Source organism: Ascaphus truei, chromosome 3, assembly GCF_040206685.1.
Source record: "Ascaphus truei isolate aAscTru1 chromosome 3, aAscTru1.hap1, whole genome shotgun sequence".
Classification (NCBI taxonomy): Eukaryota; Metazoa; Chordata; class Amphibia; order Anura; family Ascaphidae; genus Ascaphus; species Ascaphus truei.
The window spans coordinates 356,911,815-356,979,373 of NC_134485.1; the positions used below are offsets into that span (position 1 = coordinate 356,911,815).

Consider the following 67,559-nt stretch of genomic DNA (forward strand, 5'->3'; position numbering starts at 1 on the left):
CACCAAATTTAGGTGCCAGCCGGGCCGGTGGGGATTCACCAGGGGGAGATTGTAGCCATGCATGTAAAATGGTCTGCAGTTGTCTCTCCTGCTGGCAGTAAACCTGGTAAGTTACAGGGATGCCAGCAGTAATCATGGAGGTTTGCCCTCACACCCTGGTGAGGTGCCCTATGTATGGATGGGAGTGGCTACATGCTCTGAGTCCACAGTTAGTGACGTCAGAGATGTGCCTGTTTCCTGAGGTATATAAGGCCCAGCACTGCCCAAAGTTAGTGTGTTGGAGGGAGAGCGGTGGAGTTACAGGAACAAGTCTGTGTTGAGACTTGGGAAATGAAGGTCCACTAGTGCACTAACTAGTGGCCCGTTTCTACATCAAACCTGATCAGGCCACACTGTGTCCAGGGACCTGGCACAGGGGTGATCTCCCTATGGGGAGAGGGGATCCCACTTCATTGGGGAGGGACAGTACGGCGAGATGTGCCGCTGAGCTACACGCTGCAAGGGGCAGTCTGTCCATATCAAAATAAATAAAGATGCCCTGTTCAAAGACAACCCCACTGTGTGAGTGTGAAGTTACTCTCCAGTGGAAGTCACCACCAAGGAGTTCCTCATCAGACCCATCTCCCGGCGGACGCAGAGATCCTGGTGAGGTGGAGGCGCTGCACGTGATATAGGTAGGACTCACACACTACCTCAGCTGCCTGTCTGTGTTGGCAATCCCCGAATACCATCAAGCGGGAGACTCAGGAGTCCTGTTGCCGACAGGTGCACCACCAGACACGACCATGTAATGGGGGCTGGATAGACCACAGGGGCCAATATGAGATTGGGTGGGGGCCCAAGACCCGTTACATTAGTATCCATAGCACTGTACATTTGTACTATTTTTTTATTTTTCACCATTGGCTGGCTTAGTTTCAGCCATTTTGTGCAATGTTTTGTAAGCAGCTCTCGTACATATCTCAGAACTCTAAATAGCTTACCGTGTCTCTTCAATTACATTTTGATAGTTTAGATTCTATTGACTTACAAATAAACCTATGTAATGAATAAATCTATTTATAACATGTTTATTATGCTTTGTAAATAGCATTGCAGCCCATTGTCACGTAAGAGGTAAACGGATATCTCTAACAATTTCAATGGCAATATTTCAGTTTAGTTTTGATTGCATCTTTTCTTCTTGTAGTATATGTTGTTGTTCGATAAGTGACTACAAATAAGTTTTACTTTTCCCAGTGGATGCTCAAAAATAAAAGAAATGTACATTGCACATGTGTTTCTGTGCAAGAGAGAAACATTTTTTTTTCATATACCCATATCTTGCATAGTGGATACCAATGTTTCCTTGCACAGGAGCAGTTACAGAGAATCACATACTAGTGAGCATTACAAAGTTGCACAGATATGAACAAAATTGTCAATACTTTGCACTTTCTTTATTATTCTTTGTTATAGCAACATAGCATACCAATGAAATGTAAGCTCCAAACTGTGCACAGTACGTATGCTGCTTGCATTTGGCTAAATCCATGTTAGCAGTTGCATAAAGGTTAAATATATGCAGAGTCATGACTTTGCTTTAACTACTATGCTGAACGGGCTGCTTTTTTAGAGCTCTCTCCTGCGTGAGTTTCATGTTGCCAGTTGTGACAAGAGTTAGTTCACTGGATCTGGCTTTGACGTTCAGCCACAGTGAGCTACTTCAGTCAGCATGGAGCCAGGAGAGAGGGGACCTGCTATGAAAGCCCTCTCTGTATTAAACAGGCGTATGCGTTTGCCAGCTGGCTCTTGCGTTCTGCCACTGTGCATGGATTGGCCCTAACTTTCTGGTGAAAAAAAATTGTCACAAAGTTCTCACTTTGTGTATGAATAGGACTCTTGGTCTGGAACATATCATTGCAGGCCCCTCTTCTCTCTCACTCATATTTAAAATGCCATACATGCCGTACAAGTTTATAGCCCCTCAAATTAATTAATCAAATGAATGGGACTGAACAATCCTGTGACAAGGAGAAGAAAGCTTCACAGCATGTTGCAAAGGGCACCATTTGTTTAGAAAAGAAAATCCTTTAACAGAAGACCTAGTTTACTTTTTGCATGCTATGTCTTTAAAAGGTTCTATAATCAAACAAGTTAAAGCACCATTGTATGTTTAATCAGAACCAACATAATGCAATAGAATATTAGAAAAAGACACTTCATGCTTATTGGAACAAGTTCATTTTGCAATATATACGATTTTGAAGTTTTAGATGCTTTGTTTTTTAACGGATCTATCTTTGATTAACCCATCAAGTAGAAGGCAGCATGACATAATAAATGTGGCCAAAGGGGTCAGCCAATCAAAAGACAGCAAAGGGTTCAGTCTCTGCAGTGATATGTTCTAGACAAAGAGTCTAATTAATAAAGTGAGGACTGTAAGTGACAATATTTACCAGAACATATGTGACAATCCCTGCGCAGGACACAAATGCACAAACCTGTTTATTGCGTATTCACATGTGTATTCACTTATACATGCAGGCTCACATACACTTATACAGTGTATAAGTAGACCTACATACCTTATACAGACCTACCTTTTAAGCTATATGATCTGTTGAAAAAATATGGAATTTTGAAAAAGAATACACTGCAGAATGTGTGTGTGTATGTGTGTGCGTGTGTATATATGTATATATACAGTGATGTGAAAAAGAAAGTACACCCTCTTTGAATTCTATGGTTTTACATATCAGGACATAATAACAATCATCTGTTCCTTAGCAGGTCTTAAAATTAGGTAAATTCAACCTCAGATGAACAACACATGACATATTACACCGTGTCATGATTTATTTAACAAACATAAAGCCAAAATGGAGAAGTGTGACTGGGCTGCTTGTACTTTTGAAGAAGTTAAATGCATGTTTGCTTTCTGGCATCAAGTGCACCACTTTATCTTTCTTTCATTCTGTTTCTGTCTTTTTTTGCTGGGCCCAGCGATCTTTTTTTTGTTTCCATTATCTGAAACTTTACTAACCTTTAATGTGGTGTCCTGAGGTCAGTCAGTACAATACAGGTCTGGTTGGAGTTAAACACAGTTTGATGTTACACAGCCATGGGGCAGTCTCTGTTAAAAAGGAAAAGGGCGTTTCCTTCCTGCATACCATTCAGGGTGGATTATACCATGGTATGGAGGGGGGGGGGAATTAAAGTAAGTTATACTGAATGTCATTTATTTTGCAGAGTAAAGACATGCATGGGATGTTTGTAAAAGGTACTGTTTTGGGGCTTACTATAGAAAATTGTATGTTGTGTGAAGTGTATTATGTTTGCAAATTGTGTAAGTTTTGGGGAGACAACTCCCCTGTGTGGTTTACTTCATTTGGTTGTGTCCTAATTAACCAGTAATAAAAGGGAGGGAGTTTCTTTCCCTGGGGCCTGTGGCACTCCTTGTTGCTGCTATGTGATATGAGGTTGTCTCTTTCTGCACGCCTTGTTGCTGCTATGTGATATGAGGTTGTCTTTTTCTGCACTCCTTGTTGCTGTTATGTGATATGAGGATGTCTGTGGAACTTCAGTGAAAGGATGCAAACTTTCTAATGCAGATATTGCTGGCTATTCTGTGGCTTGAGACATCACGCTGGGAGAACTGGTTGTTGTACACCTGAATTTGGAATCCCTAATAAAAAGAAGGTTCAGAGAACAGCAAAAGCCTCTTTCATTCTTCTCAGGGTCTGATGCTGCTGCTTCTTTAAATAAAGGCTGGGACTTAACCTTTCACAAGAAGCCATGTGTGAAAAACTAAGTATACCCTTACTGCTTCCATAGGAATTAAGATGCTAAGTAACAGACAGGTGCTGCTAATCAAATGCCATAGATTAATTGATCATCAGCAAGTGTGACCACCTCTATAAAAGCCGAAGTTTTAGCAGTTTGCTGGTCAGGAGCATTCAGGTGTGTGTTAACACAATGCCAAGGAGGAAAGACATCAACAATGATCTTAGAGAAGCAATTGTTGCTGCCCATCAATCTGGAAAGGGTTATAAGGCCATTTCCAAACAATTTAAAGTCCATCTTTCTACAGTGAGAAAGATTATTCAAAAGTGGAAAACATGCAAGACAGTTGCCAATCTTCCCAGGAGAATAGTTAACTGGTACATTTAGTAAATCCCAGCAAATTCACCCCAAGGTCAGACCGTGCAATGCTCAGAAAAATTGCAAAAAACCCAAGAGTTACATCTCAGACTCTACAGGCCTCAGTTAGCATGTTAAATGTTAAAGTTCATGACAGGACAATTAGAAAAAGACTGAACAAGTATGGTTTGTTTGGAAAAGTTGCCAGGAGAAAGCCTCTTCTCTCTAAAAAGAAAATGGCAGTACGGGTTTGCAAAGTTGCATCTGAACAAACCACAAGACTTCTGGAACAATGTCCTTTGGACAGACCAGACCAAAGTGGAGATGTTTGGGCATACTGCACAGGTTTGGCGAAAACCAAACACAGCATATCAGCACAAACACCTCATACCAACTGTCAAGCACGGTGGTGGAGGGGTGATGATTTGGGCTTGTTTTGCAGCCACATGACATGGGAACATTGCAGTCATTGATTCGACCATGAACTCCTCTGTATATCAAAATATTCTAGAGTCAAATGTGAGGCCATCTGTCCGACAGCTAAAGCTTGGCCGAAATTGGGTCATGCAACAGGACAATGATCCCAAGCACACCAGCAAATTTACAACAGAATGTCCGAAAGAAAAGAATCAAGGTGTTGCAATGGCCCAGTCAAAGTCCCGACCTCAACCCGATTGAAATGCTGTGGCTGGACCTTTAGAGCGCTGTGCATAAACAAATGCCCACAAACCTCCATGAATTGAAGCAATGTTGTAAAGAAGAGTGGGCAAAAATTCCTCCACAACTGTGACCTGGGTGAATGAACGTCACCAGCCATATACCTGGCAAACTTATGTTTAGGCTTGCAGTGCAGCAGTGACGAGGTTAAGTTGGGAAGGGCTGCTTAATTAGTCTGACACCAGCTGCATGATCAAGGTGTTTTAAAACCCCCAGGCTGTGCACACATGCAGGCTAGCTGGTCAGGAGAGAGGACTGAAATACTGAGGAGATTACTGCTAGAAGGTCTGTTCTGCAAAGTACATGTTTATAAGAAGATGCTTTGTTTGCCATGCTGAAGAGAAGCTATTTTGTTTTGTCTGCTGAAGAGAAGCTATTTTGTTGTGTGTGCTCAATAAATAAGCCTTGTCAAGAGACCCCGCGTGTGTAGTTGCATGTACCCTGCAATATCAACGATGTGAGAGACTGATAAAGTCATACAGAAAATGATTACTTCAAGTTATTGCTGCTAAAGGTGGTTCTCCAAGCTATTGAATCATAAGGTATACTTAGTTTTTCACACATGGCTTCTCCATTTTGGCTTTATTTTTGTTAAATAAATCATGCCACGGTGTAATATGTTATGTGTTGTTGTTCATCTGAGGTTGTATTTACCTAATTTTTAGACCTACTAAGGAACTAAGATGATTGTTATTATGTCCTTATATGTAAAACCATAGAATTCAAAGAGGGTGTACTTTCTTTTTCACACAATTGTATATAAAAAAAAAATATATATATATTTTTTTTTAAGGGCTTGAATGTTAACACCTAGGACTTGAGAGCCATGTGCTGCAGGCCACTCTTCCAGCCAAGAATGAAATCAAGGTTTATATGGGGCTGGTGATTGAATCAGAGTCCTTACTAAACAAGCTAGTGCATTCACCACAAGGCCATTCCTTTTCTATGTGTGAATATTTTACACACTGTTGCAATAAAAGCTCATTTTCCCAAGAGTCAAGGCACTTTCCTCCCCTTCTCGTCTTTTAACAAGGTTCCTTTATCCTGAACCACCACCTTCTATTCTATCATTAGCTGTTCTAACGAAACAAGTTTTTCTGCTTTGTGGGCATGCACAGACTGACATGTAAGAGCTGGTAACATCTATCTTGCAGTCACCATTGTGCATATCTTCCACGGCTTGATGCAGATTAAGTCACCTGATTTCCCCTTAGCACAAGGCACAGAACTCTTCAAAAAATGCAGCAGTACAGGCATACCCCGCATTAACGTACACAATGGGTCCAGAGCATGTATGTAAAGCAAAAAAAGGAACTTAAAGTGAAGCACTACCTTTTTTCCACTTATCGATGCATGTACTGTACTGCAGTCGTCATATACGTGCATAACTGATGTAAATAACGCATTTGTAACAGGCTCTATAGTCTCCCCGCTTGTGCACAGCTTCGGTACAGGTAGGGAGCCGGTATTGCTGTTCAGGACGTGCTGACAGGCGCATGCGCGAGCTGCCGTTTGCCTATTGAGCGATATGTCCTTACTCGCAAGTGTACTTAAAGTGAGTGTCCTTAAACAGGGGTATGCCTGTATATACTGTTCTGGGATGCTCTAAAGTAAAAGGCAACAACTTCTCTTTATTATTGATATTTGTTTTAGAATGTAAGATATTTCTAATAGATTTACAAATTCAGGTCACAGATGCGTGTTGTACTGTATGTATACAGATGGGTGAAGGTGTCAAAATCTGGCTTGCAAACGTTAGGACAAACTTTCTATATCTATGCAATCCATGCAAAAGCCAGAAAGTCTTGATTTCCAATGTTTTTTCATTGCAAGGTTCGGTTTTTATTTGTTCGCTTCAGTTTTTCTTAAGTTTCGCTTTTCACTTTGTCTTAGTCAAATCTCCACATAATTAAGCATGTGTTCACTTTCACATAGTCACATTTTTTTGCATAGAAAAATGACATGACTTTTAAGACCCACCTTAAAAAAACACACCTGCTTAACAAAGCATATGAGTAGCTCCATGGCTGATAATTTACACCTCATACATTAACCTTGGCCCCTTACAGACGCACTTACCAGAACGCCCTCCTACTGTCTGTGTACGTTCTTCCTACCAACCAATTAGATTATAAGCTCTTCAGGGCAGGGACTCCTTTTCCTAAATGTTCCTTTTCTGTCTGAAGCACTTCTTCCCATTATGTGTAATGTGTATTATTTGTTATTTATATGATTGTCACATGTATTACTGCTTTACCTCGCTATGTACATACATTAATGACACTATATAAATAAAGACATACATACATACGGCAACTTTTTTTGAACTAAAGACAATTTGAATAAAGACGACTTTGTGAAGATATGTCATTTTTGGCAGCGGCTTTGATGTTTGCCCATCTCTAGTTAAATGGACAAAGTGACACATGGAAATAAACAATGTTTCTGGAAAGAAATACTGTACACCAGGAGTAGCAAACTCCAGTCCTCAAGGGTCAGGTTGTAATATCCCTGCTTCACCACTAGTCAATGACTGAGCCACTGATTGGGCCACCTGTGCTGAAGCAGGGATATCCTTAATACCTGACCTGTTGGTGGCCCTTGAGGACTGGAGTTGGCCACTCAGGGAGTACACAATACCTCCATAGTTTATGATTGGCAATAGCACTTGTAGGAAAGTCGGTCTTCAAGGCAGAATTTACTCCATCATATTATTCTACGTCTGGCCTAGATTATTGATACCAACAAACATACAATGCTTCATGAATGTGTGTGTCATATTTCAGACACATGAATTATGATTGCAGCTTTTTTTTTCTTTTTTCTAACTGAGCAACACTATTTAACTCCACTAACTCTCTAGGTCCCAAGATACTTTAAAAAAAAAATCATGATCTTCTATTCCTTTTCAGGAGATCAATATTGACCAAGTCGGCCTCATTCCAGGAAACCACAACAGCAAGTCAAAACATCATTGGGGCCATAAACTTGTCTTGTTCTTTGTACGCTCCAGACCATCTTGTTTTATTTTTTTTTCTCTCTTGCTACACATTGTTTCAATTGTACATATTTAGCAGGATAACCCTGCTTCAGTCATTATGATTGAGCCCCCTGTGCTGAAGCAGGGATATCCTGAAAACCTGACCTGTTGGTGGGTCTTGAAGACTGGAGTTGGTCACCCCTGTACTACACCATCTATTTTTAAGGTCCTGCACAGTACCTAAAGAACATCAATTCTACCTATTGTTCCTATTTCTGCCTGTGTGTTAGAACAGAGAACTTCACTGTTCTGTAGAGCCCACTGGTTGAGGTTTGGAACCGTCAACTAATTAGATAAGCTGGTGAATTTCTAACATACTAACCATAAACAATATGAATGTGATACATTACTATTACTAAAGGAAATATTTCTTCTATGCAGTGTGTGTGTGTGTGTGTGTGTGTGTGTGTGTGTGTGTGTGTGTGTGTGTGTGTGTGTGTGTGTGTGTGTGTGTGTGTACCGGATGAAGGGTGGGTTATCATCGCCGAAACGTTGGGTACATTTTGTGATCCAGTAAAAAGAAAATAAATGCAGTAAACTTATGTAGCCCTGTTTCCTTCTGAATACAGTATACTACCAATGCTGTCTAACCTGTTGGCTCGCAGGGCATAAGCCTCTGCCACGGAGAGCCTGGGGCAATGTATATGTAGGGATAATCTCTTACCAGGTGCAGCGCCTCCACCTGCGATGGCTCCCAGCAGAGCGGGAGTTGTTCCTCACAGGACAATAATACAGTACTACTCACACAGCATGTAAAAGAAACAGTAGCTTTACTAGCGGTAACCATAACCATGCATAATACCAATCCTGTTAATGTTACTCTTCAAGGAGACACAATAACTAACGCGTCTCGCAGGACGCGACCCTTCACCATGTTCCCACACCGTGTCCAATATCCCACACCATAATCCCCCAAGGTGAATGTATGTGTGTGACTGTGCAGCCACTATATGGACAGTGTTATAGTTGGTGCACTTTATTGGATGTTACCTGACGAGCGCTCCTGCGCTCGGGCCCGCAAACGGTCTTCACAAAGGATCCGATGACGTGGGGCTGTCTGTGATGTCCTCCGGGCCGATCCCACCCGGTGATTGATGGTACTTCTGGAGAGGTCTGGTCCCAAACCTCTGGGATACAGCTGTGACAGTCTCTGTGTCCCTAGCTCCACACACACTAACGTGACAGGTTCCTATTCTAGGGCCTGTCCCTATATAAACTAGACTTGACTGGGACTCAGGGCCTATCTGGGCCTGGGGGTATGCGGGCCTAGTGTAGAGGCTACTTGCCTCTCTACACACTGAGCTCCTATCTCTTCCCCTTCCCGGTCTTCTCTCCCCAACGTGCTCCCCAGCACAACCTCCTAACCTCTCCCTGCTCAGTCTCCTCGCCCTATTGGCTCCCGGCCATCACCTGGTCCTGCTGAGGCTCATGGGACTTGTAGTCCCCTACTCTAAAGCCTCCTCTGGTTGGTCAGTGCTGCGCATGCGCGACCTCTCTGGTGTCGCCTACAGGACTATACTGCACATGCGTGAATACAGACATGGCGGCGCCCTGGATGCTTGGGCAGCCGCGGAGCCTCCGGTGCACCGGAGCGCTCCCTGCAACCTTCCCTGACTCTCTCACCACAACGGAGGTGAGGGTTAGTCTGGGGGACCTGACTACATCCTCCCCCTTGTGGAATCCAACGACCACGCTTGGAACAGCATAACAATAACTGATCATAACTTGAACACAGGTTATATACTAAAAATGCATGAATACGTACAACTTAACATATCATAGCTCTATATAAGATTGTACATCTCACTGAGCATAACGATAACAGATTTCACTCTATTGCGAGCCCACTGCTGAGCCTCATAATGGGGTGCCCCGAACTGAACATAGGTCATTCTCATTGGAGGCTGCCCGACTCTCTGACTCCTTCGGAGCTGTCCTTCGGTCACTCCCTCAAGAGAGTGGCCATAATAGTCCTGAGGCTCAGCCTCTTCCCTTGAGGGAAATAAAGTCTCTGAACAGTCATTGGAAGGCACAAAACATGGACTCCGTGTGTCCAGAAGTGAATTCTCGGGAGTCACCGTATTAGGTGTTTGGTTACCGAGCCCTTTACCCGTAGCTCCCCCGGGAGATGCTCGTCCAATTCGAGGGCCCCTTTGAGAGGGTCCCTCTTGGGGATCTTCGGAGGTGGTATCATTACTAGTCTCTTGTAGGTAGGCTCGAATGACGGCTCGCACAATGTCTCCGTTAGTCCCTAAAATGATTGGGTATTTGGGTAGATCATGGGGTTCCGGACACACTAGGGCTTCCACTTCCATGGGGTGGGATTTCCCAGTATTGAGCTGTTGAACCTCTAGTGACACCGTTACGATACCATCGATAGGGTAATCTTCACTGCTCAAGCCCCTCACTTTCATATGTTCCGCAGACTTCAGCGGCCTCTTCTGAAGATGCTGATCATAGAATCCTCGGTATATGATGGTCACTTGGGACCCTGTGTCCAGCAACGCCGAGGAATAGATACCATCCACTAACACGCGTATGAGGGCTACAGGTCCCACTCAAGTATTCCTATCAGGGGTGGGGTTGTCATCACCGGCAGTGGATTTAGCTGGATCAATGGTCGAGAGGAGCTCTTGTTGCTCAGGGGACTCTGAGACACTTCCATCGGCTGTGTATACCCCACAAACCATAGAGCTAGGAGGGAACTTCTTGGGAGACGGGCTCCGGTCACGGCGTTCTCCCATATGGCTGTCGTAGGACAGGTGCCCTTTCCTCCCACACTTATAACACGCCAGGTCACGTGACGGCGTACGATGGTTGTATGGTGGGGAAGCCCTCCCAGGGTACTTCGGCCGGTCTGACACTGTTTTGATCGGAGTTTCCTCCTTCTTTTCGCTAGATCCTTTGCTCTTAGGGTTAGAAGACGCTTTAGATTTCTGGGGAGAATGGAGCAATAGATGAGCCTTGTGTTCCTTAACCTGTTGCAGTAATCCAGTGAAGTTAGGCGGGCTCCCTCGGGTGAGGTTTTCGCGAATCATGTTAGCAATGGGGTGATTTGGACTGGAACCCCGCAGATATTGCTTATGAAGGTATTCATCCATTTGGGAGGCTAAGACGAACTTACGGTGAAGCAAGGGTCCCAACGCTATCTGCAAACGATGGATAAAAGCCGACAAATCTTCCCCGTCCTTTTGGGTGATAGCATAGTACTTAGCCCACAGGGCTCTGTCGTCTTCCGCCACTCCATAGGCCTCCGTCAGAAACTCCACTTTGTCTATACCTTCCTGATTATTATCAAGGCTGCTGCAGGACGCCATCACCGTGGCTGAAGGTAAAAGACAGAGCATCAGAGGTCTGTTCCTTTTTGTGTATATCAGTACATTCAAATGTAAAAAATATATATTTAACTGGTGAAATTTTATTTGCGTATAGTTTACTAGCCTACCTATATTATGAGGCCTCTGTAGGATCTCCTGGAAAGTGCTTTTCTACAGTACTAAGAAACTTGTAAGTCTGCTTACTGTGTAATTACCCTGGGAACAGGAGAGGTTCAAGTACTATGTTCAGATTTGCGGGACATCCTGGTTCTGAATATAACACAACATTTATAGCATATGGGTTGGGATTGCTACTTTAAAGGTTATCCTTAAATGAACTTCATCAAGCTAACAAAATAGTAATATGAAATATTGAGCACATTCTGATGGCCCCTATTCAATACACTCTGAAGCCAATTTTCCCATGCTGGAGTAGATTGTAGTACCACGGGGAAGGTGACTTTACACCATTTTAAAAATGGTCCTATACAGAAATAAATTAATAATATCAATAATAAATATAGAGCAACAGTTTGCAAACATGGTGCTCATATTGTTGGCACTTAATCCCGTTTGCCATAACCAGGGAGAAGGAAGAGCCACTTTCAAGTGAAGGGTGCTCTTTGGTCTCGGTTCCATTTATTGTGAAGATGCTTCTCCATGTGAGGAATAGATATGGGTGAATTTGGATCCCAATTTGTGAATTTGGCCGGTTTCTTTGATCCACAGATTTCAGTGAATCAATATCAAAAAGGGCTATTCGTGTTTTGCGTATTTTGCATTATTTTTACCAATACATTCCGGATTCTGCAACCCGCAGACATATTTGTAGAATCCAATCCGCTGATTCAGCAATACTTTGGTAAATTCTTAAGACTCCACCACGGATTGCTGAATCTGTGGATTTCATCAAATGGTGGTGTTTGATGAATCCGCATGGATTAAAACCGACCAAATCCATGGAATCCATACGTCAGGACATCTCCTCTGTATCCCCCTCCCATCCTAGACCTCTTCCTAACTCTCCTCCTACCTTCCTTGACTCTTTTTCTGCTGTCACATAGGATGTGTCGTTGCTGATCTCCTCTTCTCCCTCTACCACCTGCCCTCTTGACCCCATTCCCTCCCATCTCCTAAAACCTCTTGCTCCTACTATAATCCCTACGCTCACATACTTTTTAACTCCTCCCTCTGCTCTGGTACCTTTCTCTCTTCCTTCAAACATGCAACAGATATACCATTACTCAAAAACGGCAAGGTTGACCCTACCTGTCTTTCTATCAACCTGTCTCCCTCCTGCCTTTTGCCTCTAAACTCCTTGACTGTCTTGTATTCTGTCGCTTGCTTCATTTTCTCAACAGCTATTCTCTCCTATACCATCTACAATCTGGCTTCCGAACTGCTCACTCCACTGAAACAGCCCTCACTAAAATAACTAATGACCTCCATGCTGCAAAAGACAGAGGCCATTACATTCTGCTCATATTACTCGACCTCTCTGCAGCATTTGATACTGTGGACCACCGTCTTCTCCTTCACATTCTCCATACTCTTGGTATTCGTAACACAATCTTATCCTTCATCTCCTCTTACCTCTCCCACCGTACTTTCAGTGTCTCTTTTGCTAACACCTCCTCCTCATCGATCTCTCTGTGGGGGTACCCCAGGGCTCTGTCCTGGGGCATCTTCTCTTTACACACTCTCTCTAGGTGTCCTAATCCCATATCACCTCTATGCTGATGACACACAAATTTACTTTTCAACCCATATCCTAACACTGTACAGATTAAGTTTCTGAATGTTTCTCTGCTATATCCTCCTGTATGGTCCTCTGTCGACTTAAACTTAACATGGCAAAAACAGAGCTCCACATACTTCCTCCCTAACCTGGCCCTACTACCTCCTTCCACATTACTGTTTGGAAGTACCATCATTCACTCAGTAGCACAAGCATGCTGCCTAGGGGTCACACTTGACTCCTCTCTCAGATTCAAAAGGTAGCTAAAACCTGTCGTTTATTTCCGCTACAATGTTACAAAGATACACCCTTTCCTCTGTTGCTCGATTGGAAAAACTCTGACACAGACCCTCATTCTCTCCCGTCTCGACTACTGTAACCTCCTGGTCTCCGGTCTTCCTCCCTCTCACTTGTCCCCCTACAATCTATCCTAAATGCTGCTGCCAAAATCACTACTATTTCCTAAATCTGTCTCAGCGCCTCACCTGCTGAAATCCCTCTCCTGGCTTCCTATCAAATCTCATATCACACATTCAATTCTACTCACTTTTATAGCTCCCCCACTCTTCTGGTCCTCCTTACATCTCAGCCCTAGTTTCTCGCTATACACCATTCCGACTCTTGCGTTCTGCTCAAGGATGTCTTCTCTCTACCCCCTTTGTATCTAATGTTACTCTTATGTGTGAAACACTTCTCCCCTTTATGTGTTATTTATATTATTTGTTATATGATTGTCATGTGTATTACTGCTGTGAAGCGCTATGTACATTAATGGCGCTATATCAATAAAGACACACACATATACACATATACACACATACATACACCGCAAGACAGATTTTTGGGGGAAAGTGTGTGAAAATCCAGGAAATGGATTTGGGCAGATTCGCCCATCTATTGTCAGGAAAGCTCTGAGCCCCATTCACTAGATTAGCGTTCACTGCTTTCCTAACATGGAAATGACATCACAGCATATTGAATATAGAGCCTGTGAGGGCTTATTCATAAAACTGAACAATTTGACATTTCCCCCCAAAATTATTTAAAAAGTACAATTTTGTATGTGCCTTTATTCTTGTCACTTGGCACCTCATTTACTCTGCGTAATACAGGGTATGTCAACAGGTGATACAGGAAGCGGTTACATGGAGCTATAGGAAGGGAATTAAGTGTTCCAGTGCAATCTAGTATGAGTCATTGGAACCACCACCACCAAGTGACCATTATTATATCAAATTTGAAAACACATTTGTTGTGATAAACTTGGAGTAGCCAAAGAAGAAAACAGTACATAATTCATAGCCTATATGGCGCTACAGCAAAGTGTTTTAGGTATGGCTCCGACAAGAGATTTCTGCTGTTAAACTGTAACCAACAAAAAAGAAGGTCAAATCGATACATGCACTTTGACACATTCATAATAAACATGTTAGATTGAGAAGACTGGCCAGCCCAAAACTGGTGGATTAAGGAGTCATCACGGCACCGGATATGTAAAAAACCTCATTGCTGTGGAATTTTTTCTCATTGAGATATATATGTATATATAAAGGGTTAAGTGACAAAGTCTATAGGCTCCAATAGTGGGACATAACATAGCCCTATCTTAATCAATGGAAAAAACAAATGTTTTCAATGATTTGATGTATTTGGTTAATTAAATAGAAATATCCGTGTTAGTGCAGTTGTGATAGTGCAGAGTAAACGAGCACTTCAATATGAGGTGATACCTTTGTTTAGACTAACAATTGATATAAGACAAGCTTTCTAGAGTTCTCCTTTCTTCCTCACTTCAAGCAAATGCCTAACCTGAGGACTCTCAAAAGCTTGTCTCATAATATCAATTGTACTCATGTATTTGATGCTATTTGCACGACTTTTTGGTCCTAGTTTGCAACCAGATGTTACCCCTTCGCTGACCCCCTTGTGATTTGCCCCAGTGTGGCACCTTTGATACTTGCCACAGGCCCCACATAATATATAACTATTTGTCAAACAGATGAGCGTGAAGCTTTATTTACCACGTGAACTCTGCGTGCTGGGATACAACATAGACACATGTTATGTTGAAATGTCATTCCCCTCGCTGCTGTTTGGAGACATGATCTGACTGTTGACACAATGTGAATTCGGGACAGAGAGCAGGTATGAAAAGGAACGTTTCACCTGTGTCCCCTCCTCTATGTTATGGTGAATACTATGAGTGGGAGCTGCAGCGCGCACATCACAGGCACGTTGCATGCATGATTATAAACACACACACTCTTTCGGTGCCGGAGACACAATCTGAGTCTGTCAGACCTTAGCTTTGCCGGTGCACCCAGGAGCGAAAGGGTGCAACGAGCTTCTCCACGTGATGTGTCTGCCGCGTCCTCCCCGCCCAGTCAGTGGAAGGCAGCTGCTATACCGGGTGGAAGGGGGAGATGATGAAGGAGGAGGAGGCAACCACGGGAGGTTTCTATTGGACAACCCTGAGAACCCCTCTGTCAGCCCAGTCTCCTCCCACCCGGGGGAGGGGCCGGCGCGTGACACGCTCGGCTGGTTCCAGTAAACTACTCCTCGTTGCCGGGGGCAGGTCGGAGTCGCAGAGATTCGCTGGAGAAGACATTGAGCAGGCAGCTGCCGCCGAGATCACAGCAGCGGGGAGCCGGCGAACGCACTGACGCAGGGATTCGAACGCTCCGGGTCAGGCTTCCATTTGGCAGACAACGTTCCAGCCGCGTTCCCGTGCGCAGCAGCAGATTAGGGCCATGCTGATGAAGTGACTTTCAACTTTTTTGCTATTGTTTTTTTTTTGTTTGCACGGTGTGGGGTGGGCTCCTTTGCCTCACTTCCACTGCCCCCCTGCTGAACTGTTGTTGTGAAGAGGGGGTTTATTAAGGTGCCATGGCTGAAGCACCTCAGCCCCCTCCGCCGGTGGTGGAAATAGACCCGGATTTCGAGCCTTTGTCCCGGCCCCGGTCCTGCACCTGGCCGCTGCCCCGGCCGGAGTTTAACCCCAGCAGTTCTGCCAACTCCTCCCCGGCCCCTTCCCTGCAGCCCGACCCCACGACCGGCAATGTGGACTTCATGAGCAACCTGAGCCTGTTGGAGGAAAGCGAGGACTTTGACCCGGCCGAGGCTCTGGGGGTGTGCGGAGATTTCCCGTGTCAGGACATCCGACACCAGCTCCAGCACCCCCACCAGCGGCACCCCCAGGCCGGCGCGCTGCACGCACCCCAGTCCGTGCCGGCTCTCTCCCCGGCTTCCTCCCCGGCACCCCTGGGAGCCCAGCAGCCCCGCAAGAGCAGCTCCTCCCGCCGCAACGCCTGGGGCAACCTGTCCTACGCCGACCTCATTAGCCAGGCCATCGAGAGCTCCCCTGAGAAGAGGCTCACCCTGTCCCAAATCTACGACTGGATGGTCAAGAGTGTGCCCTACTTCAAGGACAAGGGGGACAGCAACAGCTCTGCCGGCTGGAAGGTGAGGAGTGCACAGTGTCCTTGTGCTGAATGTGTGAGACTAGCTGCCTTATTCTCTGCGTGTAGGGAAGGGGACTTCTTTACTCCATATACACTTAGACTGTCAGCTCTTGGGGGCAGCCACCCCCCCCCGTGTTGCCTTATGTTGCACTTATTCCCATTGTTTGCATTTACCTTCTGTTGTGAAGTGCTGCTGCGTACGCTGTAAGCGCTATGTACATCAAATCATATATACACGTGAATGTCTTCCTAATGAGCACATGGTCTTCCAGATATAAACAATGTTGGCAGTATCTTTACACCCAGACCCTGAGTCACAGTGCTCTATGTAAGACCCTACACTCGGGTAATATCTCCTGTTGTGTAACTTGCATGTGACTTCTCCTTGTGACATGTCTTGGTAGTTGTACTAATCCTGACATGTCCCTGACGGCAACTAAACAGGTGTGTGATAACATGCTGGGAATTCAAGTAATTGGTGTTCTACTGGTGTTTATCTGACCTAATGGAAACCAAACTCCCCTGCACTTCATTACCACCGATAACTGCCTCTGACTTGTAACCCAGTTCTTGGTTGTCGGTAACTATATGGTCACTTGCGGTGAGGATTTCTGTGATAACCGAGCTCCTGCCAGTCTCCGAGTACTTGCTGGTGGCTTTACTAGATACAGGTGTAGGAGAGCAAGCGTTGAGGTGTTGGATGAGGCAGGAAGCATCTGGGATTGTGGTCGTCTGCTCAGTTATCAGACTGCGCCCTGGGTACAGAGCTGATTAACCCATCCCCATGGATCACTGATTTTAGTGTAATAAGACTCTTGAGGGGTTGTTACCATGAGGTGACCTCGCCCTGATGGTGAGCCATGACTCCTCTTCCTCAGCACAACCAGCTGTGGTGTGTGTGTGTGTGTGTGTGTGTGTGTAGCCCACTATAGTGCATTACATGTCATGACAAATTCTCCCCACTGTCCATTTCCTGAGTGGAACTGGATTCTCTGGTTATTCTGACTTGTATATGACTGGCGAGTACAAAAAAGTGTCTTGGGACTGCATAGGTAATGTTCTTCATAGGCAGCACCTATAAGGAAATCTTAATGTAAACCCACCCATGTCTTTATTTTTATCTAATCAAAGTATAGCAGCCTGAACCCCCCCCCCCACCCTCCCACACACACAAGTTTACCCCCTCGTTCCAATCGCATGCAGTCATCCTTGGGATAATAAGTGTTACGAAATGCTGTGTGGGGAATGTTGCTGTGGGCATTAGTGTCAAATTTGTCAGGGATTTCCTTGAATCTGAAAAGTAACAACCGCATCTCTAAGGAAAAACAAAAACAAATGTGAGGTTAAAATAGTGTTTGGCTTCTTGCTTTAATTTCTCCCCTCACATGAACTGTTGACGATCTCGGTATCTGAGCCTTGATTGTCCCTGGGGGTCTCATTGCTGCTTGTGTCTGATCTCTGGAACATTTCTCTCGATGTTCTTTCTTTGTGAGATGGGGAGGGGGGAGAGTTGCCTCATTGCTCCTGTTTTTAGTATGTAGCATACTTTTCTTCTCCCCTCCCCCCCCCCCCCTCCATTAAACTCCCATCTCTGCCCAGCGGCAGAATTGTGAGATGTTCAAGTGGATGTTTCCAAGACCTACATGTATCTGAGACTCTCCCTTCTCTGGTTGCATAATGTGTATAGGTTGCATCTTTCCACTTTAAAGCAATACGGGCCAAGTAACGAATGTCTGACATTACTCATGTTCGCTTGTGTTGGAGGTAGTTTTTTTTATGCTGAGGTCAGCGACAAACTTTTTTTTAAATTATTTTTTTTTATCATGGAAATCTGTGCTAAACTGCATATGTTTGTGCAGTCACTCCTAAACTGGCATCATGTTGGCACACATGTCATCTGCATCACAGCCTGTAGAGGGAGGGATGTCATGTTGGGGTACAGTGAAGCATAGAGGGTTGGTGATTTAGTAAATAGTTCTTGCTACTACTGGAGCTGTCCTGAAGCTGTGACCTTTAGCATTCATGTCCAGCACACTTCCTGAACTGCCAGTTGTGCAAAGCACAGGTCAGAAATCCCACTAAACCTTATGTACATGACGCTTCTCCCAGGGCAATGTCTGCTCTTGATATTTAAGTCCCTCCGCATTCCTGCAGGGATTACACTTCTCACGCCATCTAAAAGACAAAAGCTAATTGTTCGCAAACCTCTTCATTGCCAGGAGGGTCAACAGTATTTTTTGCAGAGCAATTTATTTGTTTTAATTGACAAATTGAGGGAATTCTTACAGGTTGTCAGCATTGCGACCTGTAATGACATGCACATTAGGATTAGCATGCAAACCACATCATAAAAACTAACCCATAAATAAAGGCTAAGGCTTAGAGGGTAGTTTTTGTAACACATAAAACAATTACTCTGCTGAAAAATATGCTGTAAAACCAATGCGATCCTAACTGGGAAATTATTGTAGTAGTGTGCAAATACTATATGTACGATAAAAGAATGCATTAAGAAATTAGTTGTCTCTTAATTACCATGAACCCAATTGCTACCTGAAAGTCTGCCACAGGTTTTCCCCATGGTTTGGAACGGTTACTTTACTTTTCACACTTTTTTCCTCTGAGGTTTTACAGTAAAGTAGTTTGGGTTTTCATAATCTCTGATGCTCTGTGAAATCCTGTAGTTATATGCTGTTTTGGATAAATGATGTAAAAGTTGTTGGTTTTTGTGTGGACACTCTTAAGGTGTGCAGCATTTTTAGTTTCTGTGTTCTGATCCTTGTAATATTGAAATCACTGCTGTCTATCTTCATTTAAGCCTATTACCATGACTGGAGGTAGTGGCAGCATGTATTTGTATCTATGATCTGTTGGTGTGCTTTTTGTTGATGGCTGTGAAAATGATTTATTCCACGTTTTTGTATGTTTTTTTTTTTTGCCCTGCGTTACAAGTGAAACAGGACTCCCTTCTAAGGATGGGGACAAGCAGATTCACCAAAAATGAGTTCAAGCCATGATCACTTCAGAGGAAATAGCAGGGGTGGAGTAGGCTGACAGAAACCCACAAATGTAGCAGATATGAATAATCACATCACTATTAAAATTACTAATGCTGGGGCATTCAGAGATTAATAGAAATATAACATTTGCATGTATTACCCATTTTTTTTTTCCTTAGAATATTTTGGTTCAGAATTGGTATTCACCACTTTTTAAGATTCTCCTTTTTTTTATTTATTTTTTTATTTTATTTTTAGATTTGTGATTCTACTGCCTATGTAAAGATGGAAAAGGGTTGTTGAGTGAATTGTTGTAGAGTTTGATTTGAGAGTTTAAAATAGTTGAGAAAAAGGCCAATTAGTGGTGGGCTACGATATTGCCCGTAAAGTGTGTGTTGGGGATCAGTTGGCACAGTATAACATGTAGACTTGAGTCTCTCTTTTTTTTTTTTTTTTTATTTAAAAAGCAGCCAGTTGTGAACCGTTATCTATAAGAGATTACTTAAGAAACTTACTTACATTTGAAACCAGAGCAAACTTGACGCAAAAGGAAAATCTCTTGTAAATTCTCAATAGACACAGATTCATTTTGCCCACTTAAGTTCCACATACAGGATATGGGTTTTCACTGTGGACCATAAATCACTTTATTTTGACTGGAAGAACTTTAAAACTGACTTTCCTACCAATTTTGCAAGTTAAACATTGTGTAATGCTTGGAAAAAAATGTGAACACATTTCTTGTTGCGGAGCTGCACCTGTAAATTCTCCAGGGTTTCTTTCTTTCCGGCCTCACATTGCAAAGCCAGAATAAGCATCCTCACACTGAGACCCAAAAAGTCGACACTGCTGTCTGTGAGTAGTTTAACTGGCTATGCACTTGAACCCAGGCTGTGCTGAAAAGCTGTGTAATACGGTAGGTATAAGCTTCTAGAGCTCCGTGTTAAAAGGGATCAGAAGCAAACGGCGACTGTTCATTTGCATGACATCACCCAGAATCCCTGGCTACACTGGTAGCATTGTATGCTAAGAGATGAAGGGGAAAGGCTGTTTTGTGGACCTGCCTGAGACATGTGCATATGCTCACATGTGATATCTTTATTTTCTTTTAAGAACTGAAAAGGCCAATGACCCATTGGTACAATGAACACTCGTGGTTGAATGCTGCATTGCCTTGGGCTGCGATTATAGTGCAGGTGCGCGCGCCACAAACACAAATGTGTGTTGCTCAATGAGGCCACCCATAGTGTGCACGAGCATGCAGAGCGAACGCAAAATTTGAAAATACACTTCAAATTGGTTTTGCCATGTTACTTGAGCGGTTCTGCCAATGAGGGTGAACCAGCCACGTGAAGCGTCTGCCTCGCCTCACAATAGCCTCCAGCCTAGTGCATGTTTCGTGCCAATGATGTCATGCGGTCGCGCACACTAATTGCGGCTTTATGTACTTATACCTACATTGACATCCCCCAGAATCATCAAGCTCTGTTATGGGTTAATGCATCCGAGTGGGCATGAACTCCCATTGAGTTGCGTGGCAGTTAACGCCTATTTGGCTGTGTTAACCTGCAACAGAGCTTGATTAATAACCCCAAAAGGAAGCAAAACATGGTAATTTTACTAGGTGTTTGCCTTCAGTTTACCAGCAGCAAGAATGTGAGACAATTAAAATAAGTCTCATTGCTTTGTTCTATTGTTTCATGCATCTGACTCCTGGGGTTAGAGGTGCAGCCTCTGATAGCGGACTAGAAAACACCGTTTTGTAAAGCATAATAATAAATGTAACGGTTTAGGGCAATGATTTGGCAGCTTTTGTTTCCTTGGTAACCAAGCATTTTTAAAATTCTGAATGAAGTATTAATCGGGTTTTAGCTCTAGCCTTAGTCTGCTCTGCATTTATAAGGGGGGCAGTACAGGTTTATATAGAGAGAGTAACAAGTGCTTAGTGTGCAAGCACTTGTTAAACCATGACATGCGACAAAAGGGGAGTACCTGGGCAAAATTAAACCCCTTCCAAGGCTCCACGTAGTGTTTTACAATATAACTTTACCAAATTATTTAAAAATACTTATAGTTGTGTGAGTTTGATAAACAAATACCGGCAACCACCTTGCTTTAACCCCTTTTAATGTACACTTTTTTCTCTTTCTAAAAGAGGTATTTCAGTGATGTCTACAGGATTTGTTAGCTGAAGATACCTTTTTTTGTGCAATAATTCATTATCTGCCCAAGAATTCTCTCACTCTCAATCTGTCTCACTCTGTCTCTCTCTGTCTCTCTCTGTCTCTCTCTCTGTCTCTCTGTCTGTCTCTCTGTCTGTGTCTGTCTCTGTGTCTGTCTCTCTGTCTCTCTGTCTCTCTGTCTCTCTGTCTCTCTGTCTCTCTGTCTCTCTGTCTCTCTGTCTCTCTGTCTCTCTGTCTCTCTGTCTCTCTGTCTCTCTGTCTCTCTGTCTCTCTGTCTCTCTGTCTCTCTGTCTCTCTGTCTCTCTGTCTCTCTGTCTCTCTGTCTCTCTGTCTCTCTGTCTCTCTGTCTCTCTGTCTCTCTGTCTCTCTGTCTCTCTGTCTCTCTGTCTCTCTGTCTCTCTGTCTCTCTGTCTGTCTGTCGAAATTCTAAATGTATTTATAATGTAATAGGAGCATCTTTACCTCTAAGTTTTTTCTTTTCTTCCCCCTCCCCTCAACATAATTAAATGTAATGTGCAGTAAGCAATCCCAAAATACATCTCCAAAATAAACTTTATTTGGTGTGTGTGTGTGTTTCACATACAGAAGTTAGAAGTGTTTTATGTGTTGGTTGCTATACATCTTACAAAGGAATTCATATTTCAGGACTCTCACTGTGACTTGTGGAATAGGTATTTGGCTGTTTTTGATCAAACACAAGTCTAAAAATCTACCTCTACATCTATAAATTACCAGCAATTAGGAAAACCAGACCTGTTGAGTGCTGTACTAATACAGTAGCTGTATTAGTCCTAGATCAAACGAAGCCTTTTGTGGATTCTGTTAACCCGGTTCGTTGAAGCAGAAAGGGAGGAAGCATCTCCCATTTCCCCCTGTCCTCTCGCTCCTTCCTCATCCCATTACAGACCATACATTATACCACGCACCAGTCAGACAACTACGCCTAACTCTGCTTACTCCATTAACCCTACTGTATCTTACACAATGCGTTCTTGTTTTAAATACTCTTGTAGATGTAGCCCTGGTCTCCAGCAGCTCCTTGAGACCCCCCCTCTCTTGGTGCAGCACGGTCGCGGGTGCCGCCGGAGTCAGCGACGGACCCGACGGCTGCTTCCAAGGGTGGGGGCCGGAGCAGGGAGCAGCACGTCTTCCCCTGCAGGCAGCCGGTTGCCGGGGACGCGATCGGGCCGTCGCTAAGGCCGCGGTCGCGTCGTTAGGGTCCCGGCGGCTAGCGAGGAGGGCGCCGTCATTGCCCAGTGATCGCGCATGCGCAGGAAGGATCCTGGAGCTATGGAGAAGTCGCGCGAGCGTGGGGACAGCCCAGGAAAGGTTGAGGCAGCCCCAGATAGACGGCGCAGGACAAGGCACAGAAAGCCCGCGAAGCCCTTGCCTACCAGGGAAGGCTCTGAGCAGGGACTACAAGTCCCATGAGCCTCTGTATGCCCCACGTGACACCAGGGAGCCAATAGGGCTGAAGGATGACTTGGAAGGGAGAGATAAGATACATTTCGCGCGCTGGGAACGTCAGTTGGAGCGGGGGAGCTGTGAGGGAAGGAAGGGTGCGGGGAGCGAGTGCAGCTCCTGCACCCACATAGATACCCACACCCCAGGTAGGCCCCAACTCCCCACTAGGTTAGTAGGTAAGTGCTGAGGGAGGCCCAAGATAGGGACGCTGCCCTTAGAGTAGTGCTGCCTTGTCAGAGTCACGGCTGTCAGTGCTGTGAGGTCTGACAGGCAGGCACAGTGTTGCGCAGCACGTTGGCTGCCAGCATCCAGTGGGTCACAGCTTGTTGCTGCAGGCGCTGGGACTAGTTAGTAACAGTCAGGACTGGGAAGAGTTAGGGGAGTGGGGTAGGTTATTAACCCCTGTAGACCCCTAGGAGTTTCCCCCTAAGCCATTACAGGTTGCTGTGCTGTAGGGACGGCCTATAGTTTAGCGCGTGTCACGTAGTGCTGTAGGGACAGGCCCTATGTTAGGGATCCTGTCACAGTAGGGTAGATTAGATAGGGACACAGCGGACGCTGCGGTTCCTGCTAAGAGGTTCGGATCCAAGTTGGGATCCTCAGAGACTGTTTCCAGGTTGGGATCGCCCCTGGCGGTTCACGTGCAAAGAGGCCGGTTGGGGATCAGATGACGTCATTCTACGACTGATCCTTTGTGAAGTTGTTGCTGATCCGAGCACCGGAGTGCTCGGCAGGTACTATACAGTCCTAAGTGCACCAACGGGCCCTTAGTGTAATTGTGGCTGCGCAGTCACCCATTGCCTCTCTCTGCAAGAGTGCGGGACATTGGGTGGGGTTCTTTGGACACTGGGTGGGATCACCTGGTGTTGGGGAAGCGTCCTGCGGGCCGTCGCAGTAAGTTTCTCCTCGAGAGAGGGACACCTGTTCTGATATGTTTGTATGGTCTTGTGTTATATGCTGTTCCCAGTAAATGGTATTAGTTAATATATATATCACTGTGTGTGAGTATTGATTATTTGTATGTGTCCTGCGAGGAACCACTCCCCCTATGGTGGGAGCCATCGCAGGTGGAGGCGCAGAATTGAGTAAGTGGTTACCCCTAGTATATAGTTCCCCAGGTTCCCCATGGCGGAAGCTCAGCCCTCCTGTGAGCCAACAGGTAACGCACCACACCTATGGTAACACCGTATGTTCCTTGCACCCACCACAGATCTGCGATTGGGGGGGGGGGGCGGAATACCCGTTACATAGATATTACGATTGGTCATTTTCAACAGGACAATCCCAATATAGAAGCCCATTCATGCAGCAAGGCTCTAACTTGTATTTTACCTTTATGCATGCAACATTTTTACGTGTGTGTGGGTGTGTGTTTCCCCCCCACCCCCAGAGATTATCATTTTGACCGGGTTATACAGATGTAGCAATACTAGTTAATTGTCCTCTGAGTTGCAGACGAACAAGCAAGTCGACAGCGCTGTGGGCAGGTGTCTGCCGTGATGGCGCTCTGGAGGGTTCATGCTTCCTGAATGGGATACCCCAAAGTGTTAATCCTTCAGTGCCAATGCAGCATGTGGCACCACCACCACCAAAGGCAGGAAGTCTTTTAACATCTGTATGTAGAACTTTGGTTAAAGTATAATCATTTATAAAAGGGACATGCAAGATATAGTACAGGGAAAACGTATTTTTTTTTTTTTTTAAGGGAAAATAAAATAGGAGAAGCTCTATATATATATATATATATATATATATATATATATATATATATATATATATATATATATATATATATATATATATATATATATATATATATTAAAGCGGATGAACCCAGTTTGAATCCCAGTGTTGGCTCCTTGTAGCCTTAAGCTTTGGACATGGTCAAAAAGACCGTGCTGAGGCGCGCGGAGGGGATACATTATCCCTATCAGCGCGGCTTTAGACGGGGCGTGTGGAAATGCAGGAGACAGGCCAGTTTAAATTTTGCCGCTCATGCAAGCGCAGGGCCGGTCATGTGACTGCCAGAAGCCACTGGCAGTCCGTGGCGTGCTAGCCCCGCCTCCCGATACGCCTCCAGGCCCGCCTCCCACCCGGCACAAGCGCGCTCGCTGACGCTCATGAAGGGACAAGAGAAATCTCCTGCTTGAGCAGGAGAGCATGAGCGTCAGCGCTGCCCAGCGCCGCTCCCTGCACCATGTCCCAGGCCTTAGAGTGAAAGGTCAATCTCTATGCCTCAGGCACCAAAATCTGATTGTAAGATCTACAGGACGGATTCATTGCACCTGCAAAAATGTATGTACAGCGCTGCGTACGTACAGTGTCGAACTATAGCAGACGGAAATTATTATAATATCGAGAGCAGTTGGCGCCTCAAGTGGTTATGTATGAAGACTTGCAGAAACAGTTTGGGTACAGAATGTGACATGCTTACCCAGAGAACACCTCATATCCAGTTACAACGCAGAGTATCGGAATTTCCATAGGATTCAAGAGCCACATTGGTGCCAAATTTCATGTCCAACCATAATGCACCAGTGGGAACAATGAAACATGCTACATTTGTACAGAACACCAGCAAGCTCTTTTTGGGAACCCATAGATTAATATTTCGGTGACCAATATGTTGATGTATTAAAATAAAACTATTAATCCATAAAAATACAAACTTTTCACATTCAGTGTTGGTTCTCTTGCCAAAAGTTTACATATCTACATGTATTATCTAGACTCACTGTTTTTTTATTGTCTCAAAAATCCAACATCTATAAAAGAGAGGATGTCTGATTGGGAGCGCCATTATGATTGGTGCCCCCCCCCCCCCCCCCCCCACATCCATTGTCAGCAGGGCACGAATCTGAGTTTTTGTCCTTTCGATGTCACTTCCGGTATACACCTGATCATGACACTCCCTATAGCAGTGTTTTTCAACCAGGGTTTCTAGGAACCATTGGGTTCCCCAGACATCCCTAAAGGGTTCCCTGCAATTTTCTTGCCATTTGACAATTGTATCAAATACAAAGAAATGTACAATGCATCTGATCAGAGTTGCTATCGGAGCTGGTTAGGGGTTCCTCAGAATTTCACTTGGGGTTCCTTAACCAAAAAAAGTTGGAAACCACTGGCCTATAGAGTAGAATAGTTTAGCCCTAAACGTTGCCTTTCCTTTTTTTTTCCCCTGCTTTTTTATTGATCAAAAAACAAAAATCCAACGTGATCACTTATTTGTACCATATCATGGAGTGCTGCTGACTTTTGTTTTTTACTTCTTGTTTACTATTGCTGGGGAGTGATGGTAACCAGCGAGCTGGGTGGCATCACCCTTTTTGTTTCCAGTGTAGGAGGGTGAGTGCTGCCTTCCCTTTGATTATATCCATTTAAAACATCAGTGCATGCAGAGGTTCTGTAGTGTGAATTGGAGGGCCCTTATGGTCTTGTCTCTCTTAGGCTAAGGCCCAAGTGTGTGCGCAACGTGGTGCCTGGCAGCTCTCGTTGCCTGAGTCGGCGAGACTTTGTGGACCCCAGGCAAATCACGGTGTGGCGCGGCCATGATGTCACACGGCTGGTTCTCCATCATTGGCTGAACCGTGACATGGTCAGGGCTCTGTCGCCATAAGTATACAAAATCCTTTTCTTTACAAAATGTGGTCGTATCTCGACATGTGCATGCAGGCAGCTACTGGGCCCGTCTCCTAGCTCAGTACAGTATATTTTGTAGATTAGCACTTGTTCTGCAAACCAAGCAAAATAACATGGTTGTCTAGTCTGCATTTAAATACGAACACACGTGCTTATGCCAGATTAGCTAGGCTGTTATTAAGCTAGGTATACAAACACCCAAAAGATCATGACAATTTTTTTTTGTTAGAGCTACAGAAGGTGTGTGTGTGTGGTGTGTGTGTGTGTGTGTGTGTGTGTGTGTGTGTGTGTCTCCTTCCCATATGTTTAAGTAATCCAAAGCAGAAATCAGAATAGGATATCAAGTGAAGAAAATTGAGCTGAAAAACAATAACAATCAGCAATACAAGATGGCGTGAAATTTGTGTATCACACTATCCAGGGGGAGCATAGGGAAAAAAAACATAAAAAAGCTCTAAGTGCAGATGTATACAGGCATACCCCGCATTAACGTACGCAATGGGACCGGAGCATGTATGTAAAGCGAAAATGTACTTAAGTGGAAAAAAGGTAGTGCTTCACTTTATCGATGCATGTACTGTACTGCAATCGTCTCATACGTGCATAACTGATGTAAATAACGCATTTGTAACAGGCTCTATAGTCTCCCCGCTTGCGCACAGCTTCGGTGCAGGTAGGGAGCCAGTATTGCTGTTTAGGATGTGCTGACAAGCGCATGCGTGAGCTGCCGTTTGCTTATTGGGCGATATGTCCTTACTCGCGAGTGTACTTAAAGTGAGTGTCCTTAAAGCGGGGTATGCCTGTATACAGTGCTGGGAGTGTCCCTATAAAGCTTGGCTCCTGTGTTATTCCTATTCACAAGAAAATGATGGTTTTCAGTCAATTGAGATCAATAAACTGATAGATGTGTGTCACTGGCTTTCAAACTTCACGGGATATACCTCAGCGACAGGGGGAGAGAAAAACACATAGTACAGCTCTGACGAAAAAATGACCCTTTATCAAAAATCAATAAAATGCACACACAATGTCTCAAAGTTAAAACAGCATTTACAGCTATAAAAGCTATATGACGCGGCGTGGATGAAGGTAAACACCGTCTCTCACCGCACCGTCCCCGTCTGGAGCTCCGATCCGATCACCACCTCTGTGTACAGGCGGCGCTGCTTCGCTTCTCGTCGCGGAAGAAAGTCGTCACTTCCGGTCGCGGCACGGATTGTCGGTGCGTACGTGGAGTAGCCAGGAGTCCTCTTCCCCAGCAGCGTCACGTTGTAGGTGGTACAGCTCTACGCGTTTCACCTGTTCATTGGATTGGCTTCCTCAGTAGACACTCAATTGCCTGAAAACCATAATTTTCTTGTGCGTAGGAATAACACAGGAGCCAAGCTTTATAGGGACACTCCCAGCACTGTATATACATCTGCACTTAGAGCTTTTTAATGTTTTTTTCCCTATGCTCCCCCTGGATCGTGTGATACAAGTTCTACTCTTTGGGGATAAGGGAAAACAACCCCACCAGAGGGTTGAAGCAGAGGGAGTATTACATTCATTTAATTTCCACTTGTGAGTCATTTCATTGCACTTCTATATCACATCTTGTCACTTGATATATTTGGGGCGTAGCACCTTTTTTACACCTTTTTTGCTGCACAAGTGAAATGTGTGTGCGCATTGGCGTTGGGACTAATCTCTTTGGCTATTCAAAAGGTAGGCAAAGATGCTGACGACTGATGCCGAAATATTGAAAATATCTCAATGTTTGTTTTGCCTTGGAACAGATGTGTTCTGCTGGAAGAAAAATCCAGGATTTACTTGACCATTAGTGCCAAATCCCTTTCCCCCCCTTCTCTGCCTGTGTTATTAGGTAGGTTGTAAAAGACCCTGAGGAATGATCTTGTTTGGAAGCCCAGGTTCATGACGGAGGACTTTTGTGATCGATAGCTGTATTTTGCATCACTGCATGTTGGATGACACAAACATGCAAAGCTGATGTTTCTTAATCCCAGACCACAGTGCTGTGTGTTTGAATTGGTCCTTGTACTGGATAATGCGATGTACACACTTGTTCTGTTTTACCATTTCCGGCAGTCCTCTTCAATTTTTGAGATGGCCTAAAATGGGGTCTGTGTAAGAAAACGGTATTAATATCAAGCTTGACTTGATACATTTCCATTTTTTTTAAATTGGGGCTGTGAATGACCGTTAATCGCCTATGTGGTGTAAGAGTATATAGTGGCTTACTCTTCCATATCGATTTAGGATTTCAGTCTCCTGCCCTGTTTTATATAGTTCCTTCTTACCACTTATGCTTGTACACAATAGAAATATTTAATTATTGTGTTTATGCCATACCATAGTGTTCTACTGTATTCATAAATGTCTTCAGTAAATTAATCTTGTAAATAGTTTTGCCCTGAATGTGAATATTCGGGCAAAAGGTACACGGGAGCATAGGTATGTCCATAAATGTAAGTACATGATGTGAATTCATGTTTCATTCATGCACGTCAGAGGTCATGATACACAACAGTGATATCCATATTTATGTATATTTACTTTGAGTATATTATGTTGTAGGAGTGAGTGATTTGCGCATAAGAGTAAATTGAACTGACACAGCTGTATCCTAGAAAGACCTGGTGATATGTTCAGAGAACACAAATGGCTTTATATGAAAATAAAGAATTGCCTAAGTGTGTGTGACATGGATTGCTCTTCAGTACAATTCTATTTAGCTTGCTTTATAACTAATAACTCTGTAATTATATTGAGCTTCACCTCCACATATCAAAAAGCATAATAGACAGTAATTACTCATCAGAATAGCTATTATCCAATTATAATTGGTACTTTTGATCTCGCAGTGTTGGCAAAAGCTAAATACGTAAGATTAGGCCTACACTTTTTTTTTTAATGCGCAAGCCTTGGTTTATTATATTCCCTACACTCAATGGTAAAATGGATGAGAAGTCACACACTGTTCATTTGCATGTCATTACCCAGAGTCCCTGGCTGCAGTGGAAGCACTATTTGTTAAGCAATTAATGGGGAAACAAGGGTTGCTGACCTGTCTGAGACATGTGAATGACTCGCAAGTAGTATTTGTATTTACTATCCAGTGGAGGTTTTTTATTTTTTTTTATTTTTTTACCCACCATAACTTTATTTAATGTTTGAGTTGAACAAGTGAATTTTATATTTTCAGACAGAAAATACAGCATCTTTATGTAATTTGTGTTAAAGCGGCAATCCATGCAGCTTGTCTTGTATGGTGTTTTGTTTCCCAATGATATTTATTTAGCATTACTTGTATCCTGGGATCCCTAAGGGATAATCTGCTGTCCCCTGACCTTCAGGACGCACTCTCCCCCCTTTGCAGCCCCTCACTGGTTTCCAAGCTGTAACTTGCCGTGCAAGAATACTTGCCTGCTGGAAACAATATGGTTGCCTGGTTCAGACTAGCTCTGGCATCCAATAGGAGACTGAGACATCCTTTTATATTGGTTGGCCCTGCGGCCATATGTCTATTTTCTTTGTGCTGGTGTGAGAAACGCAAACTATAAATCTTGGCAATCTCTGCTGATCAACTCTGGGGAACCCTCTGGTTCTGTATTTATTTATTTAGATCATTCTTGAAATGTGGTGTAATCTACATAAAAACCACATTCTTCCCAATGGGTAATAAAATCTCCATTATCCATTTTAATAGGTACATGTGTATACATATGAGCAGAGTTTGAGAAAATACAGGTGGTCCTCGGTTTTCTCCCGGAATCCGTCCTGTGAACCTTCAGATTGCAGATCCAATGTTAATCCGTGGCAGTGAGTGTCGGATAATCCATTCCGATGTTGGATAATGCGTTAAGCGGAATGCATTATTTGGCGACGGATAATCCGTTTGACGATAACAGATCGTTGGATAGCGAGGACCATGTGTAGTACGAACCTGCAGTGTTCTCCGCAGGAGGTCTCTAGTTCACCTTGGATGCCAGTGCAGATAAGACGGCGGCTATTCATTTAACCATATACAAGGCATTGTGGGGGACGACTTCGGAAAGCAGAGCCCCGATTGACAGATCTGCTAATGAAGAGGTTCTTCCTGATCTGCGATCTTTCGCTACCACTCATCTCCATTTCCCCTTCGAGCCCTTGGTGTGAGAAATATCACTGTACTTTAGTTCAATTGAGAGCATGTTATTATTGGTTTTCTAGTGTTTATAGACTATATTGTATTGGTGTGTATATATGGCCTTGCATGAATTTTTTTTTACCTGTACTTTTTGCTTTGAAAATCATGTTTCTCATACCATTTTATGTAGATTAAACAGTTGCAGAAAGTGAACCTTTAAGTCCCTGTAGCCTCTTTATTTTCTTCTCTTGTTCTATATTGACATTGCTGTACTAGTTAAGGGACATTGATTAAGGTGTGGTAGGTCTGATGACAGAATAATAGTAGTGGAACAATTACACTTTAGCCTCTGCATCTATCGTCACTTGGTGACTCATCACCATAATATTTTACAAACCTTTTTTTTCTGAGAGTTTGTGTGCGTATCTTTGTAAAAAGGCACATTCGCACTGAATTTTATGAACCATGGTATGTTCGTATTTCTTGTGTATGAAAATGGTTTGTAACTAAACTAACTGCCCCTTGTGTGATACTAAGATGCTTGCCCATTGCTTTCAAGCTGTAGCATGAAAAATGTAACTCTTCTCATCCTAGTTTGCATAGTCATTGTTGGTTATATTCTTTTGCTGATTTAGTCTTTGCATGTTTTCTACATCTGGGTCTTTTTTCAGCTGTAGCCAAACATGATGTATGGGTTCATTTCTCTCCTATTTCTCCTATCGTGTTTAAATAGCTGTTAAATGACTGCGTAGTTTAACTTCATTAGAAGCTCAATCTATATTGCAGAACCTAATTTAAAACCATGTTGACTAATGGGAGATTCTATATTTTATTCGCTGTTACAAATGTAACTATATTTATATACTTGGCGTTTTTAATGGAAGATAAGGGAACCAACACAAATACAGTCTCCATTTAGCATAAGAAAGCCCAGGTGTTTTCAATACAGTAGCTGTGTTTCTGCAAATTATAGTTGGCAGGTTCTAACATATTAACTCTGTGCTAGAGAAGCCTGCGACTGCTAAACGTTCCAGCACTTGAATTTCCCATTGGTCGTACATGGAACTGCACCATGAAGTTGTGCGATATTTATTTTCAGACCGCTTAACTTGCATTCAAAATTGACCTCCGGTAAGCTTAGGAAAAAAGCTCCCGCTGAGCATATACTAAAGCACTGTTTCTCCAACTATTTAGGGAACCCCAGCCAGACCACAATTTAGGAATCAATGAATTACTAACACATGTAGGCACTTATCTTGATGTGAATGTAAAGACTGTTGGTTATTGCCAAATCATGGCGTGGCTGGGGTTCCCCCAGGATTCAGGGTTGAGAAACACTGCGTTAGTATACGCTGTGCACTAAAGAGCTTCTTGTTGGGGCCTAATTTTCACAATTTCTCATATTTCTTACACATTTCTGCCTATATTTTCTTTATTGGGGAGGAGTGGCTCGGCGAGTAAAGACACTGACTGACACGGAGTTTGCAGCAGGGGAACCTGGTTCATTTCCCGGCGTCGGTACCTTTGGGCAAGTCACTTTTTGGGGCCTGAGTAACAGGGAGATAAACATAGATTGTAAACTCCACTGGGCAGGGACGTGTGCCTTCAGAATTTCTCTAAAGCGCTACGTAAAACTAGCAGCGCTATATAAGGACTTTATTATTATTATTAAATATGCTGCCCTCGGAAATATTGCCGGTTACTGGATGTTCTGAGCAGTTTTGCTTAAATAGTGTTCATTACAAATCTAGGACATGTTTTGTTTTCCCCATCGTTTTTTTTGTTTTGTTTTCCCCATCGTTTTTTTTTTTTTTCCCCCCATCGTTTTTTGTTTTTTTTCCACTGAAAGTGTTCAGTCATTCTTTGATGGTAATAATTACTCTCCCAAGCTGTTTTACCTTCAGTACGTCAATCACAAGTTGTTTTGGAAATGTTTCTAACCAAATACTGTACAAGGACTGTGCAGTCGTTTTTTAGTCCCTTTTTATTGTCTCCTTTTTGGATGTTTTACTGCATGTTGCCAATTATGAGGGAGAACGTGTATAGCCGAAATCTGACTTCAATGGGGGTTGGGGGGCGATAATCCAAAAACACCCACGATAACGATATCAATAAATTTATCATTATCCCAATAAATATTAAAAGCTCATAAATGTCATAATAAATCTGAATAAAATGTGTTCTCAAAATACATTTTTAAGAATCATTGTAAAACGTTCTTAAATGGAGGGGGTATCTAAGGGTGAGTAATGGGATGAGGGTGATTTTAGGGTGTTAGAAGCTGTGTAGATGAGAAGGTGAAATATGGAAATGGTAGGGATTAACACTTTTTTGTTACATGAGGAATGTGAGTAACATTTCTCTGCAATGCCCTGATGCCTCTCGTACTGAAAGGGTTAATGAGGGGGGTGGGGTGTGGTCTGTCTCGAGGGTGAGGAAGGGGTTGTGCTGGAAGGAAACAAGTGAGATAGAGTTGTGACCTTTTTGGTTCTTGCTGCACTTTGCCTCTCACAGACCTGCTCGACCCTCCTCCCGCCCCCCCTCTGCAGACAGAAATGTGGCTGGAAGAGAGGGAGATGGTGAGTGTCTGACAGCTCTGTGAGGGTCTCGACACACGGCAGCTTCAAAGCTGCACCTGCGACCCCACACTCCGGCACCAAGTAATACCGCGGTAATCTCACGGATCGACTTGCCGTCTGTTTTTTATAACCACTGTATTACTACCGTCTGTTTTTTATAACCGCTGTATTACTATGGTGCCGGTTTATTGACCAACCTTAAACACTAACCCACCTGCCTCCAGAGTATCCTCTGTAAATGTAAAGCTTTACAAAATAAATAAATAATGTACTTGACTGGTGTCGACAAAATAAATAAATAAAGTCCTAGAATTTCCCCGTCATTGTATCGCTGCTTGACTTTGCCCTAGCTTGGCATCAATCGATAAACATTTGATATTGCAATTACTTTGCCTCATAATGTAGGCATCTTTGTAATCAAGCATCCATGTATTCATTGTTCATGCTTTTATTTACGTGTGTGTGTGTGTGTGTGTGTGTGTGTGTGTGTTCTCTCAGTCTTGGCATTGTGTGAAAATGTTTGGCTTTTAGAATCTTGAGCCCCATTTCTATTAATGATCAATCTGAATTTATTTGTTAAGTTAAACGTAGTTTCATAGTCATAGAAAACGTGTATCGCAAGCAAACTGTTGTAAATGATAAACGCATGAGATAGGGTTTATACATCTGCTTGCCAAGAACCTTACCTTTCACCTGTTTAACATTCAATTACCTGCTGTCCGTGTACTTTTTAAATTAAATGCCTTCGTAAAGGGTCCAAAAGCCACATTCATAATTTCGCGATGCACATATTGAAGTAAAAAGTGTTCATCTATATAAGTTTTGAAAATGGTAGGGATATTTTTATACGTAAAATAGATGTGTAAAATTAAACCCACAAAAGTCTACTTCCAGAAGCTGCCAAGAACATTCAGAGCAACAATTTATAAATGTTATACATTAGGGCCCATGTTTACTAAGCAGTCTTCTGCCTTTGGCAGAACCTTTGCATCTGACTGGAAAGGGCTGTGTGAGGTTTCTTCCAATGCTAGAAGATGCCGTATGGCAGAATACTGTTTAGTAAATATGGCCCTAAAATGTGTTTAGCAAATTTAAAAAAGCCTATGACCTTTCGCATAGGGTCTTATAAGGCCATATTGTGCTGAAAAAATAGCATTGGTCAGTTCTTAAAGGGGAAAAAAAAACATTAAGATCAGAACAGCCTGCAACATTATTGTGGTTTTACTCCATAACAAAAGGTTGGCTATGAAAATAGGCACTAGTTTACGTTGCTCTGCTGATTAATTCACTTTTTTTTTGGCAAACATATATATTTTTCCCCCCCAACTCCATTTTCTTTCAAACTGTTTATGCCATTTTTTTTTTGTTTTTGTTTTTCATGTGCCAAGTTATTGTTTTTGCAGCCCATGCTGAAAACACGCTCTTTCTTTCTGAAATTGATTTTAGCAGGGGGCTTTGTTAATCAGAATTAGGAGCACTAAAGCGGGGAACGACTTGGTTATTTTTACATTTTCCTTTAAAAACAGCCTCTGTAAATGAGCCACAATAAGCCATGATGTATTTCCTCCATGAGCATGGAAAATAGGCCATTTATTATTTCAGCTCTGACTCACCGTGAACCTGCTGACATTGGGGATGTTTTAAAAATGTAATCGCAAGGAACAGGTTAGGGCAGAAACGATGGACGCCGGGTCTGGGGATTACCTGCTTATTAAAGTGTTTTACTACTTGGATGCTCTGTTTTCTGGCGGCATTTTTCAGTAACCTGGTTGCACAATTTTTATTCTTATGTTTTTAGGTGGTGCCAAACAGACAGCTATATCATCATGATCTGTGCAGCTTCTGCTTGTATTTATTTATTTTCTTACGTTGACAAAAAGCCGCCGTTGGCTAATAAGTCTTGAAGGCAGGGAGACTAATTATGGCTATAAATCCCTTGTAAGCTTTCTAGTAACATTCTGAATAGCAGTTTAACGCAGGAGTGAGTTATCTCTATTATTAGAGCTCCAGATAATCTTTTTGGGTGTGAACAATAGTCTTCTAATTTTTAAAGTGCGATGAGTAAGCCAGTATAAGAGCTATAATTGACTCTCCTCTTGCTGAGGAGTACAGTTTGTGGTAATGCTCGCATTTGCCCCTCAATAGGATTGGGGTTAACTAATGGTCATGCGTCTTGGGGGTGCGGCGCAAATTGTATGTAGTTCCAAGAGGCTGTTTAAGACACACATCGGCATAGACCGCAATTGGGATCTTCTATATAGAATATAAACCTTATTCCATATTGTCAGACGCGGCGGTTTGGGCCGTTTCTGGATTAAAAACGACATGAGCTGCCACTAGTGGATATATATAATTACCCAATAGTGTACTATTGTCATTATCCTGCTACCATAACGGCTTGTATTTTGCAATTGTCACCATGAGTATCAAACAGAATGTAGCTGAACAGTAACTGGGTATTACATCAAAATAAACCCTAACAGTGAATCTCTTTGGTATTCTGTTTGTCAGAAGAACTGATTATCAACTGATTATTTGGCTCTCTTCCACCATGCAGTAATAATGAGGGGTCACTAGAAATGTGGTTAGCCATATTGTCTGTGTGATGTCTTGCACGCGCAGCAAAAAAATACAATATTTTATTTGAACTGCATGAACTGTCCATGTTGGATGTATGACACGGGTACAAATCTGAACTGCTTCCTTAAAACATCCGTACCTTTTGCATAAATAAGATGTTTAATGAGCCCCTCTGTGCGAGTGGAATGGAATAGGTGACATACAGATGGATAGACTGTGCTAATGTCTGATCATGGAGTCGGTGTGGTCTTCAACCTAACAACTTTATCTCGCACAGTATTATAGAGTGATGAATATACACCTATTTTTAGCTTTTTAAATGTGTTTTTTTTCTTTTCATTCCTTTAACTATATATTTCAGAAGAATCCTGCAATGCATGGTAAAATAAAGTGTACCTTGCACTGTAATTTGTTTTTAAAATCTCTTGTGTACTTTTTTTTTGTCTTGTGTACTGGCTTTGCAAAGGGCAATCTGTCCAGAACTGTTATGTCGAGGGGCATTGACCTAGCAGTCTCCCTTTTGTGACATACTTGGAGTGGAACTCTGCAGAGACACACGCAACTAACAAGTACAACAATACCGCGGTTTGTTGGAATTTGGCAAGAAATTCCTGCCCTCTGGCCATGAGAACTACACTTTGGCCTGATTTTCCCCTGGGTGATGATGTTAGGTTTTGTTAGGAAAACATTTCAGGACGGGACTTCCAAGTTCAAAAACACAATCTCCATGTAAACATTTCATAGTTGTGTACCAATAAGGCATCACAACTTGTAGTAAGAAATCACTTATTTTGCGTGTCAACGTGTGCCTGTGTTCCACCGTGAGCAATGTGCATTTATAGCCATTATAGATTGCTAAAGCTGTGACACATTAACTAGATCTGCTAAGTACCACCAAAATGAGGTGGGGCAAGAGTTACCAAGCTGTTTGTCAGGAACAAATCCCCAGGCTGCAGTGGCAATTAATTACTTTCAGTTTTACCAGCTAATAATCTCATTTGAGCATGATCAAAGTACAGTACAGAAGGCCAATTCAGGACAGCTTTTCTTTGAGTAGAAAATAGTTTCGTTCTCCCTTGTAATTGAGTGAGATGTGCTTTGTGATATAAAGTGTTCTGGAAAGCACAAGAACTTATTCCTCACCCCCTTTTAAATGTAGTGGGGTTTTTTTTTTTTTTTTTTAAATGATCATTATTTTAGGTATTTGGATATTCAATGTTTAATTCGGGTACAGAATAGAGTTCACACGATATCTGGTCTATTCTAGTAAGAGTTCTGTCATTTTTCCTTGTTCAGATACCAGTTCAAGAGACGTCTCAATTCATTGGTTAGATTTTCTGAAGTCCCCTGTTTTTATACTTTAATGATGGATTCTCAACCCTCATTGTAGTTGATACACACTGAATCTACTCTTCCAAAAAACCATAGTGTAGTAACATTTTTATAATGCTTGTCTCGTACGGCCCATCTGTGAGCACGTGACCTGCATATGCAATCGGGGTTAATACACACTGCTACTCTAACCAACGCACTTTCTCTGTCACAGTGGTACCCCTTAATCAATTGACATCATATCTAGTTGTGTTAAATATTATCTCTTTTCCCCCTCCCCCCACCACCACCTATCTCTCCTTTTAAGTTGATGCTTTTCTTGGCATTACTTGGTCACAAGCATTGCTAAAGCAGTAGGCTTGATATAACCATTTCTACACCTGTTATCACTATGTTGGACCTGTCAGGTTTTTGTTCTTCTGGTGTCTGTTGGTGTTAGGGTGTCTGATAGTGTCACAGGCTGACAGATATTCTGCTGCTTTTTCTGCCATCTCTGCTTTCCCCTACCCCTCCCCAGAAGAATTTGAATATTTTGGTCATTTAATGTTGTGAAGTCGGTGATCCTCCTGGAGAATTCTCCCTGGTAGCAGGTTCCTAGTACATGAGGAAATACTTCTTTTTTTTTGGGGGGGGGGGGGGGGGGGAAATGGTGGTTTGGAATACCTAAATTGCTAAATACAAAATGTGGTAAAAGCCAAATATAACCTGGCTTTCTTGGTCTTCATTGGTGTTGGATCCTGTAGTTGGGATGTACTTATTTTTATTTTAAGATCTCTCATCTAATTGCTCTTTCCAATGCTGTTTGTCTTTTGACTCCTCCAGGAGTTTTAAGCAATTGAAATATTAAGTGTATGGCAGGATAAAATAAAGCGCTTCCCAGAGCCCATTGCTGTCTAAAGGCTACCATGGTAACCCCCGAAGCTAGAGATAAAGAAAATAGAAGAAAAAAAATGTACTGTATATAGATATAGCACATGTTCAGGAGGCCAGGTACTAACACTACTATATGAGCCAAACACGTATAGGTGTCTGGGGGAAATTGCTGCTTCAAGGTTTTTAAATACCAAAAGTGTTGCGGGTAAGCGCTTACTTTTTTTTTTTTTGTGTTTGTTTTTTAAAAGTCAAACCCCCACTATAAATTACAAACTATAGCCACAGTTGTGTATTTAAAATAAATAAATACACCCTGTCTGATCAGATAAGAAATTAACCTTTTATTTCTTAATAGCTTTATCTTTCACTTTGTGGTAGCAGAGGGGTCCAATTAAAGACAGAGATCGGCCGTGGCAAAGCAACACGTTAAACATCTGGCAGGGAAGGGTTGATTACTGCACTAGTGATCAATGCCACATTTCTCCTCAACCAATCCCATTTAATTTGACTATTTTGACATACGTAATTGGGAAGCCTCTGCCTCACTGGGGGAACATGACCAATATCATATGTAAATTGAACTGAACAAGCAGAATTTCATGCAGTTTTGTGTTTTTCCGTGTGTGTGTATATTATATATACCCTCAATATTTGCAGGCACTTAATGTATTGTACATAATGTACTTTGCTGTTCCTTTTCCATCCTTTTTAACAGCTTGTTTTCGAGACCCTAATGAAAAGCTGTATGTAGTGCATATGTTTGTGTTGCCTTGTCCTTTTGCCCTATTACAACTCCAGATATAACAACATGGAGCGGGACTGCACTTTGAACCCTTGAAGCATGCAAGAAAACGTTTTTTTTTTGTTTTGTTTTTTCTCTCTCCCTCATCTCCCCCACCCCCTCCTCCCCCCATGTCCTGGTGGAAAGTGAGTTGGCAGCACAATAACACAATCGCAGTAAAATATTTTGAACTTTTTTTATTTTATTTTTTTTCCTTAAGATAATATCCTGCTCATGAGTCCTGATGGCGGCAACTGACCATCCTATCGCGGGACTTCCCTCTTACTCTGAGCAGCGCACCGTAGGCATAGATTTATTTTTACGTAGGGCGATTTAGAGAGTTGTGGAAGTAGCAAAATAATCATTCAGTTATATGTAGTATATTATATATGATTTCTTCAATACAAACTTAAATTAAATAAGCACTATATTATGAAATGCCAAATCGATCCTGGTTATTTTAGCCAATTGTTATAAACAGTTTGTGGCAATTGTAACGAGAGTCCAACACAGTGGCAGGTGCTGCAGTTTCATTCATGTTTCCACAGGAGTGGTCTTATCTATCTGATATCTATCTGATTTAATTTACATGCCTTGGGGAAAAGCGTGGGGGCTCTGCAACTGCGCGCCACCCTTAGAAAATCCCATGTGCCGCCCCCCCCCCCCCCAGTTTGCGCACCGCTGTCTTAATACATAAGTGCATAAGACAATTGGCATATGTTTTGTACAGGCATACCCCGGTTTAAGGACACTCACTTTAAGTACACTCGCGAGTAAGTACATATCGCTCAATAGGCAAACAGCAGCTCACGCATGCGCCAGTCAGCACGTCCTGAACAGCAATACCGGCTCCCTACCTGTACCGAAGCTGTGCGCAAGCGGGGAGACTATAGAGCCTGTTACAGATGCGTTATTTACATCAGTTATGCACGTATATAACGATTGCAGTACAGTTCATGCATCGATAAGTGGGGAAAAGGTAGTGCTTCACTTTAAGTACATTTCCGCTTTACATACGTGCTCCGGTCCCATTGCGTACGTTAATGCGGGGTATGCCTGTATAGATCTTTTTAGAGCAGCACTCCACTTTGGAAATGAAGTGTTCACTTCATGTGGTACAATACTTATCACTATGCCCTTGCATCTTCTCACACGTGGTTTGTTTTATTATGTTCTTGTTACTTGGCATCGGTGACATCAAGCAGCCTAGATTTCTGGAGTTGCTATCCCAAATCATTTAACGGCTGGTGTGTGGGAATTGGTCCTGATTCTTTAACATGTATAAAAACTCAGATTAATATATTTTATTTTTTGTATGATTCCTTTCTATTGTCTCTAAAGTGATCTCTGAAAGTTGTGCCTGAAAAGTCACAAGATGGGATAAAGAAGTGTTTGTATTAGTTTATGAATGGAGAATGAACGGAGAATGAATTTTGAATTAATTGAAATTAAATAAAACTTTTTATTTGTCGAGCAAGTGAGTGCTTTTTTAAAAAAAAATTATTTTATTTGAAATTGCTAAATCGGTGAGGCTGCAAATCTGCAGATCTAACACCCACCCTTATGATCAACTAAGAGAACTGGTATACAGATATTTTTCTATTTATTCTTGGAGTGGTGTAGCATAAAGTACAGGGTGATTTGTACGCTTTGCAGTGTTATTCGTTGGGAGCGCCACAGTATTGGATTCACAAAGGTCCATTGCGAGAACACCGTATCCATCGTTAAGTCATTATCCTGTATCGCCGCCCTTTGTTTTGTGGGCTGTTTGTTGTACCCATCAGTACTCCATTTCCTGAATGTTCATTGTCAGTAGTGTACCAGGCATGTATTGGGTCTTAACAATGTTAACCTACCGTTTTATAGAATACATGAGCAGAGCAGGGCTGGCACACCTTGTAAAATGGGGGAAACAAGAAATTACATGTTTATGGTATGAGAGCTTACCACTGTTTTGGTCCAGACATGGGTCTCCTTCTCTTCCCCTCCTCCCTCCCCCCCACCTAGCCTGATGAAGATGGTTCGTGCTCAGATCTAACTCCCTTAATAAACAAGAATGATTTTCAGTGCTGTAGGCACCACTAAAACAAGTTTAAGACTGCTCATCAAAAATTGTATTTTGGGTTTTTATGTCATAAAATAATCACCAAACCTCATTCTTTGCATCAGTAGAGCAAAGGTTGTCCAAAATAAAACTTCAGAGTGTTCTAATTTTCAGGGAGAGGGACCGGCTCAGTGAGTAAAGACACTGACTGGCACAGAGTTTGAAGCAGGGGAGCCTGGTTCAATTCCCGGTGTCTGCTCCTTGTGACCTTGACCACTTTATCTCCCTGTGCCTCAGGCACCAAAAACATTGATTGTAAGCTCCACGGGGCAGGGACTTGTGCCTGCAAAATGTCTCTGTAAAGCACTATGTAAAACTAGCAGCACTATACAAGAACATTATTATTTTTAACAGGAAACTAATTATGGCAAATCAGACATTCTTGTGCAGAAGTATACAGCTTGCTTACTCTGAGCATCATATTCATTATATATAAAAGAAGCTGAAAATAAAGTTTTTAATGTTAGTGTCTTCTAAGACCATTTGTTTACAGTACTAAAATCAATGTAAAATTATTACGATGTTTAACCTTTACAGAGGTGCACGGATGCTCATGTCATCGCTCCTGGAGTTGCGCCCCAATGCCAGAAGCAAGAGGGCTCCACATCATTTTCATTTGGACTGGCGTCTCCCTTGGAGCCGTCTGTCTGCTCACCCCATAGAAAACGTACCTTGGTACATAAAGAGCCTCTGCCATACCAGGCTCATTAGTGCACTGTAAATGTTGCTGTGTCGTCATCTGGGTGATTTTACCCAACTCTGACACTTCTAAGTATTTTTTGTGATAATTAGACCTAGGAGCAGTTTAATTTCCTTATGGTAAACTTTAGACTGCACTTGGCCCAAAGGAGAGTTCTATTTTGACCTTCAAATGACTTGAATGTCAATGGGGGTTTTAATTTGAAGGAAACAAAAGGTTGAAATGGTTTAAACTGTGATCACCCAGCATTAAATTCACACTCCATACATAAATCTTGATTCTGGTCTATAATTTCAGCTTTTCTTTATTATAACAAATATTCATTGCATTTGTGCTTTAATTTTTTTCCATGTTTCTCTTTGACCCTTTTATCATGTTGACTCCTTTGCATTCAGCCATTGTGAGGGTGAGTGACATTTTCGAATTGATCTCGTCTCTGTGCAGCCAAAGAGTTTAAATGACATCCTACAAGTGGAATATATTCACATTTTTTATGTACACTGCCTTTACTAACCATATTTGTGAGCATTGTACAATATTCTTTTTTTGCATTAATCCTGGAACTGATACACACACACCTTATCCTGGGGTTAATTTGTGTGTGTACACCTGGGAAACATGTTGGTATATTTATTGTACTGCTACTGAGACTTATCAAGGAAATAAATCTGCTATTCTGAACGCATGGAAAAATTGTATCAACTTTAGTCTTCCATTTGTTTTGTTTCATATATGTCAAACTGTTAAACAGTGTCAACATTATATACAGTAGTTGCAACAGTAAATTTTTCTTCGTTTGTTGTAATGGTTTTCTTTATTTTTTTTTTTTTAATTTGGGCAAGATGATTGATCTACAAATCGATTTTAGGGTAGATCATTATTTTTTAATTGAAGAAACTAGTTTCTGAATCAGTAGTCCCATCTCTGGTTCAGAGAAGCTGTTCTTTATGGTTCAGTGACTATTGCTCATCCTCGTTTTGTGTTTTTGATGTTATGAGAAATTGTCAACTTCTGAAGAAAAGCAGTCAAGCACATTAATTGTTTTCGGTGGCCTAACGGTGTGAATCACTCAACAATCAGGTGTCATTCTGCAGCCGTAAGAGTATACCAGCAAAGACCTAATGCTACGGTACTTTTTGTTGGGTAATAAAACATTGTAGATTGAGACGTAGAGATGTAGATATTGAGTAGAACCTTTAATGCAGTCCAGTTGATCTATAGATTAAAAAAAAAAAAAAAGTTGACACTACTGCAGACAATGAGTTACAAGAATCAGCGAGTGATTCAGAACATTTCCACAAGTGATGATTAAATGGCCGTGTTCCATGTGTTCTTTTATTTTTGAGCACCAAAAATATATATTTTGTACTTTATTGTACTTTAAAGCTGCAGTTCAGTCTTTTTTTTTTTTTTTTTTTCACATTTATTTTTTTACTTCAATAGTTTCATGTGTGCAATCTCTAATTACCTAAAGAACTGTATAGCTGCAGCTCAATTCGTTTTCCATGTATTGATAGGTCGAAATTTGGTGACATATTAAAAGCTGGCATTTGTTTATAATCTGCTTGACTGGCAGTGGAAGCTCATGAATATTCATGAGCAATCCTGAACTGACAAGTGCTAGAGGGAGGGCAGTGCTGACAAAGGGGTGTACCAGGGCTTGTGACAGGACATGAAGGGGCAGTGCCTTAGCAAATGGCTGTTAAAATAGAATACAAGAAAATTGGTCTTTCAAAGTTGTTTTTTTAAAAACAGAAAATGCTAAAAGTATTTTTTCTTACTACAGAACTGATTTATTAAAAAAAACAAACATGCAGGATATTGACTGAACTGCAGCTTTAACGCTGTAACAGATTCATCAATGCTAATGTACTGGAAAAACATTTTGAAAGTATCCATATTTATTTCCAATGAAAGATGGGTAAATGCTGATTGCAAGACACCATTTATTTGAGTGTGGATTTAAGCATGTTCATATAAAACTATTGGTTCTTAACCAGATCTTTTGAGGCATCACTTCCTTATCCGTCCAGAAAAGTTTCTTGTTCCTGTTTACAACGGTCTTATACACACCTGCTGATACATAAAAAATTTTTTTTTTTAAATATATTTCTGGTCATACATGAGTGACCAGCGCTTGTAACTTATAACACTTTTCATGCCTCTTCGCTTGTGCGAGGCAACAGCTGTAACTTAACAATGAGATTTAATGAGCTTGTGGAAAATGTTTTTGCTGAACATAGGAAGTGCATATGTATGACTTGTTGTAGCTGGCTAATGGCACAAGCAGTGTTTTTTTTTTTTTTTTTTTGTCTTTTTATTTTTATTTTGTTTTTAGCAGTTTTTACTACCAGATTTAAAATAAAAAAAAAGTTAAAGAAAAGATGATGATAAAAAATTGTCATTGATCTAAATGTATACATGAGACACAAGTCCTTATTTTTATTCCGGCCAGATTGTACTTGAATGGCAGTTTTCTATTTTTATTGAATAAACAGAAGTGGACATGTCTGTTTACAATCCCAGGAAGTCTTCAGGTTTTGAATCAAATATGAATTCTGTTTTTAGGGACAACCAGAGGGATAATGGGGATGTCACCCCAATACAGTACTTTGTTATAGTAGTTCAGTGCAAGGCGGATGTCTAGTAACTAGACGTGTCTTGTCTTGTATTAGTCTAGTTCTTAAAGCTGCAGTTCAGGCTCCCGTTTTTTTTTTTTTTTTTAACTTCAATAGTTTCATGTAAGCAATCTCTACTTATCTAAAAAAAAACTGCATAGCTGCAGGTCAATTTGTTCTCCGTCTATTGATCGGCAAAGTTTGGCGACATCTTTAAATATGGGGAATGTAAATCGTTGCTATAGGAACAAGCATGCTTGTTAAAATAGAATAAAAGAAAATTGGTCTTTCAAAGTTCTTTTTTTTAAACAGAAAACGCTAAAAGTATTTTTTCTTACTACAGAACTGATTTATTTAAAAAAACACACATGCGGGATATTGCCTGAACTGCAGCTTTAAGTGATAACACAAAATTGCTGAAATGTGTACAATAGCAAAAAATTGAATGTCAAAAAAAAAAATCTTCACACACCTACAAAACTGCTTGCGCAACCCCTTGCATTGCAGAGCGATTGTGGCACGGCCCTTCTGGCTGCAAACTGGTTCATTTCTCACTCGCCTAATTTTGTGAGTTGCTCAAACACAGGGGTGATATAAATATCTGCACTTTTTTTGGAGTTCAACTATTTGTGAATTAGACTTTTGTTTTCTACTTTGAGCAGTCAAATGTTGAAACGTTGCCAATTTTGCAACTGCATATGAATGTCTCCAATCTGCTGTGGTAACATGCTGTACTGTACAGTATTTGTGTTCAGTGTATGGATACAAAGGCATTTCCAGTGCAAATTTGTTGCCAAGGGCTGTGACCTCCTTTTGTTTACTAACAAACTAGATTGAAAATTACATGCTCTGCATCACCCTCCTGCCTGCATCCTGTTAATACCGATGATTCAGTGACTACATATTTTAGTGCACCTAAAGCAGCCCGCTATATGACGACATTGTCACCAGAAATGCACCTGGTCGATAAGGTTAGGTTTGTCCCTGGTAAGTTGCACAATGCAAACTGCTGGAAAACGGGATGTGATTTATTTTGATTTTGATGGTAAAGTAACAAAGGTTAATGTAAAAACGTACAACTCAACATAAATGTAAGAGAATGCACCTGTAACGATGCATTAAAATCACACCATGCACAATAATGGAGTGGTAGCATGGAATTGTAATAGTTCTTTATTTGTATTCGATACAAGTGGAGTAAAGATTCGCAAATAAGTGCTTAGACATGAGCCAGGCATCTAATGGGAAACGAAGATTAAGTGTTATTGACACGCAAAGGCTGGATGGTAGTGCTGGTGCTTTCCTGATTTGTAACATTGTATTATAGCCTTATAAATCACAAAATAACTACAATATATTTCTATAGTATGCAGTCATTAAAGGCAGTCTCTTCTTGAACCAAAATTAACTAGTGGAAGTGATGTCACTGTGTTAAACAAGCCCCTGCCTCCATCTCTTCCCCATCTCCCGAGCCTTGTTAGCCCTCTGACAGGGGCAGGATAAGCTAAAAGGAAGCTCTTGATTTGAATGGGGGAATACTTGTCAGAAAACACTATATAAATGGAAAATCGGCTTTATATGTGACAGTCTTTCCTTAAGGACATCAGTTAAATACTTTTTAGACTTTTTTTTTTTCCATAAACCAAGAGGGGATTGCAGCTTTTTAAGCCTTTTTTTTTTTTTTTTTTAAACATTGTGAGAAGACATGAGATGCCGATCTCTTTAAAGCTTGCTAGGCAAGAGAAGATCAGAATGCTGATACAATTTATCTTGCCTTGTTTCTAATGCGCTAAACAAGAGAACCCAGCATAAACTTCTAGTGAGTTGTAGTTACACTTTAAGAAAAAAAAAAAAAAAATGTAGTTAACACACTGTGTGTGTGTGTGTGTGTGTGTGTGTGTGTGTGTATTATTTTATAATCCTTTTAAAATATTTGTTCTGAAGTAGGTGCATCTGAGGAGCTCGTGACAAATGGTTTGAAATAGGTTAAAATCACAGCATTCTTGGAGATTTAAACATGCAGTTTGACTGTTTATTCAGAAACTTGACTGCATTAACACACGTAGTGAGTGATGCAGGTAAAATATCCTGTTGACGAACACCGTTTTTCACTACATAAATAGATACTTCTGCAAATCGAGGGCATAACATGCCTGAAATGTATAGTGAGAGATGCAGTAGTCGGGGTGTTGTTCTAACAGTAGTTAAGTTGTGGTTTGGAAATGGCTGCCTGTCATTGGGCAAATATTGGGGCTTTATCAGATTCCAACCCAGTTTCTAGAATATGAACAAATGGGTGCAAAGCACGAGATGTCTGTTTCTCTTGCATAGCCGGCTTAAAATGGATAAATTACCTTGGCTGATCATTACACTCTGTGAAATGTATAGAAGTGGGTGGAGCTGCAACCCCCAGCTTGTTCGCGTGACCATTTTTGAAACCTTGCGTTTCAGCTTTGCTTTCCTCCAGGCACTGGGATGGCATGGACGTAGGAGTGAAGTACCTGCATTTAGCTGGCTGTTCATTGTTAGTCTGTTATCGTGTTCCCTGCTTTTAACCTTCCTTTTTATCAACAATGCAGGAGTTTCCTGTAAGGCCTGGATTTCAATGTAAGATGCTTTGATGCACACACAATTTCTCATTGAAACTCCATTGCTGCCTGGAGGGCTCTAGTCACGATTTTAATTCCATCTTCATGACCATCTTTTTCTTTTATTTTGAGAAAAGGGCGATTTCGTGTATGATTTTGTGAGTCGTAGCCGAACACCTTTATTCTGAATAAGTTTAAAGCACCCAGATGCAGCATCACACTATGGTCTTGAACTGTCCGTTACCAACCTCTTCATAATGTTTTGTAAAAGTACAGGTTGTGACTGCTAATTGAAGAATTGAAAGGGAATTAATGTGCAGCACAGTTGGTAATAGGGTGAGTAGAGCTGTGCAGATTGTTTGAAGAGAAGCAAAGGTGAAGCCAGTGGTCTGTTAAACAGGATGGGTGTGATTACAGTAGTAGTTTTTTTTTTTATTTTTTTTTTTTAACCAAATACATGTCAGATTTATACAGGAGCAAAAATATCTGCAGAGATGCTTTATTGCTTGGAAGCGTGTTAATGTCACTGTTCACTGCAAACCTAGTTTTTAAGACTTCACAGCCTGAATGGTTCATAATGTTTTTATTCTAGATCATTTTATTCTCTACTCTGGTGTTTCAGTTTTTTTTCCCCCCTGTACTGAGCAGGTAATACAAACTTGAATTAAGCATTTCTCGGTGTTAATAACTCAAACAAAAGTATGTTCAAGGAAGTTTTATGCTTTACTTTCAGACTTTCATGGGCTAAATTTGCAGATTGTTGAAGTCACATGAAACGACTGCGCAATGTTATTTTTTTTTTTTTTTTTTTTAATGCACTAGTGTCAGTGTCTTTCAGCACTCCATCTATAGTGAACGAATCATGAAGACATTTCAAACTGGCATGAATCAGGTTTTTCCCTTTACTCCACGCACACTATGTGAGACAAGCTTTTCCCAGTTTTCTTCAAATGTAATGCATAAAGTTTGGTATTCCTTTTTTTTTGTTTTTTATACCTTGGGTTCTACAGGTTCCAGCAATGCAGTGCAAGCCAATGGGTTCCTATTACCTCCTGCACTGAAAGGGCTAACTTTGTCACTGCTGACTTTAGCTTTGCAGGCTGAAGGCTCTATTCATTGACGTCTCTTCCTGGTCTTCACACATTCCTGAGCATAATTCTTCCAAGCCCAGTCCAGACGCACACTAAGCACTCCAGCCAATTTAGCAGCTTAATCCAGAACAGCCCTATTTCAATAGTAATCTCTGTTGTGGATACTTGAAAATTGACGATTGCCTTTGTTTAGACGGCCTACATAAACGGTAATGATACTGTAATGAATAGTAATCTCTCTTTAAAACTGTTTCTATATACTTCTAAGACCTATTTTAAGAAAATTGATTAATTTGCCTATTTTACTCTGCAACGGTAGGGCTGAAGACATTTGCTAGTAAAATGCTCTTGGAGCTTGTCTGAAAATGTGTAACCCTTTATCTGTGGTAAAAATTGTCTGCCACAAAATCATTATGGTGATCACATGACCCTGATACCATTCCTGACAAATCCACGCCTGTCCCATTTTAGTTCACTGTTGCTAGTCTCAGAGCTGCAAGAGATCAATTGCCTGAACAGTGATGTGCTGTTCTGAGAACAATCCCAGGGGCATATGAGCATGCTGAGATTAAAAGCGGCCCTCTCTATTGGACCTACTTTGAGACAAATACATTAATTGTACTCATCCCTGCAAAGAATAATGCTTTCATTTTAAAATCTACACATGGCTTTTTTTTCTCTCCCCAATTACATTGTATACATTATTGCATTTCCATGTTAAATGCTTGCAAAAATCCTCTCCCCCCTTTTTCTTGCCTCGATTCTCCTCTGAAGTGCTTGATCTAGTGCTTCTATCATTCAGTAAACAATCTGTTTAAAGCTGCAGGCCAAGCTGCCATTTAAAAAAAAAATATATATATATATATGTATAATAATTAGCTAAGTTGTCAATCGATCCGTTCTCCTGTGATTGATCGGCAAAGATTTGGTTCAGAGATTCACTAAATGGCTGTCAGTGCAGCAGAAGAGAACCAACGATGCAAAGTTCTGTGGGGAAGATCATGTGGCCAGGCAGTCACTAGATACAATTGGTGCACTGCTAGAGAGGGCAGGGCTCAAAAAGGTGTGCCAGAGCCTGTTTCCTGCTCTGAGCCTGCACAAAGCCTTCTCCTAATGGCCGCTGCATCTTGGAGCTCATTGCGCATGCGAGCGCATATTCAAGATGGCGACTCCCTGCGCAGGGAGCCACCGGCGACCCGGTCGCCTTGCCTGACTGCCCGCATGCACCGAGGGTTCCCCCGCTGTGCAGCGGTAAGCGGGGAACCGAGGTGCTGGAGCACCTGGCTGGTATCGGTACATCACCAAGTGCACTAACAAATCACACTTTAGTTGTGGGCAGCGCTGTCGCACACATTGGGTGTATCTACTCTTGTGGACACCAGGGTGGTTGAGTGCCATGGGGCACCTCAATACTTTGAGGGATTATCCCATCAGGGTGTAGATGTTGTGTTGGAGGGCACTGTGGGGTTATGGCGGTGCGTGGCCTATTTGGTTTGGGTGTTCCATTGTTATTCCTATTATCTGCATGTAGTAAACTGTTATCTATACCATTGTGTGTATTCTTGCATTGGGTCCTGTGACGGGGTTATCCAACATAGTTAGGAACCCGCACAGGTGGAGGCGCTGTCACCAGATGGATCAGGCACACCCCAGGCTCCCAGCAGCGGAGGTTCAGGCCTCCTGTGAGCCATAGGTAAAGCACCAAACACTCAGTAGCTGCCATATCACCCATAGGGTGGGGGAAGCAGTGCTACAAAAGTATAGTGGTTTTTTTTTTTTTTTTTTTAAAGGTTTTTGAATGACCTGTAAAAGCTTGAGTGACATTTAGTATGCTGCATGGTGGGCGATTTATGTTTCTTATATATTAACAACCCTAGTTTATTAACAGATGTTTTTCACATTTTGAGCAGAGTTTATTTAATTGCACATTTTTTATTTTCGTATTGTTTCATAAGACTTGAACACATAAGGTTACTTGTGAAGCTGCAGGGTTGATTTTAATCATTAATTGGACATTCTGGTTCCATCCGGGTTCTTAATTGGGATCACAGTCCAGGTGGAGCTTACATAAATGACTTTTGCAAGCTAATTCCTACAAACCTTAGTATTTTATAATTAAAAAAAAAAAAAAATTGGCTTGTCAACTCGTATTTCAATAAATTAAAAGTTCTAGTCCGGTCTGGTCAGGTTTCTGGTGAAAAATATTGTAACACTAATGAAAGAAAATTCTATTTCTTGCTCAATGTGTGATTTTGCAACATGGGCTACATGAATTATAACAGATATTCAAAATAACACATTTAAACACTTACCGCCCCTCTCATAAGTCATTTAAAATGTGTCCTGTACTGTAGAACCTCATTTGGTGAGTGAGTTGTGTACATATGGCCATGGGACCCAGACTACACATCCTGAATCCTAAATTGACTAATCTCTACATTTTACATTTTCAAGAACACGGTTTTGTCTACTTTTGAGTTCCCCTAAAGATCAGACTTGTCTCACTGTACCTTTCTCCCCCGAAGTTTAATGACACTTTGCGTAAAAATGCTGCTCCAAAATAAAACTTATAGGGCCTTATTTACTTGGCATCACCAAGACTCCTTCTTTTGGTGGAAGACCTCTTTTGGCTCATTGAAGTGAATGGGCTGGAAGGCTATGGAATTGCACACTTGGTAAATTTGGCCTTTAGTGCTTAAGCCTTATGGATAAGTGCTGATATTGAGTATTGCATTAAACTTAATGGTAGTTAACGCAGATCATGGTGTGACACCTGACCCTTTTGGTGCGAGATGGGCAGACAAATTATTGGAGACAAGGAAAAAGTACAGGTATTAAATACATTTGCCTCTATCAGGGAAACATCAATTGCAAAAATAGTACCACAGTAGAAAGCCACAACCTCCTAGATTAACGAACAATTGGTTAACTGAGGAAGAAGTGCATAGGCGGCTTGACAAAATTTAAATAAATAAAGCACCTTCCCAGATTGCTCCTTAATAACTCTTGGATGTATGTCAAGTTCAGTTCTAGTCAAACCATTGCAGTTGATATTCAAGGACTCTATTTCAAAAGGCTCAGTAACACAAGATTGGCGGAAAGCAGACATGGTGCCTATATTTAAAAAAAGGTATGCTTTATAACTCCTTTATTAATGACCTTGAGGTTGGCATAGAGAGCAAAGGCTCACCCGCTGCCGCTGCTGGCCGCTTCGCCAGTAATGTAAGTGCTTTACCCTGCAACCCCTTACCCTGCAACCACTTAAACCCTTAAATTAACCCCCTACCCTAAACAAAAATATAACTTGCCTTAGAAGCAGCGGGGATTGCAGCGGTGAGTTGCATCTCAGCACCGGGGGCCATTTGGTCACGGCGAAATAGCCGCGGCCAAATGTCCCATTCCATAGCGATGGTGCTCAATGTCATGCAGTAGCTGCAAAGGCTAATAACATCTTATCTTGCATTAAAAGGGATGGAGGGGACGTAAACATAATTATACCACTGTATAAAGCAATAGTAAGATCACCGTGAGTATATGAAGTACATGTGTGGACTTCACTCCATAAAAATTAGATTATGGAACTAGAAAAAGTGCAGAGGAGAGCCACCAAATGAATAAAGGGGATGCAAAATCTGACATGAGGCTAGCTAAATTACATTTGTTTACACATAAATTTATGGTCCATACAAGGAGCTTTCAAAGAACTATTCTAAGGGCAGTATAAATGACATGGGGTCATCCCTTTTTTTTTTCAGTTTGGAGGGAAGAAGATTCACCTTCAACAAAGGAAAGGGTTATTTACAGTAAAGGCAGTTAAATGTGGAATTCATTACCCATGGAGACTGATGGTAGATATAATAGATGCCTTCAAAAAAGTTATATAGATAAATACATTTTGTGTGTGTGTGTGTGTGTGTGTGTGTATACAGGGATATACCAAATAAGTAAACATGGGAAGGATGTTGATCCAGGGAGAAATTTGATTTGGCATTATTTGGAATCGGGAAGGAATTTGTTTCCCCTTATGAGATGTCATTGGATGTTTCACTGAGGGTTTTTGTTTGCCTTCCTAAGTATTAAAATGCCGAAAATACAAATATATGATACGAATCTGTCGTTTAAATTTAGCATAGGTTGAACTTAACGGACATATCTTTGTTTTTTTTGTTCTTTTCAATCTCATCTACTATGTAACTGTTACAATATCAGCATTAATTCATCACTCAATCACAATTTTTTGTTTTCCCAATTCTAGTGCATTGTATTTTAGATCATCATCGTACTGAATCTCCATGCAAGATTGAGTTTGGAAAATCTGAAATGTTTTCCAGCCTCATGATATATCTATTACTAGCCATCAACATTGCCTATCTGGCTTCAAAAACAACCTAATAACATTCCAACTCTTCCTAAAATATTTGTTTTTCAAAAGGATATTTCTGTTTCAGACATTTGCTCTCTTTGCAATCACACCATCTGAATATATCATGTATTGATTTGATGGAACGAATGGCAAATGCATGTTTTGAAGTAGGTAACCTATAGTTGAAGTTGCAATGTTCCTTGTAAAGACCCCCACTTTCATTATCTCCATGTTTCTGATGGCGAAGATTTGTAGACCCACATCAACATCCATGCATATTTATACAAGACTTACCTCAGACATATTTTCCAATTTAGTAAACCATTGGATGTTTTAATGTCCTGCTGGCTGTGTGAAAAACAGGAATTTGAATAACTAGCCAGGCAGACTTTTTTCCTGTTATGAAACTTTTTTTTTTTTTTTAATATATCTTTGGCTAGGGATTCAGCATCTCTACTTGTTGTGACCTCAGATGTCCTTGCTACAATAATACTAGTAAAGATATTTTTGATGACCGAGGAATAGCGAATTGCTGAAAACATGTAGCAAATCCCCGTTATGGAACAATACAGAGAATGTTTTTTGCAGGTTGCAGTGTACAGGCAGTCCTCGGTTATCCGACACAAGGCGTTGCTCATAATGGCGTTGGATAACGAAACTTCTTAAAGCGAAACACGTTTTCCTATAGGAACATTGTTTAAATGAAAGGTTCCGTTCCTGAAGGCATTTTTAGCACTAAAATACACCAAATATTTTATGCAGGCAATAAGATACGCAGCACACACATAAATTTATATAGTGTATATACTGTATTATGTAACATAATATATAATATAATAATTTATTATATAGTATAATATAATATTATATAATATATATTATATACACATAAACAACTTTGCAAAGCGTTGTAAGAGCGTTGGATAAGCCATTTTGGCGTTGTAAAAATGAACATAGGTATGCATTGCATAGCGTTGTATAAGCCATTCGTTGTAAAACAAGGACTGCCTGTAGGATCATTCTGCCTGGTTGTATTTTGATTACGACATATAAACACTGAAGTGTCAACAAAGCCTAGTAACAAAATCATACGAGAGGTGCAGGATGCATTCTTAAATACACAATAAACTTTCTAACTGGTTCTAATGGATTGCGGTTGAATACAAGCTCCTGTGCTTCAGGATTCATTCATTTACTTGGGCCAGATGGTCAAAGCGCAGTCCTCAAATTACTAAAAGTCTTGATTTTTAAGTTTTCTCTAATTTACCTATTCATGAAGGCAACCTGCTTTGGTATGTATTGCCCACAGAGCTTGGCCTGTTGGCTTGGACCATCCTAGCTTGGGGTGTAAAATGGGATTTGTACATGTGACACTCCACTCCAGACCCACAATGCCTTTTTGATACAGCCATCCAAATTCGCTACTTGTGTATATAATGGCTCTTTATTTGTTGTTGCTTTAAGTAGAGAATTTACTTGCCTGTCTCTCTGGAGATTTAAATAGTATAGTAGGTCTGGAATAGCATTATTATATGACATTGTCTGCATGGTGGCAAGGCTTGAATCTATAAAATGATCTATTCTCAACAGTTTACAGGAACATTTTAAGAACTAGTACAAATCCACAAAGTTTGGTTAAAATGTATGGAATGCCAGATATTTAAATCAAAGTGCTCCTTGTCATACTTAATCTTTGTTAAATCAGTAGTAGATGTATTAAGATGTGGGTGATGTGTATGTGGGCCTATTTACTACATTTGGACTCCAGAGCTGACCTTATTTTCGTGTGTGTGTCCATTATCCAAGTATGATTTTATTTGTTGTATTGGTAATAATAAAGCGGTAATATTTAATGTATGTTATACTCTGTCATTTGAGAGGTCATTAAATGAATTGCATTGTAATATTTGTATTCTCTTTTCAGAATTCTATTCGACACAACCTATCGCTTCACAGTAAATTTGTGAGAGTACAAAATGAAGGAACTGGTAAAAGTTCATGGTGGATTCTCAACCCAGAAGGAGGAAAAAGCGGTAAATCCCCTAGAAGAAGAGCAGCTTCTATGGACAACAGCAAATTTGCCAAAAGCCGAGGAAGAGCTGCAAAGAAAAAAGCCTCTCTCCAGTCAAACCAGGATGGGAGTGGAGATAGCCCTGGCTCACAGTTCTCAAAATGGCCTGGGAGTCCCAGCTCACACAGCAATGATGACTTTGAAGCATGGAGCACATTTCGACCTAGAACAAGTTCCAATGCTAGTACAATCAGTGGGAGACTTTCTCCAATAATGCCAGAACAGGATGATCTTGGGGATGGAGATGTACATACACTGGTGTATCCTCCGTCTACAGCAAAACTGGCTTCTACTTTGCCAAGCCTTTCAGAAATGCGTAATTCTGAAAATATGGAGAATCTTTTGGATAACCTGAACCTCTTATCACCCAACACCTCATTGACCGTTTCAACACAATCCTCGCCTGCCTCAATGATGCAGCAAACCAGTTATTTATTTACATCACCAAACTCGAGTATGGGGTTACCCAATCCTGAATACAGAAAATATACTTATGGCCAAGCTAGCATGAGTGCTATGTCACAGATGCCTATGCAAACTGTTCAAGACAGTAAACCAGGTTACAGAGCTATTGGCCCATATACTTGTCCAGCTGGACTTCTAAAGGAGTTGCTTACTTCAGATTCACCACCACATAATGATATTTTGACACCAGTAGATGCTGTTTCGCAAGTTGGCAGCAGAGTGCTGGGTCAAAATGCATTGATGGTATCCAATTCAGTAATGTCAACATATGGCAACCAGCCATCCCACAACAAAATGAGCACACTTTCCCACTCACATCAGCCACATAACCAGCAAACTTCAATCAATGGACGTGCCTTGCCCCATACAGCGGGTACCATGACACACAGTTCAGTTCTGGGCATTAACCGCTTATCTACAGTGAAAAGTTCATTACAAGTGCCTATGACTCAACCCATTCAAATGGCAAGCATGAGTCCTTATCCTATTAATAGCTGTAATGGCTATGGAAGAGTTGGTTTTGTGTCTTTTCACCAGGAGAAGCTGCCTAGTGATTTAGACGATATGCTGATTGAACATTTGGACTGTGATGTTGAGTCAATCATTCGGAATGACCTCATGGATGGGGAAACGGATTTTAACTTTGATAGTGTATTACCTAACCAAAGCTTTCCTCACAGTGTAACAACCACCACACAGAGCTGGGTATCTGGATAATGAGTGAAAATGGTATGTCTTCTATGTGTACAAAGTTATTTGTATGGAATCAATTTCCTTAATATCCTTGATTTAAAACAACCTATTCTGGTCACTATAAAATAAAAAATAAGCCTTTTTTTGCCACTGCAAAAGTCCTTTAGCTGATTTTGTATTTTTTAGCAATCAACCCTTTTTCAATTCTGTTAGCATTTTGGAGATAAGTTGCTGACAATGTCTTATGGTTGAAATAGAATTGCCACTTTAAATGTACAATGTAGTTTCAGAACTTTGTATGCAATTGGGATGGGAAGGATGTTAATCCATGGAGTAATCTGATGGCAAATTCTTAGTCGGGAAGGAGTTTATTTTTACCCTTATGAGCATTGGGTTTTTTGTTTTCCTTCCTCTAGATCAATATACTGTAAGTATGGATAAAGGGGTGCATTCTGAAATAAGTTACCTGTCTGTGCAGCTGTACAATTCAATCGGTCATAAACAAAAACTGATCTGATTTATTCTTTTACATTTAGATGTTCTTCAGAAGAGCCGCATTGGAGAACAGAGGAAAGAAAAGTCCAAAGATGCTCTGTTTCCTTCAGTTTTTTTTTATTTGTGGACAAAATTGTTCATATTTTTCATACTTGGCAGAATGAGCTTTCTTTAATGGATATTTGCCCAGCGTATGCAGGTTATGTGCTGCTCTTGGACCTCTGATTACTATGAAGTGCCAAACTAACTAGAAGACATAATCGTTGATGAGCCTGCATAATCTGCTGTTTAGGTGTTTTTGTACAGATTGAACAGCAAAGACTCTAACACATAATGATGTAATGTGTGTAGCTGCTTCATTGCTGTAGGTGATTGCAGTGGGGTTTAGACCGGTTAGACCGGTTATTCAACAAAGGGGTTAAAAACTTTTTTTTATTTCTAAAAATACTTTCATGTCTACAGTGCAAGATGTGCCTGCAACATATTGCAAAAAAATCCCCAACACAGCGGCCCCTCTAGCACTAAATGGGCTAATAAGGTGTTGTAAAACAGTGACTGAGTGACATTGAGTAATGCTACTTTGGAAACTGCCTAATGTACATTGGTCAGCATTGTAATTTATTTACGTTTCCAGTCTATTGGGTTTCTACCTGTTATTGGACCAACATAAAAAATTATCCATGGGTGGTGCTACACACGAGATTATAAAACCTAATGGGTCTACCTTTCACAATGTATAATTACCATAGTTGTGTTGGGGTCGGTAGTATGTTAAATAATGTGACATATACTGAGAGTGCAGAGAGTGTGTTGGTCCTGGAGAAAAGTAGGATTCCCTGCACTTTTATTGGACCACCATGAAACACCTGTACATGGAACCTTTATGGTCTTCAAAACTCAAGCACAGCATGACATTTGTTTTTATGTTGATCCAATAAAAGTTTAACTGCCTGCAAAGAATCAACCATAGTTACATATACAAATAGATAAAATCTTGTAAAAAAAAAAAAAAAAACAAGTTATAATTTTTTAATATATATAAATATATAATTTTGTTTTTATGCAAATTATTGTCAGTATAAATGTTTTATTGAAATCAACCAGCATCATTACAGAAATCTGAATCCCAGAATAGCACAGAGACACTCGGTGTTCAGTTTGTCATTGGCTTTGTACCAGATTTTTACATAATAGTTGTTGGTACATTACTGGATTTGGGTGCTTTACAATATTCTTAAAGGAAAATGGAGGAAATTCTGTAAATAAGAAGTAAACACTTCTTCATTTTTGCCTTAAAAGTAACGTATAGAGACATTTTTGCATTGCCTGCTTAGGAAATTCCTGACCATAATGTTTGCCTTTTTTCACAAGCTTTCTATAATACTATGAATACCGTAAAGTGTTTTATATACTTTTATGATTGCTTGTATGATGCTTAATGTTGTATTTATTTTCTGGAGATCCCACAATGTGTCTTAAATGCTAATTTCAAGTAAAAAATAAATAAACACCCAGTTTACATTTCAATATTATATTTAAGTTCTTGTCTACCATCTACAGTAGATACCTTTTAGAAAGCTTTTAGATTTAGCCTCTTTATAACTTGTGGAAACATCCATTTGAAATCATTTATTAAAGTTGCCTTTGGAACACCAGTACCTCTTATCTGGTTCAAAATTAAACCTATAAATACTATTTTATAATAAATTATATATTTCTCCATTTCTCCAGTTACCTAGTGTAGAGAGATACATTTGTCACTCCCCCTTACACACACATACACATACACACACCTCTTTACTTTTCACTTAGACTCCCATTCTGGTATTTTTGTGAAAGATAACATTTCTGCTTAAATCAGTATTTTTTTTTTGTCTTTGTAGCTGTCTTATCTAGCGTAGCTCAACGAGCTTACTGTGTATGTATAGTATGTAAGTATATGTAGCAGCACAGTGTTTGGATATTTACAGTACCTTGACTAACTTTTATGGCAAGTAAAATAAATCGGTCCCTCAGCAAAATATTCCAATTTTTTTTATATTGAAGATACAACAAATCACTTAGAATACTGATTAATGTCTGAAATGTAATGGCACAGATGCAATATTGGCTGTGTTTTTCATGTAAACATTTTGGAGAAGTTGCATGACTGTATGTTTCCCCTTCAATCTTCAGTACAACTGCATAGTGACATTGCTGTTGGTCTTTTCAGTGCCACACTGGCCTTTACACCTTTCTGACATTTGGATTGGAGACTATTTAATTTCAACTTTTCCTTTCAAGGTCACCTCTTGCTTGTGTGCGTGCTGGTAGTTTCCAATCCCTCCTCAATTAAGATATTTATAACATATGTCTTGCGCTTGCTTCATTTTAATGTGAACATTATGTGATCTCCAGCAAAGAAAACGTCTTCTTTTAAACGTTGTCAAAAATATTGTAAACTGTTCCATTGTTAAATGTGCAGATTTTATCTATGCAGCCTAGTTTTGATTTTATTCCCATTGTTTAGTGCTGTTTAAAGTATGTTGTATTCTAGGACATTGAGAATTTTAAATGGAAATGTATTGTTTTAATTATATTACTATATCAAATGTTTATTTAGGCTTATACTGTAGGTGCAGTTATTGAGGTTTCTGCTTTTGGTGAACTAAAACTGTAATAGCTGTCCGTGTTTAATGCAACAGCGCTACCTACTTGGACATTTTTTCTACATAGCCAAAATAGTCGGCCTGTCTGAAGTTCATAGGGATTGATGTGCTCTGATGCATTGTTCATGTGTATCTGATGCAGTCACCTAGAATTACAGCCTGCCTCTTGTTTGGATCACATCTGCACTTGCCCATCTAATAAGCTTTGGCACCTCTTCTCTCATTCAAATGAGTGGGAAACAAAGGCGTGCTAAAGCTTAGCACAGTTTTGTGGATCTGGGCCATGGTGTTTTGGAGACAGGACATTGAACCGTGCAGGTCCGATGGCCAAGAAGCATCACTGACGCCCAACCATGTAATAGTGACTGAGTAGGTGGCACTGCTGTTTTTTTTTTGTTTTTTTTTTTAAAGCAACGGTTTATCTGCTTATCAGCTTCAAATTTAACATGGCCTTCCTCAAGAAGTGGAAGCTAAGGATTGGACCAATTTTAAAATTGTATATAACATTTGCACTTGTTAAACCACTGGAAATGTTATCAGTACGTTTTTGTCACTGATTTCAATTCATGTTTTCGTTATCAAACGGATAAATTCCTTAATTTATGACTGATTTTAATCTTGTTTTTATTTGTTAATTACTTAGAAGCTAACAAGAAAGCAAACTAAAAGAAATAGTCACTTTTTTTGGCTTAACTTGCATTCTTTTTTCAGACTATACAATAAATCAGCAATATTGCCAATGGTCGCATGTAAAAACTGCTAGGTGCTCTTTTGTAAGTGGTGTAGCAGCAATTTGATGTTTCATTACTTTATTAACAAGTCATGATTTAATATCTGCAGACAAGTGCCTGATATATTTACAGACACAAGAACAATCTGTTGTATGAAGCCATAATTGTATATAAATTGTGCTACAAATCACATTGTCCTCTGTTTGTTTTTGTGAAATTATTTTATTGAACATGTGCATGCTTTTATAAATTGGTATTGAGATCTGTTATTTTTTATATATGCAATTTAAATGATGCCCAAGCTAGTCAAAGGGTTAAGCTCACAAGCAGGTGTGGCCGACGCCAGTCTTCAACGGCCACCAACGGGTAAGGTTTTCAGAATATCCTGCTTCAGAGCAAGTGGCTTTGCCGAAGACTGAGCCACTGAGCCACCTCTGCTGAAGCAGGGATATCCTGAAAACCTGCCCTATTGGTAGTTCTTGAAGACTAGAGAGTTGGCCACTCCTGCTCCAAGATGTAATTTGTGACAATTTAATGACACAGTAGCTAAAGCCTTTTTTGCTTTCTACAGACCTATTCAAACGGACTTCTTTTTCATGTGGCTGAAAAGAAAACACTATTGCACAATCAGTTGTATTAAAGATGTTACAGGCACAATTTTAAAACAAAGGTTGTTACTCATCACTGTGGAAACTGCTGCTGTCAATTCAGGTGACTGCGCCCTTTCTTGTGTGATTACATCTACTATACCTTGTCTGAGCATTGCAGGAGCCATCTAAGTTGATTAATATTGCACATCTGCTACCAATGCTAGAACACATTTGATTCCATTTCCATCAGAACCGTTTTCCCCAAGATGACTGGTTAACATCCGGCAAGGGCAAGCAAGAAATACTGGACTAAACAGAAAACAAAAATAGGAACTAGGAAATAAATGGCTATGGGTCATGGAGTTCGGGTCAAGGGCAGCAGAAGTAAGTCATGAATTAACGTTTGATTATGCAGGAAGAAGTTTATAGGCGACTTGAAACCGAAATCTGGGTAAATAAAGCACCTTTGGACTGTTGGTGCAATACAACCATGTTCTCTCGGCTCTGTCATAGCCAAACAATTCTAGATCCTCAGGTTCAGTACCACAAGACTGGTGTAAAGGGGATCCCTGGAATACAGACCTATAAGATTGACCTATATATAGTATGCAGGTTTATTCAGGAATAATGTTCAGATTTGGATAATTAAATGGTAATAAAACTGTCATGAAGGATAGGTGATGCCAAAGTAATTTAATTCATTTATTTATTTATTTTTTATTGAGTATGCGGAATATAGCTTTTCAATACAATCTGTTTTGCAAAGGCTTTTGATACCGTGCCACAAGGGATTAGTGTACCAAAATGTAATTGGTCTGGGTGCTAATATTTGCATCTGGATTTAGAACTTGTAGGTAGCAGAGTTGTCCTAAATGGAACGTATCCAGATTGGATGATGTTCCGTACTGTGGCCATTGCTTTAAAGCTTTAATATTATTGACCTTGATGTAAGGATAGAGAGCAGAGTATGGATCTTTGCTGTTACTAAATTATGTAGGGTTGTAAAATCGGAGGAGGATGGATTTGGAAAAATTGGGAGCCTAGCTAGCTGAGGTTTAAGACCGATTTTAGATGTAAGGTTATTTTGCAAACTTCAACAAATATGCTACCTGCAAATTAAATGGGACTGCCGGAGCTTGGACCTGGAGAGGTGTTTACAGTTGTTTTAAAATTGGCGTTTTTTTTTTTTTCAGCACACTCTCCCTGCTTTTCTGAAAGGTGAGTTGGCAAGTTGCCAAAAATTCCGGGCATTACTGAATGAATAATGCCCGGAATTCTAACCAATCAGAGTGCAGGGATTTCAATGCCCTGAATTTTACTGCTTTAGCTTATAATTGCAGTTTGAAGGGTAATGCTGCACTCCCCAAGGGGAAAAAAAAGATATAAATACTGGTGCTCGTGGTTCAGGAATCTCTGCTAGGTATTCCCAATATCATGTATGAAAGGAAAAAACCTGGGCACTGCAGATTTCTGCATAGAAAATTTATTAAGCATACAGAGACACTTGCCTAGACAAGTGAAAGTACCCCTTTGGAACAAGCACTCATAATATAATTGATACAAGTAATTGAAAAATTATTAAAAAAGTAACCTTTATTAGTGTCTGTGGGTAAAATAAGTGAAGTACATAAACACTCAACACAATTAAAACACGTATTAAACTTAATGTCTCTGAGTATGAGTCGTAGACTGATGAAGATAGTGTTTGAAGGGATATAGTGTGACTGGCACCATGTGCAATAAAATCAAAACAAAAGAAAAATTTTTATTATTGCAATGTAGAATGAATAAGGTGCCTCAGTGTGGTGTGTATATTGTAGATGAAAGGGTCTGGTGTGTGTCACATAAATAAAGTGTCAATCACACCGCTTTCAAACCACATCTGATTAATATGTGGTTCTCTGACAATATGCAGGTTGTAATATATTTAGTGCTTATCTTGCTAGACCAACATAATCAATGCTGAATGTGGCCTGGTTGGAATCAATTGTCAGAGAAACCACCAAGAGGTTAATAAATATCCTTCAATACAACGCTGGATGAAGTAAAGTGTCAAAAAAGGGGGAAGGCTACTACGTAGCTAGGGGTGGTGAGGCTGAATTGTGGAGACTATTGGTATATGATAATACTTATATTGTTTCCCCCTAGTCAGTAATTATTCCAATATTATTATAGCCTCAAATGAGCTCAACAAAATTTACTTAGTAAATAAATAATGAGATAAATAACTGCTCATGTCCCCTGTGAAGGTAGCAAGTGTATTCATAGAGAGGCTAGCTGATATCTCTAAAATAATAAAGCCAATTATAAAGGGGTAACTTCAGCTGCCTGTAAAATAAAGTTCACTCTATATCTGTGCAGACCTCTATATATAGTATAGGTAGGTGATTGATATATATAATAGCCGCCCTGTTTGGTCAGTCCATATGAATATTGTATCTGGGCTGGCTATATTAACCTAGACAAATATATCAGTAATTGCTTATCATCTAGGGCGGTCCTTTGTGACGTCAGCACGCGCATTGGTGCGGCGACATCTGTTCTTAGAGCGCGGAGTAATAGCCGCTGCTTCACCTCGAGCTCCACCCGGCAGTTCATTATATAGCGGTGTTCATGAATACACCATGCCGGGCGGAGACTCAATAGATGCCGCCACTCGCGAGCAGGAACTAAATGCTCCGAGACAGCAGCCCCCCCACAGCCCCCTTGAATTGTAGAGGGTATGCCACCGAGTGGCTGCAGGGCACCACCTATACTACATTCAGTCACCTATAACCAGCAGACATGGCGTACTCGCCCTAGATGATAAGCAATTACTGATATATTTGTCTAGGTTAATATAGCCAGCCCAGATACAATATTCATATGGACTGACCAAACAGGGCGGCTATTATATATATCAATCACCTACCTATACTATATATAGAGGTCTGCACAGATATAGAGTGAACTTTATTTTACAGGCAGCTGAAGTTACCCCTTTATAATTGGCTTTATTATTTTAGAGATATCAGCTAGCCTCTCTATGAATACACTTGCTACCTTCACAGGGGACATGAGCAGTTATTTATCTCATTATTTATTTACTAAGTAAATTTTGTTGAGCTCATTTGAGGCTATAATAATATTGGAATAATTACTGACTAGGGGGAAACAATATAAGTATTATCATATACCAATAGTCTCCACAATTCAGCCTCACCACCCCTAGCTACGTAGTAGCCTTCCCCCTTTTTTGACACTTTACTTCATCCAGCGTTGTATTGAAGGATATTTATTAACCTCTTGGTGGTTTCTCTGACAATTGATTCCAACCAGGCCACATTCAGCATTGATTATGTTGGTCTAGCAAGATAAGCACTAAATATATTACAACCTGCATATTGTCAGAGAACCACATATTAATCAGATGTGGTTTGAAAGCGGTGTGATTGACACTTTATTTATGTGACACACACCAGACCCTTTCATCTACAATATACACACCACACTGAGGCACCTTATTCATTCTACATTGCAATAATAAATTTTTTTCTTTTGTTTTGATTTTATTGCATATGGTGCCAGTCACACTATATCCATTCAAACACTACCTTCATCAGTCTACGACTCATACTCGGAGACATTAAGTTTAATACGTGTTTTAATTGTGTTGAGTGTTTATGTACTTCACTTATTTTACCCACAGACACTAATAAAGGTTACTTTTTTAATAATTTTTCAATTACTTGTATCAATTATATTATGAGTGCTTGTTCCAAAGGGGTACTTTCACTTGTCTAGGCAAGTGTCTCTGTATGCTTAATGATCCTCTCACCCCTGGCACCTAACCACAGACAGTAGCTAGAGCTCCCTATCCTTCCCCCCTCATTCCCCATTACTAGAAAATTTATTAGCCTATAGTTGATGTTTTGGCTTCAAGGGCCTTTCTCAAAAGCAAATGGCATTAGCTTATTATTGACCATAAATGCCTAGGTGGGTTCAACTCCTCCACTGTAGTCATTAATGGCCAGCTATGGCCGTGTCCCTAAGGCCTCGGCCATGTTAACCGCTTGCTGGCGGAAGCGTGCTGACGCGCGCTCCCTCTCAGCACTGAGCCCCTACAGCCGCAATTAGAGCGGCTTTAGTAGGGGCTCACCTGTGCTTCCGCGCGCTTGCGGAAGCGCAGGTCTTAGGGGAATTTCAAATTCCCCCGCTTGCCTGCGCGAAAGGCCGGTCATGTGAGCGGTTCGCCCAATGAGGGCGAACCAGCTCCGTGATGTCACTGGCCCGCCCCCTGACGGCGCGTGCGGTAAGCAACCGCAAGGCCAGGGAAAGCACCCGCTTTCCCTGAGCCTCAGCGAGCAAGCGGGGAGCATGGACTCAGCCTTAGGGATTATTACATAAATAGCACATTTCAATTCCAGACAACATAAAATTGAAGTTTAACTGACCGTCCCACATACCTGGTCACTAAACATGCTTTTGCACCTAGTTCACTTTCATCCGAAGAGGGACGTCGCTAATGTTCAATACTGCATTTAGGTCAATAAATAAAAGAATGCATTTTATTTTAACACTTGGTGTACAAATTCATACGAAGCATATGCTTATTATTAACTAGTTCTTTTTAATGATCGGTTGTATTTTTATGTATTACTCCTTTTACAAGTATCATTGAACACACAAGGAGTTACGATTTGCCCAAAATGGCAAAGAGTAAGTTAAATGCCTGATGCTGGAATTTAATTTAAAAACTTGATTAATAAGAAACTCAATCTGCACTCTGCTACACCATATTATATCTATATCGCCTCAAGGAGAGGACCACAAGGTGAGGAGGACAAAACAGACAGCAAGGAGAGGAGACAGATGAGGCAGTGGGCAGACACAGTAAGGCAGGGAGTGCAAACGGGAGGAGGAAGCGATAAGAGGAGCTGAGCATGATGGAGGAGAGAGTAAGGTGGTGAAGAGGGGACAAGAGACAGCAAGGTATTACAGGGAGGGGTAAAAACAGAGTAATGTTTAATAACCTTAAGATCTGTTAGATCGGCGTATGTTAAGCCGGGTACAGCTAGTTGTATATAAAACAGTATGCGTACAAAGGCCAAATTCTCATCTATTTCTCTCGTAATTTTTTTTCAAAAATAAAAATGGCAAAAACTGAATGCTCTGTCTAGCTTTTTATAGCTAACAATAAATCGAACCATCTAAAACACGCCTTTATTTTTAATGGGTTAAATTGTAACTTATACTGGAGTTGCAGTCAAGGTGAAATGAACATGACTGTGTAATAAAATCGTTTCAATGTGAAAGTCTTTAGAAATTACATAGAAAACGAAAATGCTATTAACATTTATGAAAAAAACTATTTTGTAAGCGTTGTAGTGGGGGGTAAAAAGTAGTTTCTGCAGAACCTGAAGTACACTACTATATAAATTCTGAAATGGCTTTTCCAACCAAAATTGAAAATTGCAACGGTTTCATCTGTCCCTTGGAACATCAACTTCTAAGCATTAATATCTCTGTTTTTGCACTTCCTGGTCCATTACAGGACTGAGGTAACTTATGACAAACAGTCCAAATTGCATCAAACTTCACATTTCCACCAGTAACTGGTATGGACTTAATCTTAAAAAAAATGTTTTGTCACACCCAGCTGACAACAGGTTTCACCGGATTTTGTCAATTTGTATTGCCTTCTCACATTAGTTAGATAAATCATTGGTTTGTATTTTTACCTGTGTATAATGTATGTCTCGAGCTGGAAAGGATCGCTGCTTTCAGAAGAATCCTGGTTGAGACAGATCCTTTTTAAACGAAACCTGCTTGTTCTAGTGGATCGTTCTATTAGCCAAGATATATCAGAAAGCTGTAGTAGATACATTTTTAATTTGCATGCTTAATAAAATCAGCAACACATCATCACTTCATATAGCACATTCAAAGTTTTAGTTTTCTTTTAACTGCCTCATGAAATAATTTATTACAATCTGGTTTTGTTTTTCTGTTTTTTAATGTAATTTTTTTTTGAGACCCTTAAATATTTTCAGCCTTTTTCGTATGAGGTTAGCCTGAGTGAAAATGACCAGTGGTTTTAAATACATATCGCTCCACTGACTCTGCCACAATATTGGACATTTTAATACTCACTCCACTTCCATAAGATATGTGATGGCAGCGCACAAATATGGAATAGCAGTAGTATCTTGCTTGACATTGCTTAAATGTGCATTAATTGTTTAATATCCTGAACATTTGCATGCTGCAATCAAGTGCAACAGCACACGTCAACTGTATATAAAGCTTCCGTAATTTAGAGACAAAACTTAAAAGTTCTAGGCCATCTATACGTTGGCCTATTCAGTGGCATCCTAAACATGCAATATGGACATGTTTGTATTTGTAGTAGAGTTGATAGACATAGCAGAGATTCCGGAAAGTAGCTAAACCTTCCTTCCTTATGCTGATGTTTCAGAAATTCCAAGAGCTGGCATCCTGTGTTCTCACACACATTTCAATGACCACAGTGTTCGACAGCTACTGAAACAAACGGAAAAGATAGGAATGTGAAGTTCAAAATATGTACACATGCTTCTAGTTGAACAGATATACGTAAAACATTTATAGCCTATTAAACTAATTTAATTAAGTTGTAGAGCTGAGCACATCAAAGCAATACTGCAGCACACTGCTGTTTTATAAGAATGGCCAATTGATGCCTTGTGCATCCTAATATAATCCATACTGCTAAACCTTCCACTTGTTATCTATAAATCCATTCTATTGTTTGTCTCCAACAACAGTATGGGTCATCCTTTAATCTGTATGCACATCATACTCTGGGTCGCTAAAAGAAATCTTTGGGCCCAGGACAAATGTGAGGAGCAGGTCCTCCACCCCCAACCCATAGCGCACCAACCATGAAGAAGAAAAAAAAAAGAGAACGCAACCTTTACTTAAATGTTCTCTTGTGTTATTGGGAAACTGAGAAAAAACAACTTTGCAATCAGTTTGCTTTTAATATTTTTATTGTTACATCTAAAGTTGTCAGGCACTGCTGTTTAAACCTATATGGATCTTCAGAGAGAATATTTTGTAGTGGTTCTAAGTTTGAGGAGTTGACCACCGCCTCACTTTTATGCTTGCAAAATATTTTATCATGTAACGAAAATTGTGTTTTCGAACAAGTTCATGCTCGATGGACAGAATTGCTAGGTTTGAGATGAGGTCGTTTTTATTATTATTATTATTACTATTACTAATTTGCTGAGTGATTGTTCTTATTCAGCCACAGATAGAGGTAGGTTACAGAAAATTCTGAAACCAATGCATACATCTCCAAATTTTCCCTCATGTTGTAGTTTATAAATAGCATCCAATAAGTCGACTGGACCAGAGTCCTGTGCAAATATGAGGTTGTATAAGTTTAGCAGGTGTAGAATTTCACTAAATAAAGATGGTGTAAG

At 40.8% G+C, this 67,559-nt stretch overlaps 2 protein-coding genes across 2 annotated transcripts; one reads left to right on the forward strand and one right to left on the reverse strand.

The window, feature by feature from the left end:
- Positions 1-8,379: 8,379 nt before the first annotated feature.
- On the reverse strand, positions 8,380-16,031 carry LOC142490155 (uncharacterized). Its single transcript, XM_075592026.1, has 2 exons — positions 15,236-16,031; positions 8,380-11,204 (listed from the first exon to the last, which is right to left on the reverse strand). Exon 2 carries the CDS (start codon positions 11,194-11,196, stop codon positions 10,438-10,440), a length of 759 nt encoding a protein of 252 aa, XP_075448141.1. The 5' UTR covers positions 11,197-11,204; positions 15,236-16,031; the 3' UTR covers positions 8,380-10,437.
- On the forward strand, positions 15,407-59,711 carry FOXO1 (forkhead box O1). The gene is made up of 3 exons (XM_075592025.1): positions 15,407-16,396; positions 54,343-55,683; positions 56,184-59,711. Exons 1-2 carry the CDS (start codon positions 15,821-15,823, stop codon positions 55,669-55,671), a joined length of 1,905 nt encoding a protein of 634 aa, XP_075448140.1. The 5' UTR covers positions 15,407-15,820; the 3' UTR covers positions 55,672-55,683; positions 56,184-59,711.
- Positions 59,712-67,559: the final 7,848 nt, after the last annotated feature.

Excerpts from the sequence above, each read along its gene's own strand:
- LOC142490155 (XM_075592026.1), bottom strand. The coding sequence starts at position 11,196 with ATGGCGTCCTGCAGCAGCCTTGATAATAATCAGGAAGGTATAGACAAA.
- FOXO1 (XM_075592025.1), top strand. The coding sequence starts at position 15,821 with ATGGCTGAAGCACCTCAGCCCCCTCCGCCGGTGGTGGAAATAGACCCG. Across the intron at positions 16,397-54,342 it reads ACAGCTCTGCCGGCTGGAAG|AATTCTATTCGACACAACCT; the intron begins GTGAGGAGTGCA and ends TTCTCTTTTCAG.